This window comes from Nelumbo lutea, chromosome 1 (assembly GCF_056320005.1).
Source record: "Nelumbo lutea isolate HS-2025 chromosome 1, American lotus-T2T, whole genome shotgun sequence".
In the NCBI taxonomy this organism is placed as follows: Eukaryota; Viridiplantae; Streptophyta; class Magnoliopsida; order Proteales; family Nelumbonaceae; genus Nelumbo; species Nelumbo lutea.
In genome coordinates, this window is record NC_142684.1 from 80,359,085 (window position 1) to 80,420,032 (window position 60,948).

General features: G+C 37.9%; 1 long non-coding RNA gene and 1 pseudogene across 2 annotated transcripts; one reads left to right on the forward strand and one right to left on the reverse strand.

Moving 5' to 3' along the window:
- The first annotated feature begins 26,533 nt into the window (after nucleotides 1-26,533).
- LOC148875647 (uncharacterized) lies at nucleotides 26,534-28,590 on the forward strand. The gene is made up of 2 exons (XR_016101388.1): nucleotides 26,534-26,664; nucleotides 28,348-28,590. It is a non-coding gene; the product is annotated as an uncharacterized LOC148875647 (long non-coding RNA).
- Nucleotides 28,591-39,699: 11,109 nt separating this feature from the next.
- LOC148875648 (zinc finger BED domain-containing protein RICESLEEPER 2-like) lies at nucleotides 39,700-47,340 on the reverse strand (annotated as a pseudogene). Its single transcript, XR_016109448.1, has 8 exons — nucleotides 47,201-47,340; nucleotides 44,105-46,002; nucleotides 43,924-43,992; nucleotides 43,805-43,832; nucleotides 41,020-41,072; nucleotides 40,615-40,920; nucleotides 40,201-40,485; nucleotides 39,700-40,020 (listed from the first exon to the last, which is right to left on the reverse strand). The product of XR_016109448.1 is annotated as a zinc finger BED domain-containing protein RICESLEEPER 2-like (transcript).
- Nucleotides 47,341-60,948: the final 13,608 nt, after the last annotated feature.

Consider the following 60,948-nt stretch of genomic DNA (forward strand, 5'->3'; position numbering starts at 1 on the left):
TAGCCCCTACTATGCTTTTTAACTTTTATTCTCAATATGGTATCTACTTCTCCTAAATCTTTCATCTTGAAGATAGAGGATAAGTAGTTTTTAGTTTCATTTATGCCAACCATATTTGTACCCACAATAAGCACATCATCAACATAAAGACATACAATTACTCCGTAATTTTTAGTGAATTTTGAATAGATGCATCTATCAGCACTATTATGCTTAAAACTAAAAGCTAGAATGCAAGAATCAAATTTCTCATGCCACTGTTTAGGTGCTTGTTTTAATCCATATAGTGATTTAACCAGTTTACAGACTTTCTTCTCGTTTCTAGGAAAAACAAATCCTTCTGGTTGTTCTATATAAACCTCTTCATTTAAATCACCATTTAAGAAAGTGGTTTTAACATCCATTTGGTGAACAGATAAGTGATAAATGGATGTTAATGCTATGAGTGTTCTAATAGAAGTTGTTCTAGCCACTGGTGCATAGGTATCAAAGTAATCAATCCATTCCTTTTGACTAAATCCTTTGGTTACCAATCTAGTCTTAAAAGTTTGTATAGTTCCACCAGTGTTGTATTTTTTCCTAAACACCCATTTACATTTTATTGGTGTTAGCGTAGGGGTATTTCTATCTTTATACCTTGATTGATGTTGCTAATATGTAATGTTGTGTTGAAACATGTGCTCTTAACTTAAGTAAGGGCACATTCTTTTTAGTTATGTTTTAATAATAATATAAATACTTACTAGCCGACTGGGAGATGTCAAGTTGACTCTTTCAGTTCGAACTAGAATTCTCTTTTCTCTCTTTCTCTCTTTCTCTCTTTCTCTATCACTCTTTCTTCTTCTACATAACTGAACTCAGTCAGGCCGAACTCTAAGGCAAACCTGAATTCTAACATGGTATCAGAGCAGGTTAAATCTGCCTAGATTTCTGCTTGCCTAGGGTTCATTCTCTGCGCACCCTATCTAGGGTTTTCCTCTTTTTTTCTGTGTTCGATTGGAGATAAGGGAAAGGGCTAAAAAGGAGTGATCGCCCTCTTCCCTTGGGGGTCTCTATGCCTCCAGTCAGGTCGTATGTGGTCAGTTGCTGTGATTTCTGAGATCACCCTCTCCTAGTAGAGGAAGAATAGAGGGCCGAACTGTGTGTGGATGTTGTGTGTGAAGCGGCTATTGTGTGTGGACTGCACTCCTGTTCGCATGGGTGTTACTTTAGCGATAAGGTAAGAGATTTCAGTTCTTGATATCTGTTATGGATTAAATAGGAGGTGTGTTTCAGACCATTTGCTAGTGTTTCGGCCGGTAAGTGCTAGGGTTTATGCTGGTTTCTTTGTGCATGTTGAAGGAAGAGATATGATCATATAGTGGTGAGATTTCAGGTAGTTATAGGAGCAGGGTTTGTGGTGTAAAGAGCACACATTCCAGCAACAATTAGTGCTGCAATCAGTGTGACAGGTGTGACCTAGTGGTGTGTAGTGTGCAGATCTCAGTGATAATAGAATTCAGCAAGTGTGCAGAATTGGTGATAACATAATGGGAGACAGTAATGATTATAAACCTAGTGTGATGGTGCCTACAGACTACCTGGATGTTCAAATGACATCTATTAAGTTAAATGGAGAGAATTATGTGCCTTGGGCTAAATCCGTTGAAGTCTTTCTAAAGGCAAAGAAGAAGGTAAAACATATAAGAGAGGAGAAACCCTCATCTGACTCTCACGAGTATGAAGATTGGGGCAAGAGGACGCTCAGATCATCACATAGTCGTAGTGTGAACTTCATGTTCCTTGATACTGCCAAAGACGTGTGGGACCATGCGAAAAAATTGTATTCAGGGCAGGACAATACAACCAAAGTTTATCAGCTTTATCAAGAGTACTTTAATCTGCAACAGGGCAATCATAGTCTTGAGGAGTACTTTGCCAACATGAGGAACATACGTAATGAGTTGAATGTCTATCATCCTCTCACTTCTGATGTCAAGATTCAGCAACAACAGAGAGAGAAATTTGATGTGACTAGATTTTTGGTGGGACTAAAGTCTGAATATGAACTAGTACGAGCTCAGATATTAGGGGGATCAGCTCTTCCGTCCCTAGAAGAGGTATTTGCTCGACTTCGGAAGATTTCTATCGGATCTACTGAGAACTCTAATATCTCAGATAGATCTGCCTTTGCTGCATTGAGAGGCCGTGGTGGTAGAGGTGGAGCTCGGGGAGCTCAGTTTGGCCGTGGTGTTGGTAGTGGTTTTGCATATGGCCGAAGTGGCAATGGTGGGTCTACTTATAATCATGGTGGTGGTCGTACTGGGAGCAAAGATTCAGGGCGAGCCCATGGTAGAGGACGCAGTTCAGGCTCGAGGAAGTGCACTCATTGTGGTATGGATGGACATACCGTCAATTATTGTTATGATTTACATGGTCCTCCCTCAACCTGGGCCAATCATGCCGCGACCGGTGACTCAAGTTCCAGCTTTAAACAAGAGAATCATTCATCTGACCAGTTGACTCCTACATCCACAAATGGTCCCATGAAGGAGATGGTGAATATTCCTCGTGATGAATATGAGAGGTTTATCCAATCACAGTAGAACACGGTGACTTTTGCTCACTCAGGTATCGCTTGTGTGGCATCTACAACCAATCCCTGGATCATTGTCTCTGGAGCCTCCGATCACATGACTGGAACTCCAGGTGTGTTTTCCTCCTTATCTCATTGCTCAACATCACAATCTGTCATCCTTGCTAATGGTTCCACATCCTTAATTTGTGGTGTTGGTAATATTGACCTAGATCCTGTATCCCTCTCATCAGTTCTGTATTTTCCTAAATTGCCTTTTAACCTTATGTCTGTTAGTAAGCTGACCAAATCACTTAACTGCTCCATTACCTTTTATCCTTCTATGTGTGTCTTTCAGGATCTCAAGACGGGGACGAAGATTGGTGGAGGGCATGAAGCAGGTGGACTATATTATCTTGACGGTGGTGGTGGTAGAACTTCAACAGCTCTTCAGTCATCTCTTTCTCCTCTCCAGTGGCACTACCGATTTGGTCATCCGTCGCTCAAAGTCTTGAAGTCCTTGGTTCCGTCCTTGAGTCAGCTTTCTGTTTTGGATTGTGAGTCATGTCAGTTTGGGAAACACCATCGTGTTCCCTTTAGTTCTAGGGTTGATAACCGTGTGTCGAGTCCTTTTTCTTCAGTTCATTCAGATGTTTGGGGTCCTTATAAAGTAATGTCATATAATGGATACAGGTATTTTGTCATTTTTGTGGATGATTTTTCAAGGATGACATGGCTCTATTTAATGAAATAAAGAAGTGAATTGTTTACCATTTTCCAAAAATTTTATGCTGAAACTCGTAACCAATTTGGTACCCACATCAAAGTTTTCTGTTCTAATAATGGCCACAAATATTTATCCTCATCATTTCAGGAATACTTGGACCAACACGGCATTATACATCAGACCTCGTGTACCTACACCCCACAACAAAACGGGGTGGCTGAGAGAAAGAATTGCCATCTCCTTGAAACAGCAAGATCCCTAATGCATCACATGCATGTTTCCAAACCTTTTTGGAGTGATGCAGTGCTTACCTCTTGTTTTCTGATTAATTGGATGCCCACGTTCATCCTTGACGGTCAGTCTCCATTTCAGGTTTTGTTTCCCTCTTTGTCTCCGTTCCCTCTTACGCCGAGAGTTTTTGGGTGTGTCTGTTTTGTCCATAATCTAGGTCCTAGGAACGACAAGTTTGATACCCGTTCTCTCAAGTGCATCTTCCTTGGCTATTCTCAAACCCAGAAAGTGTATAGGTGTTATCATCTTGGTTCTCGATGGTCCTTTGTGTGTGTTGATGTCAGTTTCTTTGAGTCTACTACATTATTTTTGGGGTCTGGTGATGCTTCTTCCTTCTCATCACCTCCTCCCCTTCCACTTCCCATTGTCGATCCTCCTCCCTTTGTTCCAGTTGTGACAAAATCCTTGCCTCCGGTGCCACCACCTGTTGAACGCCCATCTATCCGTCATGTGTATACACATCGCCAATGTGCACCGGCTACTACTCCTCCGGCTACATCTCCGTCAACGGATCCGGCACCAGACCCCCACTTGGCATCTGAGATTGATCTACCCATTGCTTTGTGGAAAGGTAAACGTACTTGCACCCTTCATCCCATTTCTAATTATGTTTCTCTTACTCACCTTTAAGCTTCCCATCGCCAGTTTGTTACCTTGTTATCATCAGTTATTGTTCCTAAAGATGTCCAGGAAGCCCTTGCCTCTTTAGGGTGGTGTCATGCCATGGAAGAAGAACTCTCAGCCCTTCATCATAATCATACTTGGGACCTCACTGCTCTTCCTCCTGGGAAGCAAGCTGTTGGTTGTAAGTGGGTTTATATGGTTAAGTATCTGTATGATGGTAGTGTTGAACGCCTGAAAGCGCAATTAGTTGCAAAAGGGTACTCCCAAACTTATGGCATTGACTACACAGAGACCTTCTCACCGGTTGCTAAGATAGGGTCAGTTCGTGTTGTTATTTCTCTTGCAGCCATGTATGAATGGCCACTATATCAGCTTGATATCAAGAATGCCTTTTTGCATGGTGACTTACTCGAGGAGGTCTACATGGAGCAACCTCCAAGGTTTGTTGCTCAGGGAGAGGATGGTATGGTGTGCAGACTAAGAAAGGCTATATATGGGCTTAAACAGTCTCCTTGAGCATGGTTTGGTAGGTTCAGTGAGGTGGTAAAGAAGTTTGGCATGAAACAGTACAAAGTTGACCATTTTGTATTTAGTCATAACTCTCCGGAAGGAAAAATACTGTTGGTGGTGTATGTAGATGATATTGTTATTACTGAGAATGATAACATTGGTATTGATAGGTTGAAGACTTATCTGCAAAATCACTTTCAGATAAAGGATCTGAGTAAATTGAGATACTTCTTGAGGATAGAGGTAGCGAAATCCAATGGGATTAACCTGTGCCAAAGGAAGTATGTGCTTGATTTGTTGGAAGAAATAGGCTTGTTGGGTGCCAAACCAGCTGAAACACCCATGGACACAAATACCAAGCTAAGTAGTGATATGGGTGAAGTGTTTGAAGACCCTGGCAGATACCGACAACTTGTGGGAAAATTGAACTACCTAACCATTACCAGACCAGACATCTCATTTGCAGTTAGTGTGGTAAGCCAGTTCATGCAAAAACCTCTGACTTCTCATTGGAATGTGGTTCTGAGAATTGTGAAGTATCTAAAAGGGGCCCTGGGTCGCGGTCTGATATACAAGAGTGGGGGAAAACTTGAAATAGAAGGGTACTTTGATGCTGATTGGGTCGGTTCTATATCTGATAGGCGGTCTACTATAGGCTATTGCACGTTTCTAGGAGGTAAGTGACATGGAAAAGTAAGAAGCAGACAATTGTGGCAAGAAGTAGTGCAGAGGTAGAATATAGGGCTATGGCGCATACCGCTTGTGAATTAGTGTGGCTAAGGAACCTTCTACAGGAAGTAGGGTACAACATTAACACTCCAATGAAGCTCTATTGTGATAATCAGACTGTAGTTCATATCTCCTCTAATTCAGTGTTTCATGAAAGAACCAAGCACATTGAGGTTGACTGTCACTTTGTGAGGGAGAAGGTGCTGAATGGAGAGCTAGACACTACACATGTTAATACAGAAAAGCAGTGGGTTGACTTATTTACAAAAGACTTGAGTCAGGGAAGAGTGGACTACATATGTAACAAGCTGGGAGTATATGATATATACTCACCAGCTTGAGGGGGAGTGTTAGCATAGGGGTATTTCTATCTTTATACCTTGATTGATGTTGTTGATCTGTAATGTTGTGTTGAAACATGTGTTCTTAACTTAAGTAAGGGCACATAGGTCTTTTCAGTTATGTTTTAATAATAATATAAATACTTACTGGCCGACTAGGAAAAGTCAAGTTGACTCTTTCAGTTCGAACTAGAATTCTCTCTTCTCTCTTTCTCTATCACTCTTTCTTCTTCTACATAACTAAACTCAGTCAGGCTGAACTCTAAGGCAGACCTGAATTCTAACAATTGGTTTTGATCATAGAGTCAAGTCTATTAGTATCCATGTGTTATTTGACATTATTGAATCCATTTCATCATTTATAGATTCCTTCCAAAAGGCAACATCTCTAGAGGCCATGGCCTCACTGAAGGTTTTTGGATCATTTTCAATGTTCAGGACAATGGGTATCTTATTTAAAATCTTCTCTCTATCAGCCTCAACCAAAAATACAATTGACTGAGTAGAGATAGAATCTGAACCTAAGTATTTCTCTGTTCTTTGTCTTTGACTTCTTCTATGTCCTATTGTAGGTGTTATAGTTGTGTCATTTCTTCTTTCAATCTAATTATTATCAACAGGTATTGAGATCTGAGTTTCTCTTTCAGGTTCTCTGTCATTTTCTGTGGATTCATTTTCTATAGATTCAGAACACGGTTTATTTTCAAAGAACTCAACATCTCTAGTTTTAATTATTATGTTGGACTCTAAGTCTAGAAGCCTATAGTCCTTGCTATGTTCTGCATATCTAACAAATATACTTCTCTTAGCTCTGAGTCCTAACTTGGTTCTTTTAAGATCTGGAACTCTATTATATGCTAAGCACCCCCACACTTTTAGATAGGCTAAATTAGGGTTTTTTACTGTCCATAATTCATATGGGCATTTGTTATTAACTCTAGAAATAATTTTGTTATGTAAATGGTAGGGTGTTAGGAGTGCTTCCCCCCACAGGTTTAAGGGTGCATTAGTTTTTAATAATATACAGTTTATCATTCTGTAAGTGTTCTATTTTTCCTTTCAGTTAGGCCATTCTGTTGAGGGGTATAGAGAGCAGAACATTGATGTGTTATTCCCAATTCTTCACCGAAAGAATTAAACTCATTTTTAAAGTATTCAGCACCCCTATCACTTCTAAGGATTTTAATTTTCTTTTCTAGTTGATTTTCAACTTCAGTCTTATACAGTTTAAACATGTCAAAGGCTTCATCCTTAGTTCTCATAAGGTAGACATAGGTGTACCTAGAAAAGTCATCTATAAATGTTATGAAATATCTCTTACCTCCTTTAGTTAATACACCATTGAGTTCACAGATATCAGAATGGATTAGTTCTAGAAGTTGAGAATTTCTCTCAACATTAGGGAAATGCTTCTTAGCCATTTTAGATTTTACACATATCTCACATTTTTTAATTAATTCATTACTGTAAGCAATTATACCAAGTTTACTCATGTTCTTTATGGATTTAAAATTCAAGTGTGCTAATATATCATGCCATAAAGAGAATGAATCAACAATATAAGCAAAAATTTTTCCTTCATTAATACTTAATTTCTACATACCATTACAATCATATCATTTTCCAACAAACATCCCATTCTTGGATAGGATTAGTTTGTCGGATTCAAAGATAACTTTGAATCCCCTCTTACAAACAAGATTTACTGAGATGAATTTCTTTATAATGTCAGGAACATGGAGAACATTTAGGAGAGTCGGTGTCTTTCCGGAGGTGAAGTTCAACTCTATGTTGCCTCTTCCAACAACGTTGGCACATGTTTGGTTTCCCATCTGTACCTCCTATCCATCAGTCACTTCTTCATATGTTTTGAATAAAAACTTGTCCTTGCAAACATGGACTGTGGCGCCTGAATCAACCCACCATCCAGAAGACGATTCAGGCATATTGACTTCAGTAATCATGGCCACTAGATTGTCTTCTACCATGTTAGCAGACTTGGTTCCGCCTTTTCGATGTCGGCAGACTCGGGCATAATGCCCCTTTTTTCCACAAACATAGCAGGATCCTTTCTTATTGTTGCTCTTCATGAAGTTCCCATCCTTCTTCTTTACTTGTAATGCAGGGTTAGTCTTCTTCGATCTGTTTTCCACAAAATTGACCTTAGAATTCAGCATACCAGCCAGGGTCTTATCCCTACTGTCTCTAATCCGAGACTCTTCTTCAATATGAAGGTGTTGCTAAATTTGCTCCAAACTAAGTTCTTCAGCCTTGTGCAGAAGCTTCTTCCTGTAATCCTGCCAAGAGGGTGGAAGTTTGGAAATGATTGTTCCCACTTGGAAAGATTCAGGAAGGATGATGTCAAGGGATCGAATTTTGTTAACTATCACATGTAGTTCATGAACTTGCTTCAGTATGGGTTTATGGACGTTCATGGTGAAGTCAAAGTATTCTGCAATAAGATACTTATTTGTACTTACTTTTTGCACCTTGTATTTGAATTCCAGGGCCTTCCAGATTTCTTTTAGAGATGTAAGCTCCTTGTAAAAGTTGTAGAGTCGGTCTGATAAGGCATTCAATATGTGTCCTTGGCATAGAAGTGAGTCATCTTCTCGTTTTGCTCTTCTTTAGTTTTTTTGAGTATTTGTCAGTGGGTTCAGGAAGTGATTGCAGATTCGGGTCCAACAGATAGTATAGTTTTAGTGTGGTTAGAAAGAAGATCATCTTGTTTTGCCATCGGCTGAAATTTGCTCCATTGAATTGGTCTAGTCGAACAAGATCTTTATTCATCATTTTGATCGAAGTCATGCTTGCTTCCGCCTCTATTGTAGAATAATGTTCTAAATGAAGGGATAGGAAATCCATCACAAGGACGCCCAAGATTGCGGAATAAAGGGGGGCGAATTTCAAAATTTTTCTTTCCCTTCAACTAGGAATTGAATTCCCTATTTAGAAAATCATATTTTCAATGATCATTCTTGAACCATAAACTGAACCAGATCTGAACCAAAAGGATGAGAGAGAGATAATACCTGATACAGAGAAATAATATCTCTCAACGGAGGTGTTCACGCCCAAGGTAGAAACCAAAATCTGCTCTCACTGAAGATGGCGCAGTGCAGGGTGGAGCAGAATCAACAGTGTCCTTCCTAAGAACTTGATTCTTCCAAAGAATCACCTGGATGGCTAGTGAATACAACTCCTACCAATCTTTTCTCCAAAAGATTGGAATCAAGATCCGATCTTGATTTCTCCCAAGTAATGGAGATCGAACTATTATAGGCGGTGGCTGCAAGAAGGAGGCGGCTAGAGAGAATTTGCAGGGTGCAGAATTCTCTCCTCTGTGATCTCAGCTCTGAAGACAAGACTGTTGCTGGTGATTGTGTGTCTAAAGGCTGCCGCCCTCTCTTCCTTTTATAGACTTAAAGGGATCAGTTCCTAATCCCATTAGGAGTTGCTAACCCAAATCATATCTGGATTAGAAGTCCCTTTAAGATAAAGGGATAAACTTTATCTTATTTGCAGATTAGCTCAGCCAGTTCCTAATCTAATTAGGAAGTTTCCAAATCTAAGTCTCATTTAGATCTTGGTCTCTTTGAGTGGATAGGGTGTGGGCCAAATCCTATCAAATGATCTTATCTCAGAATTCGCCCCTTAAAGAGTAATCAAATTATCCCAGATCGAAATGGGCTTAAGGCCCATTTAGGGTTATGTATTCATTAAACCTTCCAAACTGCTGCCCAGTTGGGCTTCCTTGTATGGCGTGGGACCCAAACATTGATCTACACATCAGCCACATGGGTTCAGCCTAGCCTTTGTTACAAGGCCTGGCCGAATACACTGTTATGGACAGTGCACCCCCTAAAACCCATCAGATGGGTTCTATGGGCCCAACACTTACCCTAAGTGGTTCCTGGGCCAAGCCACCTTGTAACACCCAGGGACTGTGGGCAGATGCAAGATTAGCCCATTAGGTATTATCCTCAATGGCCTTACACTTAACCTCTCAGCCCATAATGATCATATAATGCTCGACAAGAGAGGACCTCTCCCTTGGCTGCAAGGAACAGTGTTGCATTCTCTCAAGTATGGATCCCAGGAATTAAAACATTTTGCAAATATCTCAAAACTATAATATATATATATATATATATATATATATACTTTTTTATATCTCATATAAAATATATTTTGCAAAACAAATCTCAACGATTGAAATCAGCTGCTGGCAGTCTTGGTTTCCATCAGTGAGAGTGCATCCCCGATCATTACCTTTGTCCGACAAAGGGGCTAATCCTGTCACTATGATCACCCACTCAGATGAATTCTCAGAGTGTCCCAACATACCTAGGTTTTGACCCCCGCTAAGGATCTCACTGTTTGGTATATCAAAGACAGCCCAATCCGACACCTAGTGCAGTATCATAATTGAGTCTAGGGGTCGGTGTAACTTTCCAGTTTTGCCCATCAATCTCCAAGGTCTAGGGCAATACTGGAAATCTGGTCCAGTTCAAAAATTCAATTAATCCCACACTGTATGTGCCTAGGGTCTCACCCTGGTAGCTGAGACAAGCCACCCCAACCGACTTGGTGGCACCACAGTGTTAGCCTTGTCAGGATAGGTCTCCCCAGACCGACCCACTGGCTGTGAACATTCTAAACTAACACGAGTCTCATTAAGTGTCCAGTTTAAGGGTATTACACAGAAACATACCAAGGGAACATGAATCAAATATGCACTTTTATTCATTTACAATAAATTCATAAAATACATCATTTTGATTGAAGCTAAGGGCATACAAAACTGTCTAACAGCTCCCACTTGTACTTAGGTCCAATCAGGTACTAGCCGGAGTCCCATGCTTTCCACATGTTTCTCAAACACTTTCTGTGAAAGTGGCTTAGACAATGGGTCTACCACATTCTCCGCTGATGCTACCTCTTACTGTCATCCTCCCGTAGGTCCAGTGTTGTCATACAACAGTGGAATGGGTGATGTGCTGAATTCCAAATTCAAGAATGAACACCTTCATTCAAAAGGCAGCCTCACTTACGGAAATGAGCTCGGCTTGGGTTGTGGACTATTATTTTGCTACTCAGGACCCATGTTTGTAGACATTCAGGAAACAACACATGATCCTATCGTGAAAAGTTATCCAGATGTAGACTTTCAATCATCTGGATCTGACTGGAAATCGGCATCTGTATACCCTTGGATATGTAGTGATCTACCATCGAATACTAGACAAAACCCTTTTGTCCTTCGAAGGTACTTAAGTATATTTTTCACAGCAGTCCAATGCTCCTGACCAGGGTTGGCCTGAAATCTGCTTACTGCACTCACTGCCTGAGCAATGTCAGGGCGAGTGCACAGCATGGCATACATGATGCTCCCTACGGCAGAGGCATAGGGAACGTTCTTCATGCCATCAATCTCCTCAGAAGCCTTGGGAGACATCTTCTTGGAGAGAGTGACTCCGTGCCTGAAATGAACATTTCCTTTCTTGGACTTTTCCATGCTGTATCTTTTGACTATTTTTTCAATGTAGGCAGATTGGGATAATCCTATTATCTGCTTCGATCTATCTCTATAGAGTGGAAGACCCAGAATATAGGAAGCCTCTCCAAGATCTTTCATTGAGAATTGCTGTGAATGTCATACTTTTACCGTAGTCAACATTCCTACATCATTCCCAATGAGTAGAATGTCATCTACATACAGAACCAAGAAGGTAACCTTATCTCCACCGTACTTCCTGTAAACACAGGGTTCATCTGGATTCTGCTCGAAGTCAAACGATTTGACGACAGAGTCAAAATGGATGTTCCAACTTCTAGAAGCTTGCTTAAGTCCATAAATGGATCTATTAAGTTTACATACCATATTTTACTAACCCGCAGCTATGAAGCCTTGCGGCTGCTGCATATGGATATCTTCAGTAAGATCTCCATTCAGGAATGCAGTTTTGACATCCATTTGCCGAATCTCATAATCATGGTATGCTGCTACAGCTAGCAGGATCCTAATGGACTTAAGCATGGCCACAGGGGAAAAGGCTTCCTCATAATCGATGCCCTCTTTCTGAGTGTACCCTTTCGCCACCAGATGAACTTTGAAGGTCTCAACTCTACCATCGGGGCCCTTCTTCCTCTTGTAAATCCATTTGCAACCGATTGCTTTTACCCTGGAGGGCAGATCTACTAGAGTCCAGACTCCATTGGTCTCCATTGAGTCCATCTCTGCTCTCATGGCCTCCACCCACTTCTGGGAATCTATGTCCAACATAGCTTCCGCGTAAGTCACGGGATCCTCCTCACTAGTCAAGGTTTCCACCAGGTAACTATCCTGGTCATAACCATAACGGACTGGTGGCCTGGATACCCGAGTGGATCTTCTAGGTTGGTCACTACCTGGAACTTGTGGGACATCTCCCACTGCTCCTGAGCTCTCCTCATCAAGAACAATTTCCTAACGATGGGTGTCCAGGATATAATCAGTCTCCAAGAACTGGGCATTTCGACTGCAAAACACTTTCTGCTCACTTGGGTCATAGAAAAAGTAACCTACAAAGCCTTTTGGGTAGCCTACAAATAGGCAACGACTGGTCTTGGATTCCAACTTGTCCGCACTCGTTCTTTTAACATGTGTTGGACAACCCCAAATCTTCAAATGTCTGACACTTGGTTTCTTTCCGGTCCAAAGTTCATATGGAGTGTTCGAAACCGATTTGGTTGGAACCCGATTCAGCACGTAGATCGCAGTCTCTAATGCGTAACCCCAAAAGGATGTGGGTAACTCTGAGTGTATGAGAAGTGACCGGACCATATCCAATAAGGTCCTATTCCTCCTCTCTGAAACACCATTAAGTTGTGGTGTAGCAGGAGGAGCTAATTGTGATACTATCTCATTGTCCTTTAAGTAGTCCCTGAACTCGTTAGAGAAATACTCGCCACCTCGATCAGATCGAAGGGCTTTAATTTCTCTCCCCAACGGTTTCTCGACCTCTTGTCTAAACTCTTTGAACTTTTCAAAGGATTCAGACTTGTGTCTCATTAGGTACGCGTAACATATCGTGAAAATCATCTGTGAAGGTGATGAAATACACGTGTTGATTCCGTGTCTTAATACTCAGGGGACCACATACATCAGTATGTATTAGGTCAAGTGTGTCTGTACATTTTTCAGGCTTACCGTCAAATGGTCGTTTTGTCATCTTGCCTTGTAGGCAAGGCTCACAGGTGGGAAGATCTTCTACAGTTAGAAAATCCAAAGGACCATCCTTTACCAACTTTGTGATTCGGTCAACACCGATGTGGCCAAGTCGGTAGTGCCACAAACACGTGGGATTACTGTATCACGGGCTCTCTTCTTGGGGATTTCAACCGATGTAGTTTCGGTTATGTTAGTTTCTAGAGAATGTTGTAGAACATAGAGACCGTTCTCCAGTTCCCCATATGCGATGAATCTATTATTTCTTTTAATAGTAATCGTATTATTAAAAAAGACAGAATAACCATCTGCACACAGTTTTGAAACATAAATCAAATTTCTTCTTAAGTTTTGTACATAAAGACAATCTTTCAGTACAATTTTTCATTCTCTAAAATTTAACTCCACGGTTCCTATTGCCGCGGCTGCAACAGTTGCAGTAGTCCCCAAGTAGAGAGTGACTTCTCCTTCACTCAGCCTTCTGCTTACCTTGAACCCCTGTAGTGAGTTACACGCATGAGTTACACGCATGAGTTGAACGGCTAGCAAGTGCACTAGCCGTTCAAGTAATAAAGTAGTGAGTGAAGTATCGTTCCCACGAGGATTTAGGAAACAATTACCAATACTAAATTGAGCACTTCTTATCTGATCAACAAATAAATCAAAACTCTAATGAAAGCTAAGAAATCCTAAATTAAAATCTATCTAAATCATTGGCCTAATTGCCTTCAATTCAGGTTAGAAGAGTAAGCAGTAAATGTCAATCTCAGAATTCAGCAATCTACCAATTTGGATCATTCGAATAAATCATGATTGAGCCTTGGTTTGGTGAAACCCCAAGGTCATGAACAGCCTCTCTCAAGCGCATGTTCATCCTATGCATGAGTGACGGTTCTTCTATCTCTAGCAAGAATCTAATCCCCATGCATGCATTTCTTCAAACACTTCTAAGGCATCAATTCAAATCTGAATTGATCACTAACTGAATTGTGCAAGTTATCTCTAACCTTGCACTCAATTCAGTTCTTGAATAGTAGATCTGAATTCCTAGAGTCTCTCTCAAGCACTCTAGGAATTCCAAGCTGTAGATTAATTCAGCCAATCTGAAAATTGCAGATCTGAATTTTCTTTCAAGCAATTCAGATCTTGCAATCTCAGATCTGAGAATTCAGATCTGAGTTTTGAAGGTTAGTTGGCCGAATTACTCTACAATAACACCCTTATTCAAGAAACTTCAAGTATAATTCATGACCATTTGAATGAATAAAAAAGAATTAGATTGCTGAACTGAAATTTTACAAGCTGAAATACATCAAGGAAGAATGGAACAAGGAGAAAGAAGAAAGAAAATATAACAAAGAAACTGAATTCAAATCAAAAGAGAATGAAACTACAAATGATTTATTACAAAAGATCTTTGAATCACAAACCCTCAATTCGAACTCACCTTCTCTTCTACCTTGCTTGTCTTGAACTTCCTTCAGCCCTTCTTCTTCTTCTTCCTTGCGCCTAGCCTTCTTCTCTTCTCTTCTCTCAAGGTGGCCGAAGCTCTAAGAGTGGGAGAGCCTTCCTCTCAAGCAATTGAACACCTCTCTCCCCTCCTAGAGGCCTCCTTATATAGTTTTTCAAGGGGGCTCTTGCCCCTTCTTGAAGTCTCTAGAATTGGGTGTATTACACCCCTCATGAACCTTCTAAAGTGCTCCCTCCTTCTCTTCAAGAAACATCTAGGAGTTGCCGCCCCTAGCTCCCTTTGGGCTGCTATTTGGGCTACAACTTAGCTTACTTTTGAGCTCATGTGGGCTACACTCTAGGCTGTTATTTGGGCTAAAAATGGGCTGGGCCGAAATTTCCTTCTTGCTAGGCTTCTTCCCTTGGGTTTTTCAAAGAGTTAGCTTGCACTACTTGGGCCGAATGAAACTCCCTTGCTCTTATGGCTGGGCCGGGCTGAACTTGATAAATTTTGGGCTTTCTTTTCTTGCTTTTGCCTTCTTTTTGTTGATTTGGCTCCCCCTGAAATCTTTTTTGCAATCAAGCTAAAATAGGGCAAAATCTAATTAAACCAGCATAAAATTTCATGCAAAAACCTCATAAAATATAGATAAATTGTAGGTTCATCACACCATAGTGTCAGCATTGTCAGGATAGGTCTCCCCAGACCGACCCACTGGCTGTGAACATTCTAAACTAACACGAGTCTCATTAAGTGTCCAGTTTAAGGGTATTACACAGAAACATACCAAGGGAACATGAATCAAATATGCACTTTTATTTATTTACAATAAATTCATAAAGTACATCATTTTGATTGAAGCTAAGGGCATACAAAACTGTCTAACACTAAAATTGTTAGAAAATGGGATCACTTAACTTTGGAGGAGAAGCTCCGAGGCGCATCTGAAGACATTGTCTTTAGAACGTTATTTTCCCCCACTCAGTTTCACTGAATTTGCTGTTGGGTTATAGGAAAATCCGTTCCCAAGATACAATAGAGCCTTGGGCGAGAATCTACAACCAGCAAAGTTGAATAATCTCCGACGAAACCTTCCGTGAGACTGTAGTAGACTGGACAGAGAGAGAGAGAGAGAGAAAGTGAATTTCAAAAATTGTGTGTTTTTGAAGTCTAATTCATGTTCTTTAAATAGTTTATGAAGAGGTATGAAGAAAAGGTAGGTGCTGGTTCAGAGAAGGCACCTTAAATAGTCACAATTTCAAACATTGTGACTACGAAGTGCGAGCAAAGTGTGTCTCATTGCGCCGCACACGCGTACGCGCGTGTTGCGCGGTATCAAACCCCCATACTCTCCTCTACTATCTCTAAGGAGTGTAAATCAGCTCCTATTAAAATACTGAAAACAAAGTTTATAATTTTTAATGTGGGACAAGTTCAAAATTGGGTTTTGTATGAGAAAGGTAATTTTTCAATCAAGTGTGCAAGTGCAATTTCTCATGTAATTGACCAATCAAACTCATTGGATTTAATCTCTTATGAGATTAAAATCCAGCAGAATATATATGACAAAAGAATGTACTAAGAAATGTTTTCTATGTGCAACAATAACCAGCACCTTGTGGTTAATAGATCCAAAATAATAGGTCATAAACTAATATGTTCAACTTATCATTGTTGATCAAATGGTCAAACCATTCAAACCATCATCTGATCCCATTTTTGGGTCTGGTTTTCTTAAAATTCAAAAATTCACTAAAACTGTTGATTTGGTCAAAACCAATCGACCTGAGCAGTTGAATCGTTGACCCATTTGACATGGTCATCAGGTCATAAGATATAACTCATAATATATTGAAAACTTTTGGAGATCATAAGTTTGCATTTAGTTCCAATTGGGGTGATGCTTTTCTTTATTTTGGGTAACTTTTCAAGATCTACACGTTTCAAGGTGGCAGAGGTATCTTGTCACACTTTTTTTTTGCCAAAAAAAAACCTTTTTAATCTCAAATCCCAATTTTTAGCAATTTTTGTAAATAAAAATTTAAAAACTAAAATAAAAATATAAATTAAACTTGTGGCATGTTTCAACCTTCAGATCGGCTTTTAAAACACTGTTTAATTTGGAACAAGAATCAACCACGTTAAACAAATAGTACATCTAAAAAGAGGTACAAGAGATGTTCTCAATATGAAGGAACAAATGTTGGGTGGGTTTGGACAGAAGGGATTTAGATCAAGCTTCAATTCAAACCATCTAACCCATTTAAATGAAATTAAAATAGATTGAATTCAACCATTCAACCCAAACCAGCCTTGAGCCAACCCACTTTCACAAAAAACATGGCATAGAAGTTAAAACCAACCTATTTTAATTAATTTATCAAGTTATAACCTAGTGGTAAAAGTGATTCTCTTTCATTTAGATGCTTTGAGGTTCAAGTAAGTCATATTGCAAGCATTAATTTTTTACATTAATAGAGATGTTTTCAACCCATGTCTGGGTCAGCTAACTTTGCCAACAGTTCGGCAAACCAGTCGATGCAGATCGATCAACTCCATAACCATAGTAGTCTATCCGGTTGGATCAGTATGGCCATATGTTGAACCAGTTGGTTTGACCAGTTAACTCAACTAGTTGTCCTTACCAATGGGTTAACAAGCCAGCCTGTTTGGACCAATCACCTCCACCACCGTCTTAATGCCTTGCCTAGTTGGACGGAACCAATGATGATCACATGTTGAACCAATTGGTTAGACGACGCATTAATATTATCAACTGGAGCTAAACAAATAGTTCAATTCTACACATAACAGAAAAACTAACCTCGAACCAACCCTACCCAATCATTAATCAGATTGGGTCTGGCTAAAATTCTTGGAAACAATTCCCACCCAGACCAATTATAGGGTCTAGGGGTTTACATATCCTACCCAAATCAATTGGGAGAACTGGCTTTGATTAGCCTTGGTAAAAAAGCTCACTGAGATACTTAAGTGAATTGGTGATTTTTCTTCAATTTAATATTTGAATATTTGGATAAATAATGTAAATCAATAAAGGTAATGTTTGCCTAGTTTAAATTATAATGGTAAGTTTGGAATTATATATTATGATGTTCTACATATTTAAATTGCTCAATTAAGTAACATAGATAAAGTTCTAAACAAATTTCCATTCAATTATTTTAGTGAGTACTGAGTAATATTGATAATTCTAAATGTCACTGTCATATTAACAACTCCTAATGTTATATTAATACAATTTAATAATTAATATATACTATCATATTAAACTTAAAATATATATAATATATAGTATTCATCTATTATAAGTATAATTTGACACTTTGGTGGTAACAAATTTAGACATTCCATTATACTATCATAAAAAATAATTATGTAAATCATCATTATAAAAAATCAAGATTAAATATTTTATGATTATGATTTATAATCAATCATATATAATGATAATTTGATATTTGGATTTTGATGTAATTTGAACTTAGTGTATTTGTTTGAATAATGGATTATTTATTAATTATGTTGTTTTATTTTTGGTTGGTTGTGATTATATTCTATTTTCATTGAAATTGCATCTAATTATATTGTGGAATATGTGTGAAGTGGGAGCATGGATTAGTAATAACTATGTGATATTATTTAGGTTGTTTATAGATTATGTTTTATTTTCTTTGAGATTTAATGAAATGTAGAATGTTTATGATAGTTTGTTATCCAAGGTCAAAGCTTTGGAAGGAAAAAAATAGTATATTATTATTATTTTTTTAAGAATAGGTTCCACGGGTAGACCCATGAACAAACCTTGGAATCACCAAGGCCACAACCAACCTTGGAACTGATCTTGACAAGGTAGGTCCTAGTTCCGAAAACCTAGACAGGGGGGGTTCCAAGTTCTTTCCTTGGAACCAATTAACTGCCTTATAAACCATCCATTGAACCATTGACTCAATTGGCTTGTCACAAGTTAGATATTTGAATATCTTTTTTTTTTCTGTTTTCTTATTTTTTGCATTTGATGTCATTTTCATCATTAGCAAAAACAATCCTTTTTATTGCACATAATTTTATTTAATATGATGATTATATAATATCGGAGACATGTCTATTTTTATAAAGTTTCTATATTCTTTGTATTTTATATTATTTTATATTTTTAACTCCTATGACTTGAAAATTTGAATCATTGACCCGCCACTTAAATAGGAAAGTGGTTTGTTTCAATGTTGAAGGGGTACCCATAACCAATTCTAAACCAACCCATTTTACTCCACCCAACAGATCATTCAACCCCTTTTCCAACCAAAAAAGTGAATTGGTGGGTGAGGGAGGGTTCATTGGTGCCTCACCTAGAACCAATTAATGGATATGAAACCTTTTATTTTGGCTTCAAATGAAACATTAAATTTTTGCTTCTATAGTTTTTGTTAAAAGAATGCCTAAATTTATTTAAACCAAGACTCACATAGTAAAAAATTGCGGGAATCGGTTACGAATCCCGATATGCTACTCACAAGATAAATCGGGATATGCTCTTCACACTGACCTCACAACACATCTCACTGTGTATTGGGAACATTTCCCTATGAATAACAACATACAAGTAGACCTGTTCATGGGCCAGGTAGTTTGACGGGTTAGCCCGGCCCAGCCCGTTATAAGTTGAGCTTGGTCATAATTTTAGGCCTGTGGACTTGGGCTCGGGCCTAAAGCACTGGGCCTGACTTTTCCAAGTTAGGCTCGAGCTTTCTCAAAAAAGCCCAACTCAAGCCCAAGCCCGACTTCATACTATATATTAAATAATAAAAATATATTTGATTTAATAAAATATATATACAACATTTTTTCTTTGCTCTTCTTTTTTTCTTCAAGTAATAGTGAGATGTTTATTATTTTTTAGTTTTGAAGGTTTTTAATTTAAACAAAACACTTTTTTATTGAATAAAAAAGAAAAAAAAAATCTGTTTTCAAATTTCTGGTTGGGCCTGAGCTTTGGGCTTTATATGAGGGCCGGGATCGGACTCAAGACCTAGGCCTGGTGGTCGGGCCGAGCTCGGACTCAAGCCCAGGCCTGATTGTATTCTATTGATACATAAACAAAGCCTAACCCGAACCCGGCCCAACCCATGAACACGTTTACATTCAAGTACAGGAAATATTCCCAATATGACCGAGACGTGATGTGAGGAACACAGTGAAGAGCATATCTGAATTCCTACAAGACACTACCCACACACTACACACCACTTCACTAGACACTACCCACACCCTACAAATTTTTTTTTTTTTTGTAGAAAAAGGAAAACTCATCTCAAGACTCAAAATTGATACAAAGTTTCCGAAAGAAAGCAAGTTGAAGATAACATCGATACCAGAACAACACCACTCAATACCTAGTGTCAAAATGTGCAAGATGTTGACGCAACAATTGTCCAAACAATAGAATTTGGATCCTCCTTTAAATAAGTTCACAAGTATTATTACCAACACTTAATATCCAAACCCCCACTTATGCTACAGTACCCCCCCCCCCCTTATTATATAAGTTCCACTACAATAAATTCAACTCTCTCAATCATCCTCATGTTATAGATTTTGGCGTGACAACCCTTAATTTGTAAGCTTGAACGATCCTGAGTCCTCGTTACTCTAGCTAAGTATTTGCCTCCATTGATCCTCTTTCCTCCTGTTCCATCTCCACTACCTTTCTTTGTCTTTGCATAGCCTTCCTTTTCACTTTAATACATGGCTTTTTGCCTGCTATCTTCCTAAAAGTGTCTGTAAGGTTCACTAGTGCATTCCACCAGCAACAACAAGTTCCCTGAAAAGCTCATTGGTGTCGGATCTATCTACTATTTAACATGTAAAACACAATATCCATGGAAACAAGGGACAAGGACAAACAAGTGATTTCTCCACCCTCCTCCCCACATGCAATCCAAAACATTGCAAAGTGCTTCATCTTAGCTATTGATAATTTTGCATTTTGATGCCTTAAGGGCATCATTTCAGGGGTATTTTCGGTCTTAGAATAGTTAAAGTATGTCATTTTCTCAATTAAATTAATTGTTGTGACTTCTGAGGGTTTCTGTGCAAATTCTGGGGAAAATTAGGAAATTTTCATTGCTGAAATGCAGATTTTGGGAAGCTGGTGTGAAGTCCAACTGAGAGAGAGGGTGTTTTTGTGAAAAACTGAAAGCAGGAGGGCGCCTCCTAGCTACTAAACCTAGTTTGGTGCCCCTCCTATTGTATTAACATGCTCCCCATGCTTTAGCAAACCCTTGAGTGCCTTTTAACCCATTCTTTTCACTCTTAACAAACCCTAGCCGCCCTTAACTACTAAATCCTCACCTTCCATCCCTTCTAATCTCCACCATCCATTCTAGGGCACTCTCTTTTTAGCATTCTAACCCTAGGAGCCACTTAACTTCTAATCTTCACCATTCAGTCTTTAGCCACTAAATCTCAGCCTTACATAATATTGGGTGTTTTCTCCTTTTCTTCTCAACCTTAGGATCACCCTAGAACCATCCTAACCCTTTATTCTAAACCCTAGGGCACCCATATTTTTTCTAAAACCTAGCTGCCACCCCTTCTTTCTCTCTATTCCCAGTTTTGTCCATCATTCTCTATAAAAAGGACCCTAGGGGCCCTATAGAAGGGGTTGGTCAATTCACCCAGTTAACAAGGCGGAGGTTTCTTGAGGAATTCAAGGGTTGTAGAAGGGGAGGGTGCCCAGTTCTTGGCAGGAGGGGTTCCTGCAAACTATTCAACCAATCTGCAACTACCGCCACTGGATCTGATCAACCATTCTTTATTTTCTCTTTTGTTATTTTTATTTCTACAATCTTTTAGATTTAATTCTTATTTGTTTCTATGTTTTGCAGATCTGAATTCATTTGATTCAAGGCTAAAGTGTCTCGAGGGGTTCGAGGGTTGTAGAAATGACGAACGTCCGGTTCTTGTCAAGAGGGGTTTCTACAAATTGTCTGACCGATCTGCAACTACCGCCACCAAATTTGGATTCTAGATCATTTTTTTATTTATTTATTTTATTTCCTTTGTTGATTCCCATACTTTATTAAATTCTGGTTTTTATTTATTGTCGTTTTAAATTTGAAACATTTAACTTCAGCAATAATATATTTTATTTTCATATTTTCTATCATTCCCGGTTGCATTCTCTTTCCCAAATCTAAGTATATATTAATTTTTCACTTGCTTCCCTGTGGATACGACCAATTCTCACCCATTTACCACGTTAGTAGTTGTTTGAGAAACGGTAAAATGTATAAATGTTTAAAATGGTGTTCCAGAGCGTTTAACGACGTACTTCCAGACACACCAACTATCACATGGGCGGTGAGCAACCACTACCTTCCTTTTGATCCAATTTATTTTTTGGTAAGGAGACAATACTATTAAAACAAAGGAGATTACAAGGAAGGTGGTGAATCCACCCAATTTGCTAACCAAAGGGGAATCACTATAGTATAGACACCTGTTTTTGATAGCCCTTTTTCTATAAGATTGTGAGCTAGCAAATTGCTCTCCCGCCTAGAGAAAGCAAAGAAACAGTCCAAGTCTTTACATTTGTCCAAAATATCTTTACAAATAAAAAAAAAAGCATAAAAAGCTTAGGAGGATTCTTAGAAACCAAAGCTTGCACTAGAGTTTTGTTGTCGCTTTCAACCACAAAAGGGGCCCTACTGATGGCCTTTACTAACCTAACACCTTGGAGACAAGCATAAGCTTCTGCTTGGAGTGATGAAGCAACTGTCAAAGGGCCAAAGTTAATGGCTCCACAGAATCCAAAATGGTTTCTGACAACCACTCCAAAACCTGCTTTGCCCTCACTTATAAATTTGTCATCCACATTGAATTTCAAAGCATTTGGCTTTGGGGGTTTCCATAAAAAAACTAACATTTCTTCTTTAGGCACTTGCAAAGTACCTGGCCATTTTTTCAGTGAAGCCTTCATCCTCTCCTTCCAAGCCCTATTGAGAGATAGAAGAGATATATACGGGTTAGGCACTTTATTATCAAAAACAAATTTATTTCTGTTTTTCCAAATTGTCCACAACAATAAGACCGAGTAGTTTAGGAGCTCTTCTTTCCTATCCTTCGACTGACTGCAGTTATCTATCCAACCTAAGAACCAGCTATTAAATTCATTTGGAACCATATCTGAATTATACCCAAACAAATAACCAAAGCAGATTATCTCAGCAAGGTCACATTTGAAAAGAGCATGCATTATTGATTCTGGCTCCTTTGCATAGATTGGACAGGTTATGGATTGAGTCAGCTTCCTTTTGGCTAAATTAGTTTTGACAGCTATTGCATTCCACAAACATCTCTAAATGAAATGTTTAATCGTCATATCTATTTCTAATTTCCATAGCTCCTTCCAATTTGCTCTGTTTTGAAAGTCGACTCTAAGAGAAGCTTGTTCCATAGATGGGGATTCTTACATTTCCCTAATTGCTAGAAAATATGTTGATTTTACAGTAAAAGTCCTAGATGAGCTTCCCTTCTAGATTAATTTGTCCCACCCCCCATTACTAGAGGCTAGGGGGATTTTTTTTTTATTTGGTTTCCATTTCTTTTGTGAAGCTTTCCCTTAAAGTGACAAGGTTCCAACATCTTTTCTCTTGGTCTATTAGATCTTTGACCCAGATAGGGCTGTTGTTTCCAGGGTTTGGGCCCATTAGTCTAAAGTCTGGCAAGCCCTTTATCCAAGGGTCACCCCATATTTTAACCTTTTCTCTTGAGTTGACTTCCCAAAAGCCCCTTTTTTTAGAATTTTCTTCCCAGCTAGTAGACTTTGCCATCCCCAAGAACCTCTGTGTGGTAATTTGTCATCTAAGAAATTTTTTCCTTTTAAGTATCTAGCTTGTATCACTTTACACCACAAATTTTGCTCTTTTGTGCAAAGTCTCTATGCATGTTTTGCCAGGAGGGCCTTGTTGAAACAATGTGGATCTATAAAACCCAATCCACCATCACTTTTGTTCTTGCTTATAATACCCCAATTGGCCCAGTTGATTTTCTTCTTTTCTTAGAAACCCCACCAAAATTTCCTTTGGGCTTTTTCCATATCATGACAAATGGATTTTGGAATCAGAAAGCAAGACATAGTGTAGTTTGGTATGGCTGCAACAACAGATTTTAGAAGAACTTCTTTTCTTCCATTCGATAGGAGCGTTTCATGCCATTTGAAAGTTTTGGACTAAATCCTCCTTATCAATTGGTTGAATAGTTCTTTCTTTGATCTCTAACTGCTGCGAGTAAACCTAAATATATTCCAGGGTGGTCAACCTTTTTAATTTTTAGTTTTCTAGCCATAATCTTTTGAAGTCTTGGGTGTAAATATTTACTAAAAAACACCTTAGATTTTGAAAATTTTACTTGTTGACCAAAAGACTTTTCATATAATTTGATTGCCTCCACTAGATTATCCAAGCTTTCTTACCCCTATATTTCTTCATGAAATCAACTATTTCATGAGCTATGAGTATATTATCATGGATTTGTCTACCTAGGACAAAAGCACTCCAGTTTTCACTAATTATTTTGTGCAACAGAGGTTTAATCCTATTTACTAAGATTTTGGCTATGACCTTATAATTGGTGTTGCAAAGACTGATGGGTCTGAAGTGGCTTGCCTACATTGGGTGCTTAACCTTGGGAATCAGAGCAATAAAAGTCTTGTTCATGTCTTTATTTAAATGGGTAGAGCTGAAAAAGCCTGAAATAGCTTTGCACATGTCAGGCCCTACAATTTTTCAGTATTTTTGGAAAAAATGTTCTGAAATCCATCTAGACTAGGAGCTTTAAGAGGTGCCATCTGAAATAAAGCTTCTTTGTTTTCTTCCTCCTCTATATCCTTCTCTGTCCACCTACTCTCTTCTTCAGATATTTTCCTACTCATACTTTCCAGTATCTCATCTAGATAGTGGACAATTGATGATTTGAAGATGCTCTCAAAGTGTTGGTTTAGAACTTCTTCTATTTGATCTTCCCCTTCAATCCAGACCCCTGGTTCCTTTTCGAGACTTAGAATTCTATTTTTGCTTATTCTTTAAAGAGTTTGGGCGTGGAAGTATTTTGTATTCTTGTCTCCATGCTCCAGCCAATTCACTCGAAACTTTTGAGCCCACATTTGTTCCTCTCTAGATAATCAAATTTCCAATTCAGATTCTAATCCTTTGATCCTTGTCTCACATTTTTTGCTCCTTAGATTCAGCTCAGCTTCTAAGGCCAATCTATTCCATTATTTAAGGTTTTTCTACAAACTATATAAGTTACTATTGAAATTATCTTGTGGTAGCCCAGGAGATTGTTACCCCCAACTTTTTTGGATAGTTTCTTTAAAGTTCTCATGGGTTAACCACATTTGTTCCATGCTGAAGGGTTTTTTCTTTTAACTCATTATATCTTTCGTGTTCACCAGGATTGGATAATGGTGTAACCCAGTGAGACCAAAACTTTAACATGGGCTCCTTTGAATTTATCTCTCCAAATTTGGTTACTTACTGATCTATCTAGTTTTGCTTCTACTTTTTCTTTGCCTTCTCTTTATTTGACCAGGTGAATTTAATTCCACAGCTTATGATTTCAAATAAACCACAATTGCTCAGGAAATTCTTGTTTAGGGTTAGGGTGGTATGATTGCAAGGATTCCCTCCTTCCTAATCCTCTCTATTAAAAAGCATATTAAGGTCACCACAGTAGAGCCAGGGTCCCTTAACTAAGGTGGCTAGGAAGCTCCATTTTTTCAGGAACCTTCTTCTTCTATGTCTCTTTGGTTCCCTATAAATAAAGGTACATGACCAGTTGATTCCTTTATCTCCATAGATTTCAGCATGAATGAAGTTGTTACCATCAAAGAGGATCTTTTTTATGGCTTCCTCTTTCTAGAAAAGGGCTTACCCCCCTTTCAAGCCCTATGCATTAGTTTCCCAACAATTCCAATCCTTTAGGAACTGAGCTTTTATTCTACAATTTAGTAGGGACTGTTTGGTTTTCATAAGGAAAATAATATCCGATTTTATTTTGTTGTTGGTCTCCTTTAAAGCTTGAATTGTTAGTGGAGGCCCAATTCCATGACAATTACAGCTTAGGATTCTCATTTGTTCCCTAGGGCCTGTTCCGGGACAGCACCCCCAACCCACTTATTTTTTAATTGACATCTATTAGTCAAGATACTTTTTTTAGGAGGATCACATTTAACTCTTCCATTTCTACTGATCCCTCACCCAGTTTTTGACTCCTTGTAAGATTAGAAGTCAGCCAATGTTGCTCCTACCCTATTATTGTTTCCTTGTTTCTCTTTTCTTTTGCAAGTCCATAAGAATTGCCTTGAATTTTTTTCTTTTTCCCTAATGTTTTCCTTTTTCTTTTTTTTTTTTTTTTCTAATACCCCCATTCCTACTGACTTAGTTAAGAATTTTCTCTCATTCTTTACTTTTTTTCATTTTGTGGGTTTTAATTTTCTATTTTTCTTCTTATTTACTACAAAATAATCATACAGTTTATTGCAAAAACAGGAAACATGCCAAACTGCATCATTATAAGGAGGTAATTGAAATAAGCTTTGAGATAAACTTACCTCTTCTTCCTGGCTTGTTAAGTTGTTTCCATTTGTTTTTCCCATGCTCCCTTGCTCAGGTTCATCTTCCAGTTCCATTCCTTCAGATTGGCTTTCCGACTGTTGTTCTTCCTCCATGTCCGCTGGTTCATCATCAATCCTGTCTCACCCAATTTTGAGTAAGCTCCGCATGCTGATATGTTCCTGAGTTAGAGTAAATTCCGGTAAAGGGCTTATCGTTTGTCAGGTCAGGTACTGATCTTCCTTTCTTCGGTTCAGGCTTCTGGGCTGGGTAAATTTTCCCGTTTCTCTTTCAATCCAATTCTATATTATCCATCGGGCCTCGGATTAGATTTCTCTGATTACTATACCCGAGGCCTTTAGTTTTTTCTTTACCACTAGTTGGAAGGCCATGTCACATTGTTCGCTGGCATATTTAATATTTTTTTCCTTTTTTGATTCGGTGGGCTTTCCTTGCCAAAATATTTTCCATGTCAGCCTGATTTGATTTTGGAATTGACTGTAATTGAAGTCTATCATCGTCTGCCGTACTCTCTTCTCCAGCACGTCTTCTCCGGTTGTCTTTCCCCACTGGTGAGAGCGTCACATGGAAGGTGAGGCTCTAGTTCGTTTTGGCTCCGAGCCTTTCCTGGAATAATTTTCTTCTTACAAGTAAGTTGATCGATTAGGGGTTCGATCTTTCTGTTACCCTTTCTAGCAAAGCATTTTGATTTTAAGGGCGAAGTTTCATCGCTTCACTTTCTTCTGCGTCTGTTGGGGGTGCATGCCCACTGACTGGGGCTTTTCCTGCTCTATCTTCACTCTTCTCCCTGTTAATTACTTTGAACTCATCATATTCAGGACTTACTCTTAGCCAATTGCATAATAGTTGCTGCCTACCTGCCTGTCGATGGATTGATCGGCCAGTCTACCTATTATTTGCTCCATGAATTGTTCCTCCGATACCTTGGTACACTTGTTATCTCTATGTCCTATTACTCCACATCTGCTGCAAAATATCGGTAGTATCTCATATTGGAATGAATACCACTATTCTGTGCCTTCTTCATCTTGATCCTAGTTCCCCACCACTATGGGTTTCCTGATGTCTATGGCAACCCTTATCTTGAAAACTTTCTCCCATTGTGGAATTTCTTCATCAGAGTCTGACTCCCAATTTTCTTTCGGAATCGGTTGGCCTGCAACACTCACCATTTTTGCCCCACAAGACCAGAATCACTTCTCCATTGGGGCATCGACAATCCTTATGAAGATTCTTAACTCTGAAAATGCCACGGATCTTGGAATGGCATTGGGTTCCCACTTCTATAGAATTAGTTGATACCCTTGGATCCGCCATGGTTCCTGCGATAAAAATAGTTCCATATCTGCTTTCTTCTTGAAGACGATCCACAGTAGTTCGTCCTTCAACCACTATACTTCATATTTACAGTTTGGCCGGAAATTTTTGACTTTTTGAAGGACACCAAAGGCATTCATTTGTTTATCCGCTATTACTTTCCCATATATCGCTCTTTTCCATCGTTCCTCTAGCTTCCTTTGCTTTTCTCTGATTTTTCCGTCGTCTGAAAGTTCTTCTTGATTCGACTCCATTTTCTTTGATGTAGGTCTTTTCCTTTGTGAAGCTCACTCTCTTGAGATATTTCTTTGAAGCTCCGCCTTCGGTCTCGTGAAGAGTCTAAGGTTGCGCTCCAAAAAGCACTCACAGTGAATTGCACTCACTAGTTTTTCACAGCAAATCGCACTCAACTACGGAACTTTGGCTACTTCTCTAATGTAATCGCACTCACTGCAGCTAGAGATTACTCCTTTTATCCAATTTATTGGTCATTAAGTCCCTGTTTGATTTCACTTCTAAAATTTACTTCTTTTAAGAGCCGGACCACATATTAAGTGGTTATTAAATGTTTTTATGTGTTTGATAAAAAAATGGGAAAGAAGTACTTTTTATTAAAAGAAGCATTTAAGTTGGCTTTTTTTTTAGCACTTCTTGGAGAAGTGCTTCTTCCAATAGAATTGGATGAATCAGTCCATTATATTTTTTAATGCCCAAAATACCCCAAAACGAGGGTTTTACCTCCCTCTCCTCTCATTCAAACATAGTGAACTAGGTAGCATTGCACCCAGGTCCACCAATGTTGACTAGCGATGAGGAAAAATGGCGATAGACTTGTTGTTTTGCCATTCTCTCACATTTTGTGAATTTTTTCTTCATATTAAGCCATTTTTCTTAGGGTTTTTTAAACCTAAAACTCCCCTATTTGATGTGTTTGCAGATCTACGATTTAGAAGAGTTATATAGTGACAGTCTTACCGTCCAACCGCTGGTGACAAGGAGATTAGTTCACCCAACACCTCCCCTCCATGTTTGGTGTTTTTTTTTTTGTTTTTTTGTTTGATTTGAAAATATTTTGGTTTCATATGAGAATTCCAATTTTTTTCTTAAAAATTATGCGAAAAAACCGTTGAAGTTGGATGAATATTTGGTGGTGTTAAACATTGCATTTTTTATGTTTGAATTTTTGTCATGTTTTATTTTTTCTTTTGATTAATTTTTCATTAAATGTTTAATATTTGTGATGAATATTTGTAATGCTTTATATATGTTGTTGTGATTAATATTAGTTAAATGTTTAAATTTTTCAAAATTGCGATTGCATTTTCTCATGAATTTTTATATGAATATTTGTTAATTTCATTTGTTATTAAATATTGTTTTGTAATAATAAATTCACTTTGCATTTTTTTATGAATTTTTGTTGGTTATGTTTTTAATATTTTTTTGAATGACCCAAATTTTCATTTTCCTTTGTATAATCTGAATTTAGTCATCCTATTTTATTTTTTAGGTATTTTTTTATTTTCTTGAATAATCTGAATTTCTAACTATTTCATTGTTATTTTATTATTATTATTATTATTATTATTATTATTATTATTATTATTATTATTATTATTATTATGCATAATAAACTTTATATGTATAATAAATTTTATCCTTGATCTATGTATAGTTAATATTGTTATGTTTTATTTTTTTGAATAATACAAATATTCACTTATTGCATTATTATTAGTTTGTACAATAAATTTTATCATAATTGTATGTTTTTTTGAATAATCTGAATATTAATATGTATAATAAATTGTATCCTATTTTATTTTTTTAAATTCTCATTGTTATTGGTTATCTTTTTTATGTTTTTTTAATAATCTGAATTTTCGTTTGTTGATTTATATGTATAGTTAATATTATCCTTTTTTTGAATAACCTGAATATTAATATGTATAATAAATTATATCCTACTTTATATTTTTTTAATTCTCATTGGTATTGGTTATCTTTTTTATGTTTTTTTTCTTGAATAATCTGAATCTTCATTTGTTGATTTATATGTATAGTTAATATTATCCTATTTTTTGAATAATTTGAATATTAATATATATAATAAATTGTATCTTACTTTATTTTTTTTAAATTCTCATTGATATTCGTTATCTTTTTTATGTTTTTCGAATAATCTGAATTTTCATGTGTAGACTTATTATTTATAACTTATAGGTTATGGCTAGTAGTCAAGGGAAAAAATGGGGGCAGCTCCCAGCAGAGCTGTCAATTGGACGGTTTTGGTCCAATCCGATCCAGTCCATCATTGATCCATTTCCAAATTGATTGGACCAAATCCGATCCAAATCACACTGGATCCAATCCAGTCCAATTGAAATACAAATGGATCGGATTTGACCCAATCCAGTCCAAACTAAACTTTAAAACTTACATGAAAGCCCAAAAAATATACTAAAATTTCCACAAATATATAAAATCCGTATCTCAAGTTTCAGCCCTTATTGATTTATCTATCCATATTGTTTTCTCGTCCCTACTAAATGTCCAATATCGACAAACCGAACTAATGAAACTGAGCAATCTCCACTGCAAGGAAAGGAACAAATCAGCAAACCTTTTTTATTTCAGAATTATGTTCATGTGTGGAGAAACCAATATGGCCATCTGTAGTTGGCACCATATGAGCCCCTGTTTGAAGGATACATCTTTCGTCTTAACTAACGGGGAATTATGTTGTAGACATAATTAACATCATCTACTAATATCCATGTGCCTAATGAACCTACAACATTCTAGCATATAAAATCAATTACCAAGATCTTGCCCAAAGAACAATTAGAAAATTTGAGTGTTTGACAAAAGAAATATATAGCCACAAGAAGCTAGAAGTGTGATATGTATGGCTTGATAGGCCTAGCTCCTGGTAATATTGAAGCGCATAAAGAACAAGCAAACTATGAACTTCATATGTTTGACAACAAATCACCTACATGTTGAATTCATGACCAAAACCTCCAATCTTCCACTCTCTTCAACAGCAACAAGATGATTTGGTTCACAAACCAGTAAACTTCGGACCCTCCCAATTGTTTTCAACTTGGTCGCCACTGAAAAATAACCAATTTTGTACACGTACAACTTTAACAGCATTCTACTCCACTACAAGAAAAACGGTCAAAGCCGGCAGACCAGAGACCGCCGGCTTGGATCTAAGGCGGCTGTCTTCCATCCGCCATCTAAGCAAGTGCTGCCTTAGGTCAGGACCGCCGGCTTAGATAAGAATGACCACCGTCTTTGGTGGCCGGTCCAAAAATGGTTCGAGTATCTCTAAAGCGGTGGTTTGTCAGGACCGCCGACTTAGATATGTTAAAAGCGGCGGACTGGACCGCCACCTCAGACTTCGCCACTCAGGCCCATGCCCCTCTTAGATGGCATTCGGTACCACCGCCTTAGATTTTTATGACCACCACCTTTGAGTCCGCCGAACATTCTTCCCACATTTTAGGCAGCGGTTTTTAGATCTTTATGACCGCCGGCTTAGATCCTATTTTTCTTTTTTTATATACCTTTTGTACGTGCAATTTTATTGATTTACTACTTTAATTCTTGCTTAATGCAAATTCCATAACAATTATACATAAAACTTAAACATGTAGAAAAGTGCAATTTAAAATAAAATTTATTAATTTCACAATTAATTATTATAATATCCAAAACAAATTGTTCAAATAGAAAAGATTAAAAAGAATAAAATCTCAACAATACAATGTCCATTTTCCATGTAATCATAGAAGAGGAGGTTTCCATGTAGGAAGTGAATATACGGTTTGCAAGCTCAAACTCTCTTAAGTTGTGTTGATATTGAGTGTTAAGGCGCTCAATGGGAGTGAATAACCATGTCCATGTGCAATAAGACAAGTGTTGGAGGACCTGAAATGAAAGGGAACAAAATCAAATAAGCATTTGAAGGGGGGGTTAAAACTAAGTAGAACACATGTGTTGATATCTTTGAAGTAGACTTGAATGCAGAATGCTAATCCCAATATATAGTTGGCTAGACAATGCTTCTCTTTAGCATATCGATGATGTGCATTTTGGCAGCTACCGGCTGGCTAATGACTCAAATGCTTGGTTGAATAATCCCTACCTGGAAGGTGGCTTGGACATCTAGCTGAATGGTGATGAGCTGGAGAGGTGGCTTTGATGCCTAGCTGAACGGCGACGAGCTAGAGAGATGGCTTTGATGCCTAACTGAGTAATGATGAGCTGGAGAGGTGGCTTTGATGCCTAACTGAGTGGTGACGAGCTGGAGAGGTGGTTCTAATGCCTAGCTAAATGGTGACAAGGTGGAGAGGTGGCTCTGATGCCTAGCTAAATGGTGACAAACTGGAGAGGTGGCTTTGATGCCTAATTGAGTGGTGACGAGCTGGAGAGGTGGCTCTGATGCCTAGCTAAATGGTGACGAGCTAGAGAGGTGGCCCTGATGCCTAACTGACTAGTGGCGAGCTGGAGAGGTGGCTCTGATGCAACCTACAAGGAAACAGCGTCAAAGTGCCCGGGTTGCTTTACCCGGGGTGTGCACTCCGATGCTTAAGTTAGCGAATCAGAGATTTTAAGATAGCTAAATGTGATAGAGCTGGAGAGCTGTGAGAACTAAAAATTGTGCATCTACATGGGTCTCAGGGGCTGATGCCCTTATATTGTTGGGTTGTTGTGGGTCTCGTGAAACGCTCCCAGAATCCTCAGCCCACGACGTAGAGGTCTGTTCTGCTTTAGAAGGAGGATAACATGCTAGTTAATAAGGCTTACCATTTCCCTCCAATTCGGGAGGGATAAGGATAAGGCCTATGGTTACGCGGCATGATCCCGAAAGGTTCGGAGACAACTGGCAAGCTTCTAGAAAGGTACGTCGCCAGGTTGGCGACAGAGGCAGATCGCTAGGTTGCCAAGTCGGCAACAGAGGCAGGTCGCTAGGTCGGTGGCAGAGATAGGTCGCCAAGTCAGCGATAGAAGTATATCGCCAAGTCGACGATAGAAGTATATCGCCAGGTCGATGGCAGAGGCAGGTCTCTATGTCGGCAGCAGAAGTAGGTCGCTAGGTCGACAGTAGAGGCAGGTCACCAGGTCGATAGTAGAAGTAGGTCACCAAGTCGGTGTCAGAGGCGGGTCGCCAGCTGGGACCCCATTTTGGCTAAGGCAAGTTGTCACCTAGGTGATGCTAGGATGTAGTCCAGTTGCTCTGATATGCCATGTGTGATGATGTCAGTGGAGGGCTAAATCTACCCTCATCAATTACCCCCCACTCCCGAGCTGAGATCAGCTAATGAAGGGACTAGATTCGTGCTTCGTCGTAGGTCCTTTGGCCTGTTACCAACATATTTCGAGGTCGGCTTAGGGGTCATTGATGTTGAAAGCGGTTTGGCTTCTTCTTGCGATATGTGTGTCGATGTTGAAATTTAAATAGCGGGTCGATGTCATGACTGCACTGTGATAGTCCTCTAAGGTGCTGGTCGTCTACTCCTACGACAAGCCACAAGGAGCTCTGCCTGCGGGGGCAGCTTTACTAACTACAGGTTGATAGCTCGCATGGGAACCTTGAAAGGCTCAACCCACAAGGGCGATTGCAAGTCATTGGCTGTCAACTCCCACGGGAGCCACGGATGGCTTGAGCTGTAGGGGTGACCTCGCAAACAGGGCTGACAAGGCTCGTCTGGGCTGATTGTGTGTTGCCAGGTCAGCGGAGGTAGGTCGCCATCTCGACGGCAAAGGCAGATCGCTAGGTCGGTAGAAGTACATTGCCAGGTCGGTGGAAGCAGGTCGCCAGTTTGGAGGCAAGTCTCCAAGTCGCCAATTCAGAGGCAAGTCTCCAGGTCGCCAGGTTGTTGGAATTTTGGCAGTCTAGTTTTGCTCTCAACACCTCGGCTTATAAGCACCTTGTCACCTCGATAGGACTGACCTGCGAGGGTGACTCCACAACCAACTGGCCATCAACTCCCACGTAAAGCATGGAGGGCTCAATCTACAGCGCGACCTTACAGTTTATTGGCTATCAACTCCCACAGGAACCATTGAGGGCTCGACCTATGGGGTGGCCTCACATTTTATTGGCCGCCAACTCTCGTAGAAAGCATGTAGAGCTCAACATATGGGGTGGTCTCACAGTTAGGGAGACTCTATTCGAGCAAGACTGCGAGAATTCATCTAGGCTAATCATTTTGTTTCTGCCCCCCTAGGGGGTTCTTTCGATCAAACACTGTTGTTGTTGCTTGAAGATGTTATTACTTGAGGCTCAGAGAATCGAGTGAGAACATAGCCTTTTGTAACGTTTCCCAATTGATGATGCGCATTTTAGCAGTTCCTGGCTAACTAGTGACTCAATTTCCTAGTTGAATAATCCCTACCTGGAAGGTGGCTTGGACGCCTAGCTGAATGGTGACAAACTGGAGAGGTGGCTCTAATGCCTAGCTGAATGGTGACAAGCTAGAGAGGTGGCTTTGATGCCTAACTGAGTGGTGACAAACTGGAGAGGTGGCTCTAATGCCTAGCTAAATGCTGACAAGATGGAGAGGTTGCTCTGATGCCTAGATAAATGGTGACGAGCTGGATGTTAGACAGTTTTTGTATGCCCTTAGCTTCAATCAAAATGATGTATTTTATGAGTTTATTGTAAATGAATAAAAGTGCATATTTGATTCATGATCCCTTGGTATGTTTCTGTGTAATACCCTTAAACTTGACACTTAATGAGACTTGTGTTAGTTTAGAATGTTCACAGCCAGTAGGTCGGTCTGGGGAGACCTATCCTGACAAGGCTGACACTGTGGTGCCACCAAGTCAGTTGGGGTGGCCTGTCTCAGCTACTAGGGTGAGACCCTAGACACTTACAGTGTAGGATTAATTGAATCTTTGAACTGGACTAGATTTTCAGTATTGCCCTATACCTTGGAGATTGATGGGCAAAACTGGAAAGTTACACCCAACCCCTAGACTCGATTATGATACTGCACTATGTGTCGGATTGGGCTATCTTTGATGTACCAATCAATGAGATCCTTAGCGGGGGTCAAAACCTGGGTGTATTGGGACAGTCTGAGAATTCATCTAAGTGGGTGATCATAGTGATAGGATCAGCCCCTTTGTCGGACAAAGGTAATGATCGGGGATGCACTCTCACTAATGGAAACCAAAACTACTGGTAGCCGATTTCAATTGTTGAGATTTGTTTTTGCAAAATATATTTTATATGAGATATAAAAGTATATATATTATGGTACAAAAGGTTTTAATTCCCGAGATCCATACAAGAGAGAGTGCAACACTGTTCCTTACAGCCGAGGGAGAGGTCCTCTCTTGTCGGGTAGTGTATGATCATTATGAGCTGAGAGGTTAAGTGTAAGACCATTGAGGATAATACCTGATGGGCTAATATTGCATCTACCCACAGTCCCTGGGTGTTACAAGGTGGCTTGGCCCAGGGACCATTTAGGGTAAGTGTTGGGCCCATAGAGCCCATTTGATGGGTTTCAGGGGGTGCACTGTCCATAATAGTATATTCGGCCAGGCCTTGTAACAAAGGCTGGGCTAAACCCATGTGGCTGATGTGTAGATCAATGTTTGGGTCCCACGCCATACAAGGAAGACCAACTGGGCAACAATTTGGAAGGCTAAATGAATACATAACCTTAAATGGGCCTTAAGCCCATTTTGAACTGGGCTAATTTGATTAGTCACTTAAGGGGCGAATTTTGAGAATGATCAGTTGATAGGATTGGGCCCAGACCCTATCCACTTAGAGAGTCCAAGATCTAAATGAGATTTAGATCTGAAAACCTCCTAATTAGATTAGGAGATGGCTGATTTAATCTGCAGATAAGATAAGGGTTATCCCTTATCACTTAAAGGGACTTCTAATCCAAATATGATTTGGGTTAGCAACTCCTAATGGGATTAGGAGCTGATCCCTTTAAGATTATAAAAGGAGAAGGGGGCGGCAGCCTTTAGACATGCAAGCTACACATCCTTGTCTCCAAAGCTGAGATTACTAGAAGAGAGAATTCTACACCCTGCAAATACTCTCTTGCTGCCTCCTTGCAACCATCGCCTCCAGCAGTTCGATCTCCAGTTCTTGGGAGAGATCAAGATTTGATCTTGATACCAATCTTTTGGAGAAAATATTGGTGGGAGTTGTATTTACAAGTCGTCCAATTGATTCTTGCGAAAGGTCAAGTTCTTTTGGAAGAACACTATTGATTCTGCTCCACCCTGCACTACACCATTTTCAGTGGGAGCAGATTTTGGATCCTTCCTTGGGCGTGAACACCTCCATTGGGAGATACTGCTTCTTCGTATCAGGTATAATCCCTCCCTACTCCTTTTGGTTCAGATCTGGTTCAGTTTATGGTTCAAGAATGATTCTTGAAAATATGATTTTCTAAATAGGGAATTCGATTTCCAGTTAAAGGGAGAGAAAAATTTTTGAAATTTGCCCCCTTATTCCACAATCTTTGGGCATCCATGTGATGGATATCTTATCCCTTCACTGGAGAGGTGGCTTTGATGCTTAATTGAGTGGTGACGAGCTAGAGAGGTGGTTCTGATGCCTAGCTGAATGGTGACGAGCCGGAGAGGTGGCTCTGATGCTCGAGCAAGATGAGGATAAGGCCTACGGTTACGCGGCATGATCCCGAAACGTTCGAAGACAACTGGCAAGCTTCTAAAAAGGTACGTCGCCTAGTTGGCAACAAAAGCAGATCGCTAGGTTGCCAAGTCGGCAATAGAGGCAGGTCGCCAGGTCGGCAGTAGAGGTAGGTCGCCAGGTCGGCGATAGAAGTAGATCGCCAAGTCGACGACAGAGGGAAGTCTCTAGGTCGACAGCAAAAGTAGGTCGCTAGGTCGGTAGCAGAGGCGGGTCGCCAGGTTGGCAGTAGAAGTAGGCCGCCAGGTCAGCGGTAGAAGTAGGCCGCCAGGTCAGCGGTAGAGGCAAGTCACTAGCTTGGACCCCATTTTGGCTAAGGCAAGTTGTCGCCTAGGTGATGCTGGGATGTAGTCCAACTGTTCTAATATGCCATGTGTCATGATGTCAATGAAGGGTCAAATCTGCCCTCATCACATACCATGCATAGAAAAAAGTTCTTGAGATTATAATTAATAAAGTTTGTTTTGTGAGTGTTCAAAGAAACAAAGATATGAAGAAAAAATCCAAATTACCCATTAGCTTCATGGCGACCTCCAACAAAACTAACAATAGGCATGGGCAAAGTTTCAGGCTATGAAAAGAAACCATCTTTAGCACCATTTGAGAAGGCCCAAAAACATACTCAGGGTCAACTTGGAAACTTGGAAAGGGCCAATCTGCAATAATAGGAAAGTGTGTTATAGAACATGGAAGTGAACATAAAACAATTCAGCATTTATACTTGCTTGTTTGTGTGTATTTTAGAGAGAGATAAATAAGCAACAATGAAGATAAGATTTAATTCCAGGTCTTGTACACATTACAAGGGACTCAAGGGTGGGGAAAGGGCACGGTGGAGAATGTTAACATACAGGATTTAAGCTCTTGTTCATTCATACCAAGACCTACTAACCTGTCTTGTTTGCATCCAATTGAAATGCAAATAGACTAGATTGGGTCCAATCCAATCCAAACTAAATGAAACTTAAAAATTACATAAAAACCCAGAAAATATATGAAAAAAACCTACAATTGAAATGCAAATGGACTAGATTGGGTCCAATCCAATCCAAACTAAATGAAACTTAAAAATTACATAAAAACCCAGAAAATATATGAAAAAAACCTACAATTGAAATGCAAATGGACTAGATTGGGTCCAATCCAATCCAAACTAAATGAAACTTAAAAATTACATAAAAACCCAGAAAATATATGAAAAAAACCTACAACATCTGCAATCCAATTGAATCGAATTAAAAATGCAAATGGATTGAATTGGGTCTAATCCAATCCAAAGTGAATGAAACACTAAAATCACATGAAAAGGCCCAAAAAATATTAAAAAATACAGAAACATCTTTAAATATAAGTTCATTATCAACGAATCCTTTTTGTTTCTTCTATTTCTCCATTGAACGAACTAGTCATATTTGAATATGTTTGAAATGACAATAATCTGGCAATCAGAAGACTCAAAATTTTCCAATTGCTTTGGAATTCAGGCCATGGTCCCATACCCCCCATGGGACCTAAGGAATATCAGTGAACCTAAGGAATATCAAGGTTCTGCATTTCTTCTAACAATAAGCGATAAAAATAACTTCAAGCAGTGTATTTTCTTCAAGTTCTGCATTTCTTAACAAATCTGGCATATTAAGGATTTACTTCCTAAGGAATATCAAAGCCAAATAACCATGAAATTTTTCAAAATGAGGATAGCATTGCTCATATCACACATACCTCAAACAAAATGACAAAGGTAATTAAAAAAGCAAATTCTTTTTAAGTGATTGATGAAAATTTATACTAATTTTAGAAAATTCTAAGCAAAAGCAAATATCATATACAAATTATAACATGATCCAATAAATCAATCATTGTCAAAAGTAATTAATGAAAGTAGAAACCTGGACAATCATCATTGAAAAAAAGAAAATTGGGGGAGACTCTTTGATTAAACTAAAAGAAGACCCCAAGCAAGTTGGTTTGAAACTGAATATTTACAGAATATGATGAGAATCATTTTTGAAGTATGGACCATGGTAAATCAAGTTGTATTATGCATGTCAACCAATTTCCATATAGAGATATTAACTTTTATAATCAATAGTGATGAGTGATGACCAAAGATAATTTATTAATGATAAAGAAAAATATGGATAAATTTCTTCAATTGTAACTATACTGTGTTGTACATCACCCTTACTGTTTCTCCTCTCCTACTCTTGTCATGGGGAGTGGTGACTTAGTTGTTTCCTACTGATTTTAATGAATAAATTTCTACCTTTCTGATAAAAATACTAAATGAGTCTTAGCTTCTATTGACTATATAGAATGATGTTATCCATGCCTAATTTGTAATAAGAAAGAGGTATTTCACATTCCTGGTATGCATCTAAGATGAAGAAACTGGAACTGGAATTTATTGGTAGTTCCTCTGTTCCAGACTTGGATATTAACCACTATATTGAGCCAAATAGCGGGAAACTAATGGAACTTATCCCTCATTAAAAAAAAAAAAAAAAAAAAAAAGCCAAAGATAGTTGAAAGGATACTACCTGTGGAGTCGATAGCAGAACGTTCCCTTGTAGGGGATTGTTCTCATAAAGTTTCTCCAATTGAGCCCAATTCATCAGGTATTGATCTCTTGGTCATATTCCAGTTCATCTATTGAAGTAGTTGAAGTAAACCAAATGATAAATGATGCTTAGAGTTAATGTATTATGAGATATGTCTTACGTATTGTTCTCCTATGTAATTTTGAATTCTCACTAGTGCAAGGTTTTTACATGTTGTAGCTTTAAGTGCTGAGACCAACTTAACTAATTTGTTTTTCTTTTCACTACTGAGCCCAATTCATCAGGTATTGATCTCTTGGTCATATTCCAGTTCATCTATTGAAGTAGTTGAAGTAAACCAAATGATAAATGATGCTTAGACTTAATGTATTATGATAAATGTCTTACGTATTGTTCTCCTATGTAATTTTGAATTCTCAGTAGTGCAAGGTTTTTACATGTTGTAGCTTTAAGTGCTGAGACCAACTTAACTAATTTGTTTTTCTTTTCAGTCCCTGTGGGCAAGCCGGCAAGATTCATAATAGTGTTGATCCATGCAACATAAGGTTCCCTTTTCATTCCAAATTTCAAAGATGGAGGGGTGTGGAAAGGGTGCATGGTCCCCTAACTTTTTTGTCTTCTCTTGCTTGTTTTCTCAATTAAACCATTAACAACCATTAAAGACGTGGGAAAAGACCATCATCCAACATAGATAAAGGATTAAGTGCAGGTTATTTGATGTTGAGATTAAGACTATGTTTGGTTGCAGTGTAAATTTATTTGCATTAATGAGTGTAAATGTAAAAAAATGCAAATTTTGTTTTGCATTAGTACAAGATCTCCCTCTGAAAAATTTTGCCAGTAACACACTCCCTTAAATCTCTCGGGCACTAGTCCTAATCCTTCATCATTGAAGCTCTTTGATTCAGGCCAAATGAGTAGTTTCTGCTCGTTTCATTGAAACCAATGATCGTTATAGATAATAATGATGATCTAGTAATATTGTTAATTAGATAATTAAGGGATACAAATATAAACAAACAAATTGAACACAAACCAGTATCGATGACACCTATTATTATGCCAGATTTGGAGGCAATTGGTTATATTGATAAATGGAATTAACTCCTAAACTTCCCATGAATGTGTGGTTTGGACACGAACTGTGCAACTTTCAAAGACAAAAATAACTAATTCATCCTCTGCAATATCATCAATTAATGGAGAGCTGTAAGTAGAGGTGTTTTAAGGATCCATTTTGACAGTCTATACTGTGGTAATTATCATCAGAGTTAAGAGAATATCGTCGGTGAAATGTATCAGCAGTTTGTTGAATCTCTGGACTCTGGAGACGTCAAGCCCTAGCCTTCGAAAGTATCAGGAAAATAGTAGTATTAATTAAAAAGCAAAAACCAAATATGTTTAAACATTTGAGCACAAAAGATTGAAAATTGTAAACAGAACTCAAAAAAAAAAAGAAACTGAAGTGGAAAAAAAAAAAGCAAACTAAACAGAACAGAGAGGAAAGAGAATTGACAAAACTCACAAAGCTTCTTCTATAGGTATAGCTTTGTCAGCTTTGAAATCTCAAACATCACCGCAGATCTGAACTATCAATCAGAAGCAAGATTCTAACTTTGTATCAGCTATGAAAAGGGGAAGCACATCTTCCAACATCACCGCAGAACCAACATTCATGATGAGATCTCCAATATTTCTCCTCTGCAAACTTAGCAAATAAACTTGGCCGGTAAGATTTGACCGCCATGTTCATGGGATTTATCCTCGACTGCAAATGTAGGGTTTCCAGGGTCAATAAAACCAAGCAAACCTGAAAAAAAAAGTAGAAAACAAAGAAAGATAAAAACTTATAAACAGAAAAAATGCTTAAGCTATCATCAAAACGAGACTCAAGAGAAAGGAATTATAGAAAAACAAAATAAAAATATGCAGGACTCACCTTTGGTTAAACTAGTTTTGGAGCTCTCCATCAAAATCAAATAGCAGAGAATGCAAGAGTTTGAAGAGGTTTTTTGGTTAGACCAGTTAAAAGATTAAAACCGTCGTATCATTTCGCAAAGACCGCCACTTTTAAAATTTTTTATTTTATTTAGGTTTTTCAAGAGAAAGACCGCCACTTCAACTCTCGTTATAGCGGCGGTCTTAAAAGGCCGCCATCTATAAACCGCCAGCTTTGATCATTTTCTTGTGGTGCTCAAAGGAATTTGATGTACAAACAGAACACAAACAATGAATGCTCAGATCCCTGCAAAAAAAAAATGCATGTTCCATTAGCACTAGTTTCATTTCTTTGAGTTCATGTATCTAAGAACCAATATATACAAAAGCAAGGTGAGAAACCTACAAGAAGGTGCCTTGATACTGTTAAGACAAACAAGGTTGTCTTTCAAACGAAATCTAGAAAAAGAAACACAAATGTCACATAAATATTACAAGCACCTAAGCATACTAGCAGGAAATAGAGAGAGAAAAAAGCTCGTGAATGCATGTAAAGAATTTCTGAAAACATACTTCTCTACCAAATCTGTCTTTTAATAACTGGAAACATGACTAAAGAGCATACTGTCATTCACATGTTTAAGTGATTGCTACAGCTATATTTTGTAATTTCTAGTGCCTACAAGAGGATGCTATTTGTAAGTCATTCATATCATCATCATCATCATCTACTAAGCCTTGTCCTAACTATATGGGGTTGAGCCGGTTGGCTAGATGAATCCTGTTCTGCTATTCTGTTCTGTTTAGGTTCATATCCCTTGTTAAATATGGGCATTTAATACTTTCTTGTTACTTCCATCCAAGTCCTTTTCAGTCAGCCCTAGCTCTTCTAGTCCCTTCAACTTTAATAGATCACTTTTTCTAACAGGTGCCATAGATGATCTTCTATGGTGCCATAGTGGCAACATTTAAGGAGAGGATTATCTTATATTACAGAATCCAATAACAAGATTCTTTTGCTGTTAGATATGACTATGCAATCCATGCAAGTAGAGGATAGCATCTTAACCTTATTCAGACCCATCATTCCTATTTCAAGTAATTTATCTGTATTAACAGACAAGCATCGCTTTTAAGTGTTCATAATTTCCAGCATATGACTTTGTAGCTCAAACTTCATATTTACATAATTTCTAGTGCTTTTTTATATAATTAGTTTTCTAAAAAAAATTGTAGTGGTTGTGGGATGTTTTTAGAATTAGTTTTCTACCTCATAACTTTGGCCATGGTTTTCCTTTCCAAGATCAGTGTTATAAAATTATGGTTTTTCTGGAAGCTGTTTCAAAAGAAATTAGAATTTTGTGTCCCAGTGGGATTTCCTATGAGATAGTGGGATGGGTCTTACCATATTTATTTGTAAAGACTAAAGACTAAGGACAGGGTTTGCAGCCTGACAACAGGCATGATATCCTCAAATTTTCCATGCCTTCTAAATCATAGTGTCCTACTTAAGGGGAATTTCCTTGGTAACAAAATTTGTCTGGAAGGCAGCAGCTGCATATAACTCATGATTAGCTCTTTTAGAATCAGTAAGGTGCTTTCTTTGATATCAGTGCACTTGATGCAGTAAATTCTTGTCACCTAGGTGATACCTTGATAACCATGATTCCAGTAAATTCTTGTTCCTATTGGACCACTAATAAGCATCTGCTCAATATCAGTACACTTGATGCAGAACAAATTGTTCCTACAACTTATCACTACTAATAAGAGAGAAAATTGCACTACTGCTTCAGACGTTTCCTCATCCCACATCATAATGCTAGACCAAGTCAAATGTGACCTACCTCAATAACCAAACTGCAAGAAGCCCTCTTTCTTCTTTCATCTAAATGAACTAAGCTAGTATTTACAATTATACTCCCAAATGAACCCAACATTATTTTAAGGCCCAAACTCTAAAGGCAGAATCATTCACTAACTCGGTGTAAATCAGATAGTTGAAGATAGAAAGTCAGGCACTGATGACCAAGTTTGAGGTCTAGCAAGTGAAAGGCCAAACCATGCTATTTTGCGAGCTGCATGATTAGCTTCTCGATGAGTGTACCGAACCAAGTAAGAAAGTTGTCTAAGATACTTCTGCATTCAGCCAGCAACAAACAGAGTCGCCACAGTGGTGTGGAGTCACCCACTAACAGGATTTACATAAACCTGTGCATCAATTTCCAGAATAACATCTGAGAACGCCATAGACTGTGCAAACACCAAATCCTCATAGAAAGCTCCTGTTTCCATCTCAATAACAGAATTGAGAAGTGATCAGAGTAGCTCTTGCAAATAAAAAGGACCCCACATGATCTCTGACTACCAACTGCCCCATTCATAGCACCCATAGCAGATCAACATTCACTTTTAATGAACCAAACATTTGAGGAAATTACTTTTAATTTATACATCAGACAAATGTCATTTGAATACCATAGTGTTCGTGCTCTACTCGGTACTGACCATATCATGGTTTGTGTAGTTGTTTTACTTAACCTAATCTGTGTAGCTCCAGCAGCAATACTCGTTATCTTAGCTAGTCATCAACATCCCATCTTAAATCTTAATCATAATCCACTAGTTTGTTTACTACCAGACCAGAATAGTATGTGGCAGTTCCAGAAGTATGTCGAGGGAGAATTTGGATTGGAAGGATACTAGTTTCATACGGCCACACACAATTAGAAAGCACATTATTAAACTAGACAAACACAAGCCAAATAGAGTTTCGATGCAAGGGCTTGCAGACACTTTGACAAACTTCTACACCAAATGAACATGACTGACCATAGTCAAGGAAAGAATATTGCCCACAAACTATTTTTTATCACAAATGACTACAGAAATAGTGAAGTTTGCAGAGGTAATAAATAAATTAAAACTCATGGACATTCTGCTTCAAAAATCATAATTTACATGCAGCAATTTCAGAGAAAACTTAAATCCAACAAAGCATAGTAACATTAGATGGGTGTTGTGGGTGCAGGCTGTGCAGCAATTGTCCACAAACTATTTTTGACAAATTGTTAATAAGAAATCAAATTTAAAGCAAAATTAACCAGAATTTACACTCGGAATATTTGAACTCTCATTCATTTACACTAGTGGAAATCCTTACACCCAAATTTAAAGCAAAAATGTCCAACCTAAATGCAAGGCATATGCTCCAATATCCTGAAACAAATCATTTGCTTAGTCAAGTTAGATAAGCATGAACATTTTTCAAATCAAATAAGCTAATTGTAGACCATTTTTCATAACTTACATGCTCGGTTAGTGTTAGTTGTAGAAGCCACACATACAAGAGAGGTAGCAGCGGCTTCAAGATCCAATTCTAAAACATAATAATGCACAACCAAAAACACATATTAGAAGCAAAAACATATAAATAAACATAAACATATAGGAAAGAGAACGACTGCTTCAAGATCCAATTTTTAACTTACTTTTTGTTGTTGGAGCTTCTAACCAGTCTTGCCCACAAACTAGAGGCTCCACTGATTTTGGAAGTAATGAAGTACGATACTAATCCACTATTCTACCCCCAGTACTAAATGTTCCCTCATATGATACAGTTGGTACTGATATTGCCAAAATATTGTGTGCCAATCTAGAGAGCTTCAGAAACTTCAGACCATCAACTCGCCAGAATCTTAAAATATCAAACTCTTCACCACTAGGAAATAGTTTTTCTTCAAGATAAAGATCCAACTCTGACTTTTGAGTCCCTAGACAACATTCCAAACGCTCTACAATCAACCACTAATCAAAACCACACAAAAAATCTAAAACACCACGTATCCTCAATGGTTGAGATGCAATACCTATCCTCTGTATCAAAACCCACATACTCTGAATATAGGTCATGCATTGCCTCTCTAACTCTTGTAACATGTCTCTCAGCAATCTCTCCGTAAATGAGATTGTAGTAATATGTTATAATCTCCATCTTGAACTTAGGATCAAGTATAACAGCAATCGCAAGCACCAAAGAACATTCATCCCAATATTTATCATATTTTTGCTTCATTTTATTTGCCATTGAACGAGCATACTCATGTTCACTATCTAGCCACTGAAGCAACAAAAGCTTGATTGTGCAAATATCAGGAAAAAATACATTTGAGGTTGGGGAAGTAGTACTTGAAAAGTTTTTTGTACAAATGTAAAAAACTTGCAAACAATCTCGTAACACTGCCCCCATCTCCCATTCCTCATCAGACGGTAGATACTTATAGTCACGGTCGAGCTCGGCTAGTCGAAAAATGCTTCCTTCAACTCTAAAGCTATGCCCTACATATCATATGTAGAGCTCCATTGCGTTGGACAATCAACAACCATCCCTCTCTTATGTTGTACTTTTGCTTGCTTCTTGCATTGTCAAATTTTTGCTTCTTATGGGGTTGTCAGTCTTGCATATTTAGCATTTTCTCGAATCTTATGCAACAATGCTAACATTTCTCTCAACCCATCTTGCACAATAAGGTTCAACATGTGAGCAGCACATCTCACATGAAATAGGTCACCATTCAATAGGAGCAAACCTTTAACACAGAGCCGGTTCCTAAGCTCCCTAACCATAACATCGTTGTTAGAGGCATTGTCAACTATTATAGAACATATTTTTTTGTCAATGTTCCAAGTCAACAACCTCTCCATAACAACTTCATATAGAGTGTTTTCATCATGGGGACACTCAATAGTCATAAATGCAATAACTTTCTTCTTCAGCTCCCACCCATCATCTATAAAATGTGATGTTAAACAACAATACCTCAAATTCTGTTCCGAAGTCCACATATCAGTAGTTAAGCTAATCCGGATACCAAATTATCAAAGTATTTGTACAACTTCTCCTTTTCATCCATGTAAATCTTCATGACATCATTCTTTATTGTATTTCTAAAAACAAACCTAAATGATGGCTAAAGATTATTGACAAATATTTGAAAAAATTCTTCTTCAACTATGGTAAATGGATGCCCATGCTTCATTATCATCTTCGCTAAGTCCATTCTACTCCTATCTTAGTCAAATTTAAACTCCACTTCAGCTTGTTGTTTACTAGTGCACATTTCCTTCATTTTAGGACATCTTGGTAGATGACTCAACAAGTGGCTTGTCCCTTTACTACTTCCACCCATATATTGTTTTCCACAATATATACAAATTGCTTTCTCCTCCCCAGAATCCAATCTTATTTTTTTGAAATGTTCCCAAGCTTTAGATCTAGTCCTCCTTCGACTAGAACTTGATGCCATAGATTCGACTAGAACTTGATGCCATAGATGTTTCATTGACATCTTCAGAATTGCTTGCATTTTCATTGCTAGGTTCGTTCATCCTTGATGCATAAAGACAAAAAACAACAAAAAGAATAAGATACATAATTGCAATAGCTAAATATTCAACTAAGAATATTGATCAAAAAAAAAATATTCAACTAAGAAGATGAAAATGAGAATGAAAACAAATATTCACAAAATTGTAACAGCACATTTCTAATAACCCCCTTCCCCCTCTGTCATTATACCAGTCAATGAAAAGTTCACTTCTGCTATAAACTAAAAGTGAACTTAGGCCCCATTTGGTTCACAGGAATAGGGGTCTGGAATCGGAATCGGAATGTGCTACTTGGATTCTAACTGTTTGGTTGGGTGGAATCAGAATCCCATTCCCATTCCTGCTGGAATGGCATTCCCCCATTTGAGGGAATGGCCATTCCATGCCCCTCCCTTGGGAATGAAATCCCATTCCTGATGATTTTAATTCCCATCCCCACTCTTGTCTGAACCAAAACAGATTATGGGAATGGACCATTCCAATTCTAATTCCGGAGGATTTCGATTTCAATTTCGATTCCGATTCCGATTGCAAATCAAACAGACCTTTGTTTTCAAAAAGTGGACAAAAATAATAGGACATTAATTCTTACAAATACAAAATAATATAAAATACAAATATATACAATACAAATACATACAAATATGTACAGTACAAATACGTACAAAAATAAAAAGGAGAATATGCCTCACTAAAATATCTCACTGAAAACTGAAATCCAACTCAGAAATTCTAACTTCATCGTATGCTTACAATAATTCAAAACCAAAAACACTTCCAAGTTCCAACTAAGAAATTTAATTATGTTAAAAAATCATTCATGGATCTCGAATTTAATAAAATTATTAATTCGTATTTCGTGAGGTAGAGTGGTAATGGAAAAAACTTTTGGTCACTTTTTGGGAGAGAAGGGTATGTTGGTTTTTGTTGCTTCAGAATCCAATCTAGATCAATCCGCTTTTCCCCGACCCAAATCCAGCAATTCTGTGGTTTCTTTTGGATTTATTGGATTCACACATACAATATAACGATATCTTTAGTCACTCACAGAGACCAAGCAAAGCAAAATCACTAGTTTTTTCTACACCACCATGGGCCATGACATGAGTACATGACCATGACCCACACAAGTGACAGTGACACCAGTCCGGCAATCCAATATAGAGAATAAAAGGACTACAAGATATACTAGAACTTACCTGGTTCGGAATTTTTGCCTGAGGTCTGTCAATGCAACAGGGGAGGCTTCTTTGGTTTCTGTCAGTTCGTCTTGGACGACGATGATGACTGAGCTTATGATAACGATGAGAATTCGAAACTACTGCCGACTTGAAATGGAGTGATAACCAGAAGGACCTTCATCGCTGTAACTCTACTAATGCACCGATGAGAAGATGAGGAGAAACGACGGCAGATAAGGATAGAGAGGGAGAGGGAGAAGAGAAAAGAACTAACAGGGGAGAAAAAAACGAACAAGTTTTTCAAAGCTATGAGCCTTCGAAGGTTGCTTTAAATTTCAGAGTCAGGCTTCGATTTCGGCTTTGAATCAAACTTGTAGGGTTTGGCGAGATATTGAGTTTTGGTTTTAGACCGACCCAAACCGATAATAATACGGATGGTTTTATTTTGGGTTGACCCAACCCAATAAGTATAATGGATTGTCTAAAACCGATTCGATAAGATTTGAATCGGTTTAGATCCATCCCATAACTGTCTAATTGACGGGCCCAAGTTCGCACGCTATATGGACTCCTGAACTACAAAAAATTTGGGTGGATATATATTTGTAATAAATAATTGTCAGCCATCAAACTATACTAGATAGACAAGGATGGGCAAACTTGATTCAAGAATTCAACAAAATAATGGGGAAAAACTACACCCAAAAACAAATGAAGAATCACTAGGATTTAATGAAGAATGAGTGGAAGATATTCTATAAACTATCAATTATACCGGTTCAGGTTGGGATCCAGTGAACATATTCACTAGGGATGACTTTTGTGATGACCATCTGAAGGTATGTAGGTTAATACAATAGTACTTGTAAGTTAATTAATTTGTTAGGTAGAACCTTATATAGATATGTCCTTGTGTGATAGACATATCATGATGCGACACAGTTTAGATACAAGGGTCTTTCCCATACAGCATATTTGGACATCATATTTGGTGGCGCGATTGCTCACGGTTATAATAGTTGGGCACCAATTGAGGGTGCAGTACCGGAGGTGGTACCGTTAACCCAACCGATTCTAGATGATGACCAAATGGATGAGGAATTATACCATGAGTTAAAGACACCCATTGATGCATTCGAAACAATGTAGGAGGTTGGAGCAGTCCCAACTAGCTCTCACACACATAGGGTTACCCCTAGAGACATAGAGGAGAGTAGCATCTCTACTAGGAGAAAGAAGACAACGCGTGTTACACGAATTAGCAAGAACTAGAAAGAATTGCTTTTGCATTTGAGGTAACAACTATGGAATGTTGCATAGTTGGCAAGGACAGGAGGTTAACATCTATGGAACATCGCATGAACCTCCTAAATGAGATCCCTGATATTGAAGAGGGGAGTCTTATATTCATGTTTACTAGCCTCCAGTTTATGAAGAGTGAATTCTATGACTTATTTATTGTGATCGAGTCTCCTACCTTATGATTAAAGATGATTAGAGAATTACACGAGCGTCCCGATGGAGTGTGAAACATGTTTGCACCAATCTGAGTTTTGTTTTTTGTTGCATAGACTTCAAAACTTAAGTACTCTTTGTTTTGATTGCACTGTGTTAGGATTATTATCAGTGGACTTGATTTACATTTTAATATTACTTAAGTGTGTTGTTTTTTTTTTTTTGCATTTATGCCTTCCATTCTATGATTATAAATTTTGTTTGTGTTTATTAAATTGCATGGTAATGTAAGAGATGGCTACTAAAAAGGAAATTGGATTAGAGACTAAGGTAGAATCGAATACCGAGTCGGGTTCTAATAGTAGCTTACCTTTCAACGGGGTGATGGACACCGATGAGGAGATGGAGTGCATTATGGAGGTTGCCTCTGTGGTGAGTTTTACTATAATACATGAATTCGCAAAGAATCCAAACACACCATGGACTGCACTGGAGCTGTGTACAAACAATCTCTCCTCGAAGGGCACGATGATAGATTGTCATATAGACAAGCATGTGTTTATACGACTATGCAATACATTGAAAGAATGAGGCCTCATTGCAAACAATCAAGATGTTTCAGGGGAGGAACAACTAGCCATTTTCCTTTATATTGTTGGACATAATGAGAGGAAGCTGATGATGCAAGAACATTCCAACATTCCGATGAGATGATTAGTCATTTTTTCAATGACATGTTGATAAAAATAGTAAAATTATCATTGTCAATAATATGCCCCATCCATACATCAACCAGAATCCAAAATACTAGCCATATTTCAAAGTAACATTCGCACACTATGAGCCCAATTTGAAACTACATTATAAATGGACACTGAAAGTTGTTAAGGTTTTTTTTTTTTTTTTTGTAGAACTTCATAGGGGCTATTAATGGGATACACATATCTCCATGGGTCCCTACACTGATAAGCAGACACCATATCGGCATAGAAAAGGGCATTGTACAAAAAATGTAATGGCCGCATGTGATTTCAACATGTGATTTATATTTGTCCTTGCTGGATGGGAGGGGACCACACATGACTACCGCATTGCAAAAGTCGTACATAATCTGAAATATAATTTTCCACATCTAGCACAGGGTATTCTTGCATACATTGCAATTTTTTCATGTATTATCTAAATTTGTGCAAAAAATAATATTCATGTCCCATACACATTCTCAGGTAATATTATGTTATTGATTCTACATAACCCAACATGACTAGCTATATAGCACCGTTCCATAATACACGATACCATTTTACCTAATTTTCGGAGGGGAGGGAGGACCTTCTACAAAAAGAAGAGTTCTTTAACAATGCCCATGCCTCATTGAGAAGTGTCATCGAATAGAGTTTCGGTGTGTTGAAGGCTTGATTCCCTATACTAAAGTGTACGCCATGCTATCCACTAAGAACACAACAACTGATAGTTGTGTGTTGTGGCTTGCATGGCAACACACAACTTTATCAGGGACAACTAAGACATAAACACCTTGTTTCATGAGTTTGAGAATGATGAAGAGTTTGAAATTCAATATCTGTCTTAAACAGATGAAGCAGATATTGATAAGATTGATTTTAGTAGTGTGGATCAACAACGAGAGGCGTAGGTACTTTTTGGAAGTTCTTTATTGTGGATTTTGTTTCAGACACCTTGTTTCTGAAAGTAGTTTGTAAAAATTACTCCTTAAAAATAATTTCTGAAAGTACTTTGTGAAAATTGATCATTAAAATATTTTTTATAAGTATTTATTATTATTATTATTATTATTAAGGTAAAATACAAAAACCTCCCTTATGAACAAGATGAAAAACGTTAAATCGATGTCAAAATACCTATTTTACCCCATCAAAACAAATTTCAAGCACGGCTGCCATTAAAACTTCCTTCAAGGTCGGTAATGCAAGGGCTCGAATGGAGGAGTAGAACATTTATGTCTATTACTACTCTTTGCAGAAGCAGACGTTGATGAAGATGTAGATGTAACGAAATTTGACAAAGGTGTAGCAAAAGCAAACCTGCTTGAATGGCTCCTCAGCTTATTTTTATCCTTCTCGTAACCCCTGCTACTCTCCAACCTCTGATTCCTGACTTGCAGAAATAATGGATCGATTTCTTTTTGTTTTTTTTATTGCATATGCAACAAAATTTTATTTTTTTTAATTCGCTCCGAAATCTGAACTGGTTTTGGGTGATGAATCAAAGGGGTTACGATAAATCTAAATTGATTTTGGTAGCTCTAAAATCTGTTAAATTTGTTAAACTAACCATCTCTTTGCTTCCTGTGGTACATGGCATCAAATATGCCTTCGGCGTGCATGATTTCCCAACAATAGGGATATTCGAAGGCGAGCTGAAACAATGTCCCGGTTTCATGTTCAGGAAGTCGATGGCTAATTTAACAAATTTAACAGATCTGGATTCTACAGGTGAATATTAGTTATGAAAATCAAGGAATCATCTTTCTATTTATTCTACTTTAGTCCAGTTCTCTTGGGGTTTTCGATCTGATACATCTTCTCAAATTCTATCCTTACTGTTTACATCTTCATCTACGTCTGCTACATCTTCGTCAAATTCCGTTACGTCTACATCTTCATCAACGTCTGCTTCCGCAAATAGTAGTAGACATAAACGTTACATTTGTTAAATTAGCCATCTGGTTTTGGGTCGATGAATCTGAACTGGTTTTGGGTCGCTTTGAAATTTGTTAAATTTGTTAAACTAGCCATCTGTTTGTTGTTTTCTTCCAATAGTACATGGCGTCGAATATGCCTTCAGCACGCACGATTTCCCAACGGGGATATTCGAAGGCGAGCTGAACCAACGCCCTGGTTTCATGTTCAGGAAGTCAATGGCTACTCTCCACTCAAGTCCTTGCTTTACCGACCTTGAAGGAAGCTTTAATGGTGGAGGGTTTTGCTAAAACTAAACTATACGGGAGGTTTTTGTATTTTACCCTTATTATTATTATTATCTATGTTGCATTAAATGTATGGGCCCATGTGGGCTTTCATGTGTCATGATGTGATTATGTGGTGAATTTTTACTAAAATTTATATTAATAATTATATGTAAAGCATTGTTTATATGTATAAGTGAAGTGAAGGTTAAAAGTATCGTTTATGTCAATATAAACACTTGTGGGGAAAATAACTCCACAAACATCCCCACCCAATAAATACTTAAAAATTACAATAAGTGATTTAGCAAATAGATCACCAAACATAGCCTAAAGACTTTAACTCATCTTAAAATGAAGAATAACCCTAAGCAACAAGTGAGTGAAGAAACTCTAGAAAGCCAAGCCACATCAAGTCTCTTTGGAAAATAAATACAGAAGTCAAAGTCAAAGCAAAAGTTGACAAACTCACAACGATCGAGTTGGATTCGTCTTAAAGAATGGCAAGATTCACAATCAGGCCTGGTAGATAAAGTGTGGAAGCAACTGTCTGGGTACAGATCCCCATGATAGTTAGGAATGATTGATGATATTCATATTTGTTTCCTAGCTAGTTATGCAGGTGAAGTTATACCAAACCAAGAAAAATTCCCATCAGAGGGCTAACTAGAGGGTTCCATGTCAGGAAAAAAAATAATAGTCAACCTAGAAGGTTTGTCTTATACTAAAACCCATCTAGCTTTGTTACTATTATGAACAACTTCCCTACCTCTGTATCAATTGTGGCTTAGTAAGCCATGCATGGTCCAACTGTAAACGAATAAATCTTAAGATAATGGTCTATAAAAAATTCTTAAAGGGTCATACAATAGATCACCCCAGAGACTGGCTTAAAGGGGAACGCAGGCCAGAGAAACCTTTCAACTTCCTAATCTATGTATTTTCAAAGTCCTAGTCGGAGCCATGCAGGATTAGACAGCAAATTCGGCTCAGACAAGGACAGTGAAGATAATTCAAGCTTACATAAATGGTGCCACATCGACAAGTCTAGAACTCCAAAGGCAAAAACGATGGACATCACTACTGCTTCATGACTACAACAAAACCACCACACGTTGAGTCACCTTAGCCTGGTTGTTAACACGTATCCTTCATGCTAGTAAGTCCTGGAACAAGTGGATAGAAAGTCCCACTGTTGCCACAAACATATACATTTAGTACTTAACCAAGTAAGGACACATTGGTGCCTTCAACACACCAACCAGAAAGCGTAAACATGTCATGTCACTCTAGCTTCACGTGGAGAAATAATCCAACAAATGCCCACGCTGTGTATGTAGTTCAAAATGAGGACGTGGTCATGCCGAATGCTTCCTTCTCATATCTAGCACCAATGGACAACCTATTTCAAATGGTGGGCATGTGCCAAGTGAACCCTGCGTACGTGGACACATCCAAACTTGGATTTCTCTTGAATAATACTTTCTACTCTTCACCAATCAAGTACTTCTTATCCTGACAATTTTCACTATTGTTTTTATTATATCATCAATTACACCCTCTATGTCTATGATCATCTCATGGAACATCAGAGGGGAAAAAAACCCCAAGAAAATTCAACACTTACAGCACATATGCACCAAATAACAACCAAATAGTCTCTTCCTATTCTTTGTGCATGAAACCAAACTCTCTTCTACAAAGTTCATTAACCTAGCCAAAAGACTCAAGTTTGGTCACCAAGCCCACTATGAAGCTAGCTGCAGGACTCTCAAGTCTCCAAGATGACTTCTCTGTTGTTGGAATCGCCATGTATCACTACAAGTCCTGTAAATGAATCCTCATTTCATACTAGCCCAAGTTAATAATAACTCCCTGCATCATCCATGGCTAATCTTGTTTTATTATGGCCATCCACAACAAATCCAAAAGGAAAACAATATTGTGGGTTCATATCAAAACCATCCTGCAACCGGTCCAGCTAATTGGGGACATGAATGGCCTCCTAGTAAAGGAATACCAACAAAATTTCCATCAATCTCACTCGAAATTATCCAAACATATGGCAGATTTTTTCTAGCATTTTCACCTAATTGATTTGGATTATGTAGCATGGGTTACACTTGGACAAATGGCCAATCAGGGAACTCCAAAAATTCTAGAGAGACTTGATAATCCACAACAAATTGGCTACAAATCTTTCCAGAATCAAGAGTCTGCCATCTTCCCATAATTCGTTCAAATTATGGGCCAATCAAACTAGTTACACAATCCTGTCAGATTCAAAAGAAATCACAGTTCCACTTATTTCCCTTTTGGACAGAACACTAGGATTGCAAAAATATTATATCCTCTGCACTGAATGTCCATGTCCAAGGCTCCCCCTACCACCAAATAAAAACCAAGTTAGCAATCAGCAAAGAAAAATTAAAACAGTGGAACACAAATACTTTTGGTATTATCCAATACCACTTAAACCATTTCTCAACCTCGCTCCTACTATCTGCCCAAAGAAGAAGAATTATGGAGGCTTAAATCATGGGAACTATGGCTTAAGAGTGGTGATGAGAATACAAAGTTATTCCACCACATAGCCAACAAGAACCACATGAAAAATGACATTTCTTGGATGAAAAACTCAAAGGGACAATGGATATCTTCAATAAGTCAAATTGCAACATTATTCAAGCAACACATGCTCTCAATAAGTGGTGCTCTAGAAACATACAACGCAAGTGTCCTAAACACCATTCATCTTCCTCGACTCAATGATGATTTGTTAAGCTCTTTGTTACAACCTCCCACCCTAAAAGAATTACAACAAATAATTCATCAAATGAGCCCACATAAAATACCCGGGTGGGATGGCTATACAACATTCTTTTATAAAAAATTTTGGAGCATAGTAAGCTCGAGTGTTTTTTGGATGGCCTCTTACTTTTTCCATTCAGAAAGCTTACCCAAGGAAATGAACAATACCAAATTGTTTTCATCCCCAAACACAAAGTTACAACTAGCCCTCAAATTACAAACCCATCAGCCTCTATACAATGTCATTTACAAAATCATTTCCAAATGGTTGGTATCAAGATTACAACTCATCCTTTATGAAACAATTTCTCTTCACCAGTCAGGCTTTCAAAGCAAATCATAGACATCTTCCTAGTCAGAGAAATTATCTACATGGTGATCACCCAAAAAAGAGGTAGGGGATATATTGCTCTAAAATTAGACATGTCCAAATCTTTTGATAGAATGGGATGGGCCTTCTTACATGATACACTACAAACCATGGGTTTCTCACCTAAATGGTGCTCTCTGATTCAACAATGCATTTCCTTTACAAATTACTCCATCAAAATAAGTAGTGAAGCATTTGAACATTTTAAACTCAATAGAAGAATGAGGCAAGGAGATTGTATATCACCATACCTATTCATTATAGGGATGGAAGTGCTCACTGGTCTTCTAAGCCATGCTTCCAATCAAGGCTCACTTAATGGAATGAAGATCAAGTCATGTGCAACGTTCAGCAAAAAAAAAAAAAACATGCCTAGGCACCACCAAATAATTATCTCTCATGCACTCTGAATAAAAAATTCACTACTCAAAACAAAATACCTAGGAGCCCGAACTCATCTCCGCAGGGGATGAAGTTCTTACAAGGGATAAATGTTGCAAATGGTTATCCTCACAAGGCACAACTTGCATCCTCTTTAACCACAAATATGAGGATGTAAATCATCTATTTTTCGCCTGCTCTTATTCATCAAGAGCATTTTGGTGTGCCATCCAAACTGGTTTAATACCTAAACTAGTCTCTGAATGTGCCCCTCACTAGGCCATAAACCAATGCTTTCGAAGATTATCAACTCTTCTATCCAAAGAGGAAGCTACACAATCCCTCCCTAGGTAGAATTTGTATTATTCTTTACCTCATCTAGGAAGCACAGAATAAAGCAGTTTACTAGGGGATTCACAAACCACAGTCACCCACTGGACATAGTAAAACAATATCATACATATTATTATTGATAACTCTGCAAATAGAGGAGTCTGCTAATGTGATCAACACCCCTTATAGTACCCATATAGAAACAACTCTTTATATTGATGGTTCTTATGATCACTCGTCAGGGCTTTCATCATCCAATGCTCCTCAACAGGTCCTCTCCAAGCCAAAGGCAAACCTTGCTAGGTTGTCAACAGCTATGACTCTGAGCTTCAAGCACTAACCGATGGATTGGAAGCAACTTCACAAAGAAATACCAAGAGACTACATATTATCTTAGACTCTTAGCAACTAGTGAACTTTTTGTTTAACAGTTTAATCCCTACCTACTGAACCAAGCAATTCCATAGAGACAGACTTAAGAAACTCTCTCCTTTTTGAATGTATAAACTTCCATCATAGAAATAGTAACAAAGCGGTCCACACTCTAGCTTATTTGGCATGTAAAGGCAAATGCATGTATTATACATCCCTACTACTAGGGGTGGCAAATGGGTGGGTTGGGTTGGGTTGGGTTGGGTAAGGGTTGAATACCAACTGACCCATCCTGACCCATCAACCCACCATGACCCATTATCGATGCTTGTTAAAGGGTCACAACCCACCCTAATCCTGACCCACCCATATTAACCCACTTGACCCATTCATGACCCTTGCCCACCCTTACCCATACTAACCCACCTACTGCATATAAATACATAAACGGGTCGGGTCAACCCGCATACCCTAAACAACAAATTTTGAGAGAATCAACTCTCCCAAGATTGTCAAGTGGTATAAATGGGTCAGATCGACCCATGTACCCAAAAATAATATTTTTGATGAAGCACCTCTAAATGATGCCATATGGTAGAAATGGGTCGTGTTTTCCCATAATACCCGAAAAATAACAACTTTTTAAGAGAAACAACTCTCCTGAGATTCCCACATAGTATAAACGAGATGGGTTGACCTGTATAGCTGAAATAACAGAAAATACCAGAAAATGCAGAAATTAATCAGAAAAAATTACAGAAAATTCAGAAAAAATGTAGAAAATTGCAAAAAATAAAATTCAAGAAATTGTAGAAAAATACCAGAAAATTGAAAATTTTGCAAAAAATACAAGAAAATTGCAGCAAAATTGCAAAAAAAATAACAGAGAATTGTAGAAAATGCAGGAAAATAGTAGAAAATAGCAGAAAATTATAGAAAAATAGCAGAAATTACAGAAAATATCAGGAAATAACAGAAATTGAAGAAAATACAAAAAAAAAAATTGCAGAAAAATACCACAAAATAGCAGAAATTTTCAGAAATTACAGAAACTTACAGAAAATGCAGAAAATACCAAAATTTGTAGAAAATTGCAGAAAAATAGCATAAATTGCAGTAAATACCAGTAAATTGCAGAAATGCAGGAAATACAAGAAAGTTGCAGAAAAATACCAGAAAATACTAGGAAGTTTCATAAAATAGCAGAAAATTACCAAAAATTTGCAGAAATGCAAGAAAAATGAAGAAAATATCAGAAAATTCCAGGAAATTGCAGAAAATACCAGAAAATAGCATAAAATTGCAAACAAATTACAGAAAATACCAGAAATTCATAAAATACCAAAAATAGAAAAAATTCACAAAAAATGCAAAAAATACCAGAAAATTGTAGACAAATAGCAGAGAATACCAGAATATTGAAAAAATTATGAGACAAATAGCAGAAAATGCCGAAAATACCAGAAAAATGCAGAAAACTGTAGAAAATGAAAAAAAAAAGTAGAAAATTATAGGAAAAAGTGTATAACTTTTGCAGAAAAAAAAATTTCAGAAAAAATGTATAACTTTCTGACATTTTGAACAAAATCTAGAAAAAAAACATGCAAACATACAATTTAGGTGTATGACAAAGAGAAAAAATACATATTTCATATTGTAAGTGTATGAGAAATAAGAGAAATAATACAAAAATAACATTCATTATATTTAGCCATGAGCAAAATTAAATACATACTTTGACCATGCCTATAGATGCTATATATTAGAGTTTGACATGGAACAATACTTTGTTCATGCCTATAATAGTTTGTTGCTAATTCAAGGATGCTCCTCTAGATGGAATAATAATTTGTTGCTTCAAGGAAACTGAAACATATGCTTAATCATTTTAGCTAAATATCACATGAATTTCTAGGCATACAAAATTCCAGATGGGTGAACTCTGCTTTCAACCAATAGATTACTGATTTGAGTTTTCGTTCTGTAAATACTGAGATGGTCATCGGATCCTACATTGCCGATATCTTTAGCACCAAGTTCAGAAAAGCTTTGCCTTATTATGATCAGTAACCTTGAACATTTATATATTTGCTACTAAAACCAAGTAAGCAATGTGGAACAGGAACACAGAGACAAGTTTCAGACAAAAAATATCCATTTTTGTCAACCAACTTACTTATTTTTCTATTTTACAAAAGCAAGTAATTAACATGTTCCTTAATTATAAACAAAATAAATAAAAGATTATGGCTTGTGCATTGTTTACCCCAATTTGTAATTTTCCTTCATTATGAATCAAGGCCAATTAGTACCACACAAGCAGGAAGCTGAATCAGGAAACTATGGGTTGGTCTAGTAGATTGGTGAAAATGTTCATTTTATTAAATAATACTTTCTGAATTAGTGACAGTATACTAGCAAAAACTCATGCCTTGCTATTTCTAACAAAAGAAAAACAAGAAAGTAAGTAATACACCTTATTTAATTAAAAAGAACATAGAGATTTTGAGGAAATATTTGGAATGTTTATTTTAGAAGCTAGATTGGGCATGATCAAGTCTTATCATGTCTGTGTTGGGTTAAAGTTATAAACCATAAGTATCAGAGTAGTTAAAAAGCTGAAGTTGTTGAAGTGCGGCATTTCTGGTGTATAATGTTAATGTTATTTTAATCAAAAGAGTGAGCTTGGAAGATTAGACACATTGTGAATTGTGATCAGGGATCATTAATGACAACTAAGGACTTTTCATAGCTATTTAGACACAAGACCTCTAACATAGTTTGGGGCCATATAACTTGCCATGTGTTCTAACCTGGGGTAAGCTACTACTCAGGTGTCCCACCCTCCTAGAATGGAGAGTGATAGGCTCAAAAATCAGCTAACTAGAATATGATTCCAAATGAATGTTTCTAGTATCAAATATTTAATTTGGATGACAGAGAGAAGTTCTACCAATATTCTTTAAAGTTCTGAAGATAATTCTTTATAAATGAGGTCATGTTTAAACTCAAACAGTCTGCTGAAACTTTGTTGTTCTATCCAATATTCTTTATTCATTGGAGACCATCCCATGGTGTTGATTGAAAACTTCTTTACCAAATTATATTATAATGAATAGAGCGCCAAATTTAAGGCTATAAATGATAATAATACAACTGTTATGAGCTTGGACTTATGCAGCATAGTAGAAGATGTGACCTCCATTGCTCCAATTTAATTAACAATCAGTCAATGCCGTGGACCTTAATTTAAATTTACAGAAATGATGTGGGGTTCAGTGCTGGATATTAGATAAGATTGTCATAAAACAGTGATCATGTTCAATGGGCATGGGCGCATGGCAGCCTTAGAATCTAAGTTCAGACAAGTCATCGTCAATCTTAAACAAAATCAAAGAAATGAAGTTATCATGAATGGGACGCTCACATCAACCCAACTTAATTAGAACCATCACCTCTAGACAAGATATAAGGAGAAGACAAGCGGCCATTAGATATTTGATAAAATAACAAGCTGAAGACAAACTTGCTGGGTCGATTTGCATTAAACTATATTGTAAATCTACAATGTTTAATAAATGTAGCTCCATTACAAGCACCAAGTTAAGGGAGACATTCATTGATCCAGTCCGGTAGCCTTGTAACCGTTTTGTTCTTTTCTCTGTTTTATCTTTTTCTTCCAACAGTCGTCCAACACAGAGAGATCCCCATGAGCCCATGACTCAACTTGCCATGAATCATCCCACCTAACCAATGGGGATCTTTTTGTGTCCACTGGAGAGTAAATATATGCTTTGGGCACTTTTTGCGCAAAATATATGCAATAGGGACAAGTTTCAGACATGTTTCATGTTAACTTTTTGATTGAACAATATGACTATGGGAGGAAGATAATCAATGAAGGTTGAGCAATGTCAAAAGATTTACCTATCCAAAACTCTGATGTACACGCGACTTGAGATTTGAGAACTCTGAGAAACAATAGCGTTGAAGCTAAGAGGACAAACTTGTTTCAATGGCAGAGAGGACAATCTTGCTTCAATGGTGGAGAAATTGCTTCAATGGCGGAACAAATAACTGCAAATGGATTGAAACCCTAACACCTTTCGATCTTGCACTTGATCTAATGACTAGTGGAACAAAGAGCAAAGATCTGAAACTTAAATAATGGATTAATCCTCAATGGTGGAAGTTCGTTCGACTGAGAACTGAGAAAAACCCAGAGATCTTTGTTCCACAGTTCAACTCTTGCAGCAACTCTCTCTTGACCCTCTCCTCTTACGGTCTTACCCTCTCTCAACCCTCTCCTTACCCAAGTGACCCTAACCCCTTTTGACTCGATGGGTACCCTCGACCCTCTTTTCCTTGACCCTAATGGGTTATATAACCCACTGGTGAAATAGGTGGGTATGGGTGGGTTTTGAAGCGGATGGATTGGGTGGGTCAAAAAGGGCAGGGTCAACATTGCCACCCCTGCCTACTACTCTACCACATGTACGGTTTATAGCTGATCAATGAAGTTGTTTTCTTCAGAAAAAAAAAAAACACTATAGCAAGAGACTGATGCTGTAGTTTGAATCTAGATTTCGTACTTGCCAGACTCTACTCACAATACACTATAGCAACAAATCTCACCTATGACCAAATCAATAACAACATACAAGTATGCAATGTATAGGGATAGAGTCTTGTGGGCAGAAAATTCATAGTCCTATGTTTCACCCTTGCTAAGAAACCTACATGGTCACTTCATGTTAGATATCAATTATGTATGAATAAGCAGAGGAGAAGAAGGGAAATGCATGTATTGTATAACCCTACTACTCTACCACATGTACGGTTTATAGCTAATCAATGAAGTTGTTTTCTTCTTTTTGTAAAAGAAAAAAAAAAAAAAAACTATAGCAAGAGATTGATACTCTAGTTTGAATCCAGATTTCCTACTTGCTAGATTCTACTCACAATACACTATAGCAACAAATCTCACCTACGACCACATCAATAACAACATACAAGTATGCAATGTATAGGGATAGAGTCTTGTGGGCAGAAAATCCACAGTCCTATGTTTCACCCTTGCTAAGAAACCTACATGGT